Source organism: Melozone crissalis, unplaced genomic scaffold, assembly GCF_028551555.1.
Source record: "Melozone crissalis strain CALT ecotype California unplaced genomic scaffold, PUWL_Pcris_2 ptg000023l_1, whole genome shotgun sequence".
Classification (NCBI taxonomy): Eukaryota; Metazoa; Chordata; class Aves; order Passeriformes; family Passerellidae; genus Melozone; species Melozone crissalis.
This window is the reverse complement of record NW_026535801.1, coordinates 35,129,982-35,201,545: the sequence shown is the minus strand read 5'-3', so window position 1 is coordinate 35,201,545 and position 71,564 is coordinate 35,129,982. Positions and strand designations below refer to the sequence as shown.

The 71,564-nt window shown below is 40.2% G+C and overlaps 2 protein-coding genes across 2 annotated transcripts in view; both read left to right on the top strand.

The window, feature by feature from the left end:
* The first annotated feature begins 19,739 nt into the window (after positions 1-19,739).
* On the top strand, positions 19,740-55,857 carry DARS1 (aspartyl-tRNA synthetase 1). Its single transcript, XM_054278160.1, has 16 exons — positions 19,740-19,867; positions 20,864-20,921; positions 25,659-25,751; positions 30,432-30,534; positions 38,286-38,388; positions 39,658-39,738; positions 40,212-40,271; positions 48,017-48,128; positions 49,868-50,002; positions 50,832-50,979; positions 51,881-52,027; positions 53,031-53,073; positions 53,695-53,775; positions 54,269-54,380; positions 54,769-54,840; positions 55,629-55,857. The coding sequence occupies exons 1-16, from the start codon at positions 19,796-19,798 to the stop codon at positions 55,718-55,720; spliced, it is 1,512 nt and encodes a 503-aa protein (XP_054134135.1). The 5' UTR covers positions 19,740-19,795; the 3' UTR covers positions 55,721-55,857.
* A 4,480-nt stretch (positions 55,858-60,337) lies between these two features.
* Positions 60,338-71,564, top strand: part of MCM6 (minichromosome maintenance complex component 6) — a 12,131-nt gene continuing 904 nt past the window's right edge. Inside the window, exons 1-15 of the mRNA XM_054278120.1 lie at positions 60,338-60,450; positions 61,319-61,465; positions 62,031-62,141; positions 62,582-62,831; positions 63,485-63,650; positions 63,730-63,875; positions 64,795-64,945; positions 65,349-65,490; positions 65,763-65,904; positions 66,042-66,149; positions 66,703-66,858; positions 67,899-68,027; positions 68,879-69,040; positions 70,102-70,237; positions 70,498-70,665. Of these exons, the coding sequence (XP_054134095.1) occupies positions 60,338-60,450; positions 61,319-61,465; positions 62,031-62,141; positions 62,582-62,831; positions 63,485-63,650; positions 63,730-63,875; positions 64,795-64,945; positions 65,349-65,490; positions 65,763-65,904; positions 66,042-66,149; positions 66,703-66,858; positions 67,899-68,027; positions 68,879-69,040; positions 70,102-70,237; positions 70,498-70,665 (2,227 nt within the window). The remainder of the gene's footprint in view (positions 60,451-61,318; positions 61,466-62,030; positions 62,142-62,581; positions 62,832-63,484; positions 63,651-63,729; positions 63,876-64,794; positions 64,946-65,348; positions 65,491-65,762; positions 65,905-66,041; positions 66,150-66,702; positions 66,859-67,898; positions 68,028-68,878; positions 69,041-70,101; positions 70,238-70,497; positions 70,666-71,564) is intronic.

The following is a 71,564-nucleotide window of genomic DNA, read 5'->3' as shown; positions in this document are numbered from 1 at the left end:
AACCTGTATAAGCATTATGATTGTTCCCTAAAAAACTGCACAGCTGAGAAAAAGACAGAGGCAAACACAGGAGAGTAAAAACAAGGAAAATCTAAGGGGAAAAATGTAAAATGTAAAAAAAACACAACCACTGATCCATCAATATTCTTCATCAATATTACAGTTCACCAAGCCATCAGTTATGACAACTTAGACAACAAAGGATCTGTACCTATAGACAGAATAAATGAAATCAGATTTGTTGTCAACCTGACAGTCATCACATTTTGACAGTTATTTATGTTCATTTAAAGAAGCATATCCCTATTAATGATAAAGTGGCCCCTGTAACTGAAAATCTGTTTATTTCTTACATGTTTTTTCTGTTAATTCACTGATTTTATTTTCTAATACAAGCAGAAAAAAATACAAATAGAACAGACAAGAGACAGAAACAGAAAAACAAAACAAAACAAGATATAAAGTAAAATGAGAAAAAAATAGAGATCTCCTCATGGCAGAAGTATCTTGAATTGCAAACATACATACAAGTTCAGGCTTTTCTACAGAGTTGTTAAACTGAATATATTCTACTTCATCCCACAGCTTTCCATAGCATCTTGCAACAAAAACCTGCATATACTGGAACAGCATGCTGATAAAAGCTAAGGCCTTGCCTAAACTCTCTCATCCAAGTAAGATAAAGTCCACATTTAAAGTAGAACAATTACTTTAAAAAAATTCCAAAAATCTAAACTGTCTCCATATGGACATTTTTATTCCCAAATAAAAACATCCAAGAGTGACAGTAACAAGGAAAACCTCAGAATTGTTTTAACACAGTTCATAATTTGTCTCCTGTACACAATCTTGGAATCAGAGAATGGCTTGGTTTGGAAGGGACCTTAAAGCTTGTCTCATTTTAACCACCCTGCCATGGGCTGGAACACCTTCCACCAGACCAGATCACCCAGGGCCCATCCAGCCTGGCCTTGAACACTTCCAGGGATGGGATAGCCACAGCTTCTCTGGGCAGCCTGTGCCAGGGCCTCCCCATCACCACAGGGAAGAATTTCTTTAGAATATTTTATCTGAAATCGACCCTCTTCCAGTTTAAAGCCCTTCCTCTTGACCTGTCCCTCCATGCCCTTTTCCCTCTCCAGTTCACTTGTAGCCCCTTTAGGCAGTGGAAGGGGGTCTAAGGTCTTCCCAGAACTTTGTCTTCTCCATCCCTTCCCTCCACTGTGTTCACCTGTGTGGTGGGTCCACCAACCACACCACACAGGTTGGTGCCATCAGCAAAATTACTGTTCAACTATCCGTGTTGAACAGTACCAGTCCTGCTGCCAACCCCGAGGAACAGCAGTCCCTGGTCTCCAGTTGGACATTCAGCCACTGACTGCAACCCTTTGAGAGCAACCAGCCAGCCAATTCCTTATCCACCAAGTGCTCCAGCCATCAAATGCATCTCTCTCCAGTTTAGAGACAAGGATGCTGTGTGGGACAGTGTCCAACTGAGCTTTGCATAAGTTCAGCAGATGACACCAGTTGCTCTATCTTTATTCATCAAGGCTGGAACCCTGCTGTAGAAGGTGAGAAAATTTGACAGTCATAACTTGCCTTTAACAAAAGAAAGATCACAGCTCCTTCTACACTGTTCAGATAGCTCAATGAACATCACACATTTTTGTTCATTGCTCATTTGAGAGCACAAAACATTTGCAAAGGTGAGAGTTTTTGATGCTAGTACAGTCATTACAGTTTCCTCATGGTTCTTGCACACAATCTCATTATTAGCAAACTGCAGCTTTTGCTTGATGTATATTTATCATCAGGTAACTATTTTATCATCAAAACATACTTACTGGATGATTATATTAAATTAACTGCAAAATTCTGTTTCTTGATAGCAAATAAAGTAGGAAAAATATATTGAAGTTACTATTTATGCTTTTTATAGTAGTTTGCCACTGGCATATGATGTAGCAGTTCAAATATGCTGTGGCTTTCCAGCAAAGCAATCTCAAACAAAACAGCACAAAATTCCTCAAAATAATCTAGGCAAATGTTAAATGATATGTAGGAATAATATCATGCCAAAATGAAGACAAGCATAAGAGGAAGTCAATAAACAAAAAAATCTAGGGGTCAAATCATATTTGTGGAATCTATGGAAACCTCATCAAAGTGAACAAGATTTGTATCAAAGGCAGTTTTTGTGATGTCCAAGTGAAACTGAGTAAATGTGCTTGGAAATCTATGTCTCAACAAGACTAAATAGCTCCATGTGGGGCTGTAAAAGAACAACAATTGACAGTAATTGAGGCTTCAAATCAGGTACTGCAGCTGCCATTTCAGAGCTGCAGGTGCAGAATAGGATGACCAGAGGATGCTTCTGAAAGGCAGAGAAATTCAGAATGGAACACAGGCTCTCAGTTCTGAATGCTATCTCTGGATAGCAAAGAAAAAAACTACTGATGCATGAAAAATACACCAGTAAGTATTGCAACTAATCTAATGCAGTAACTTTTCATGCATTTTGATAGTGGATGGGAATATGAAGATGGTCAGATCACTGAAGAATTCCTTTCTACAATAACAATCATACCACAGTAGTAAAAAATGTAGGATACTTTCAGTCCTCAGACCCTTCATCTTTCGTAACATTCTGCTTGTTGAGTGAAGATTTTAATGAAAACAGTATTTCAGAACTTCCTTCCTTTGGGAGTATATGTCCTCACCTTAACCTTATTTTAACATTGTTTTTGTGTGGGCGTTTATTGTATTGCAGAGTATGGCAAATCTGATAAGAGAAAAGCAACGACTGAGCCCAGTCTTATTGTATCAGAATGGCTGAAATAATTACATATCCTGGAGAACCTGGGAATTTCTGATCCTACTTTCAGACACAGAATGGATACACAGTTTTTGATTACAGAAAATACTCTTGCAGTCCCACACAAAGCTAAACTTCAGTTGCATTCTCTGATGAACAATCAACATGGCTCATTTCCTGGGCTTTGGGAGAAAAACTGTTTCTTGCACAACCCAGTGAACTGAGAATAATAGGAATGATATGCTTGATGACAGCAGCAACATAGAATCTGAAACATATCTCAGAAGACTGCACTTTTGAATTAAAGTATGAATGTCATAGGGAGAGCACACAGGATGTTTGATCCCAAAAGGTTTCTTTCTTTCAGTACTCTATAAGCTACAGCTGTAGCTGTCAACCACCCATTGCTTGGATAGTTAATTCTCCCCATTCTAACTTGCTTCTCAAAAGATCCCAACATTTATTAAAAGACTACAAAATCCAGTAATTTATGTTCTAGTTTCCAAAGGAAACAAATTTTTTCATCTAAATTTTATTTTATTACAGCTTCTCATGCCTTGTGATGCAAAGAAAAAAAGTGTAACAGGTTTTGTTACTTCATAGAATATAATTTTTTAGATATAATGGAAATATTATTTCCATTTCTTGGTGTATCTTTTTTAAAAGAGAGTTTCTTCTGCTGTCACCATAAAATGAATTATTTAATTGAGAAATGATCCATGCTGATTCTACCTGTGTCTGTTAGTACCACACCTGAATTTCAAAAGTTGTTGGCTGTTGCAGAATGGTGGCCTTCACACAAAAGGACAGTATGACAACCAATCCATATTCTCAGAGAGTGTATTCAATCCCTAATACCTCACCAGCCTCAGATACAATAACTCCTGTCCAATTACTTTGAATTTACGAAGCAGATTCATATTGCTATCTGGATTCCCATGTAGAGGAAAATCAGAGAAGACTGGACAACTGAGTGTGACAAGTTCCTGGCAGCATGCACCATAGAAATGGTTCACTCTGAAAAAATAATACAAACTTCTTTGTAGAGAATTACAACCCTTCCGGAGTTCTTACTATGACCAACCATATTGACATATATTTTCTTTAACATTTACATTTTTAAAAGTAATCCTACCACAAAGAAATCACAGTTTAAGAGATACCCTTCCAGGCAACCCTCTTCAAAATTATTCCTAATATACTTTCCTGTGCTTCTGGTAACTGTCAAAAATTGGCTTCATATCAAATGGAATATTGGTCTGATTTAATACAGCATTTCCTGTTTGAATATTTAACTAATTCCATTTTTTTCTCCAGGGCTTGAGTTTTCACTGGGAAAGCATCTTGCAAGAGGCTCCAGTGAAGGCTGTTTTGGTGCTCATTTCCTGAGTCTGATCTTGACTTCTGAGAGAATTATCCATTTAGTTTAGAGAGCTGCTAACTCTTAAAGTGGTCAAGATGTCTGTCCCCACAACTATTTACTTCACAACCCTCACAGTAAAATTTAGTTGGAATCATCCTGAAAGCTTGTTCCATAAAAGCAAGGACTCCAAATTTCCCAGCTGTTACAAACGGAAATTTCTGAAGTTTCTGCATATAAAAATGAACACTCAGTATGTATACATGAAAGGAAAAAGAGACTTGGACAACAAACAATACATTTAGCTCTTTAGAAAACAGCAAGGCTCTTTAGGACTTAGCTCATTAATTTTCCCAGAGAGATATGCAATTGAAATTCAGTGAGAGCTAAACACTTGACTCCCTCAGGATCTTTAAAATCCCAGATGAAGTGATATTTAACTAATTCCCACACAAACAGAAATCAGTCATTTGGCAGAATGATGCAATGGGATTGCTGGTCACCAGAACAAATTTGTCCTCAGCACAGCATTAATGACGTCATTAGAAGCTCCCATGTCCCGTCCCTGGGCACAGAGGAGCCCAGAGCCATTATCTGGTGTGGGGTTCGAGGGAAGGGGTGCACTTGGAGAGCCTCTCACTACCTGCAGCAAGGTTGTGAATGTGCATTCAGCTTCCCATAGCACCTTTTGTTTCTCAGAAGCTTGGATATTCTACATATTAGATATATTATATTCTTTGGGTGTGCCCATCCTCACATATCATATACATATTAGATAGAATATATTCTTTGGGTGTGCCCATCCTCACATATCATATACATATTAGATAGAATATATTCTTTGGTGTGCCCATCCTCACATATCATATACATATTAGATATATTATATTCTTTGGGTGTGCCCATCCTCACATATCATATAAAATCAATGGAATTAGACACCCTCCCTCTGACTTATACTAAATCAAATTAGACTTGTATGGAAAGATTTACTCTTGAATAGCGAGAGTTTTTCTCCCCTTTCTCTGTCTCATTCTTGGTGTCCCGGCTTTGGTGCCAGCAGTTTCTAAAGTGGTGAGCTCACTCTCCCCCTCCTCCTTCCTCTCCTCCTTTCCCCCTCGCCCTGCCCGTGGCGGGGTTTCAATGGGCTCCTGCAGTCACTCGGGCGGACAGCATTCCGTTGCCAGGCAACTCCCTGAAAAGAAGCACATGCTGCTGCGGCGCAGACAGAGCGTGCCCGTCTGCTCCAGTGATGCTGTGGCCTAATTTCTACCTCTCTTGTGCTGGATACAAAAGGGAACATCTCCAGAGTTGAGGGTTAGGGAGTACTGAATTCTCTGCAGGTTTTTTTTTGTTGTTGTTTGCTTTTCCCCGCTCTCCTGATCGGGTGCATCCCCTTCCATCCGAGGGCCCCCAGAAGTCATGCATGTCTAATCTGCATGCATGTGTTTGGGACTGCTCCCTGGGCTCGCAGAATACTGACAACTTTCTGTTAGCTTTTGGCTGAGCTAATAGTACTTATGGAGATCTCTTAAGCTTCCCTGTAGCTCTCCCACAAGCACAGTTTTGCATTTAAATTCTCAAGGCCATTCATCTTTTCCTACCTGACTCTTTATTGCCTGGTTGTTTGGGTTTTTTTAAAGGCCTCCATAGGGAATGCAAGCATAGCCTTTCTTATTTCCCCTCCTTTCACTATGCTTTCCTGGGAACAAAGAACAGCAAACTAAGAAATTCCTTTGGTTTTTCCAAAGCCTGAAGAAAGATCACTGCTTTATCCATGGATTTAGTTTTGGAACTGCCTAATCTTCTCAAAAGGCAGACCCATACGTATTCAGATTTTGTGGTTTGAACTCAGCCCTTCAATCACAATCCTCCACTGTCTGTTACAGACAGTATTATTATTAGGTAAAAACCAGCAGTCAGATAAGAGGCAAGTTTCCTTACATCTACTGCTAGCTTCCTTAAATTTCCTGTTAGCACGTTTTCCATAGGAAGGTTCCCTATGCTAGTTGCCTGTTGTCAGCCGTGGTACCAACTCAGCAGCTCACTCAACCTGCAAGCAAAGCTGAACCTCAGAGAGGAGCTGCACTGTATTCAGCCTGACAGAGTCTAATATTGCTCTGGTGCTCTGGGTATTCCACCAATCCTCCTCTCACTTCTGGATCAAGGCTGAAGTCCCAGTCCTAATTTACAAATCCCTAATTTGGTTCGTGCACATCTACTTTAAGGGCAGCCAAGAATCCTCATCCACTGATCCCAGGAGTCAGCACTGTACTGCACATTTCTTCCAGCATAGCTACGTCAACACACCTGTGACAAAGCACAACCTCCAGCTGCCACTGCTGCACCAGTAAATGCCCAGTTCACCCTCCTTTCTGCCACCAGGGCAGCACATTTGTCAGCTTTGTTTGTGCCTCCAGAAGTGTCCTGGAATTAAACAGGCAGAATCCTGTGGCATGGGAAAACATGTAAATCGCAGATGCCCTATAATAGATAAAGGCAGGGTCACTGTCACTGAGCACATTATAAGAAAGGCCCTGTAGGACACAGGGATCCAATAGCTCTGCATAAGAAAGGTTCCAGGCCAAATGTTTCAATTTTTTCCAATGGCACAGTACTCAGGTGACAGCAGACACTTCTCATTCCAGTGTACTTAACATGTGTAGTGCTGTGGATAAGACTGCTTATCTTTTGCTTACATCCTACACAAAAAATCAGAACTGCTCAACGGTGTGGCAGCAACAGTAAACTCAAATGCACTGGCAAAGTCTCATCCTTTTGGAGTAGAAGAGTCCTTTCTTCAGTCCCTGAGAGTGCTACACACTACAAAACCACCACATTATTTACAAAATGTTTTGAGACCATCTGGAAAGAAAGGTGTTATATACAAGCACAACAAAGGTTAGGACTTGCATGAGTCACACATAGACAGCTTTCAGTATTACACAACTCCTCAAACATCCCTTTTCCCCAAACTCTCTCTATAAGATGAAACACGTGGGACTTTTCTCCCTCAAAAACACAACAGCAGTAAAGAAACAACAAAGTGTCTTAATATTACATTAGAAATTCACACTCCCATTTGAAGTTAGTCTGAAAGGGAAAATAAGGCCCCAGAACTGCTTCTGGCTATGGCAAAGCTAATAAAAAAATAATAATAAAAATAATTAGATGATCCTTTGCCAAACAGGTAATGAACTAAAGTTAAAACACAAGCCAATTTGCCATACAGACATTAACTTCTTACTTATTGTCCAGAGGCAGTCCATGTGTTTTTCTATGTATTTTTGGATCCTGCATCAATTCAAGATGATACTACAGTTTGGCCCATGGCCAGGAACTGGCAAGTGAAATAATGTTCCAGTATATGCACTGTGAACACACAGCTGGCTTCAAAGGGAAATGGACTAATCCTACTTCATTTCCCTTCTTCAGTATGTGTTTAAAGAGCTTTGGTGCACTGAAGGAAATCGACCAGAATTCATTAGTTCCCTTCTGATTCAGCTCATTGCTGCTGGAAAGGGAAACAAGTCGGAATTGCAGGATCCTACTCAATTTCCTTTTGGAGCAGACTTTAAGCCAATTCTGTTCTCAGTTGTACACACGCAGATCTTCACTAATGATGCATAAGTTCAAATGCAATACCTCTCCAAGCTGCCTAAACAGATGAAGACTATGAAGGGAAGAAGAAAAATTAAATAATCTATTGGACTTCATATAACGGGCAATTTTTGGCTGAGAATATTCCTGAGAAAGAAACTCAGAAAATTCAGAGAACTTCTACAAAGAGACACAGGAGTAAGGAGAGACAGAAAAACCCAGATGAGACTAGGAAAAGATTACAATGAAGGAAAAAAAGTTTTTTTAAAATATATCATATTCATGTTCTGCTATCCAATGAAAAATTACAGCAAACTAAACCACTGATTTTAATAGCTAAAGCAAATGCTAGGGATGATTTTGAACCTGTTTGGAGGTGGGTTTGGCAATGGAGACATGAAGATAAATCATTTGCTCTGGACAGAAAGTTTTTCTTCCCACTCATCATCAGATCTCTCAATTTGTCTCTTCAGAGTTCATGCTATATTTTATGAACCTTCTTAGGGTTCTACAAAGCAGTAGGATTTGAATTATTCCCAGTTCAGTTTAAGGCCCCTGCTTTTGAGACTATAAGGCAGAACCAACACTCTTCCAAAGCAAACTTACAATTAACCACCTGAGCAGAAAGTGGCTTGTGACAAGCAAAGCAGAATAGAAGAAAGCTTAGAAGAAAGCTACAGGGTTAGTGATGGGACCATGGCTTCACTTGAGTCAAATAAGCACAACATGGAAAAATCACTTTTTGTAACTGCAGTGAGGACAAAGAAGTATTATTGCTGTAATGAACTGTCTCCTAAGCTTGAACTGCAATACTTTAAATACTAAGCAGCCTTATGAATTTGGCTTCCCCACTAATTACAAATCCATTAGCTTGAAGCAGTATACTGCAAAGAAAATGGGCCCTGGATTTGAAATCAGCCAAAAAGCCTTTAAATTATCAACACTGTCTCTCAGATGGGTGATTCCAAACTCCTCAGGTTTTAGCAGCTTTTACTGTCTGAAATTCTAGGACTGTTTGGGGAGCTCTATGTGACAAATTAAAAATTTGATTCCTTACCAGTTAGCTGCAGAAATCCAACACAGACACAATTTATATCCTGCACTAATAGCTTCTCAGCACAGGAAAATGAAGGACAATTAGAGAGCAAGTAATGGCTCAGTGATTCTGTAGAACACTGTACCACCTACAGAGCCAGTTAAAATGAGATTATTTTCCTTTGTAATTCTATGTCAACCTCAGTTTACAGCTTTAACTTTTATCATTAGACCACAATTTAAGATGTTATTCAACCCACTCTAGAAAAAGCTATATGACATTTATAATTTACAAGGACTGACAGCTTCATATAGACCCAGTGGGATAGACACAGCAATAACAGACAATCCATTCTCTTTGCATGTACAATTTATTTTCTCACTCCAAAGACAAAGGTTGAATGTCTCATCCCTCTATATGAATAGATATTGTATAGGAAGAAACCTGTCACCACTTGTGGATATCATCACAAACAAAAAAATACTTGAAACAAAGACATTTTATAGCTCAAACACTCAAAGTCAAAACCAGTTTATTAGGCATTATCCTCATTTTTATTGGTTAGTGTGCTTTAAAGTACATGACAGTAGATTACACAAAGGCAATTCTAGCTCAATTAGGTCAGTCAATATATTTTTTAATTCTTTCTTCTTTGCCACATTTAGGTCTCTGTTATTATTAATCTTATTTGCTAAACTGATTGCACAAAATATTTCCTTTTGTATTGCCTTTGCAAAACCAGCATTCTCCTTCTTCCTACCTGCCCAGTTTTGCTGTTTCTCAGAAAGAACCATTTCCTTGTGTTCATGCAGTGCATACATATGACTTAAAGTTCATTTAGTATCACCTCAGAATTCAAATTTCCCTTCAAACTGAATAAGTTGTTCTGGAAAAAATTGTATTGTAAATGTAACTAAACCCTTAACAGAGATGAGACTTTTGTTTTCACCGTCAGAAATATTTCAGCTTTCAAAACAACAAAACCTTCCCTTGGTTCCTAATGTTAAGAGCCATGGGTTCCTTTTGTGAAAATAAAATTGCAGGGCAGAATGAGAAATGTGGTTCAATAACCTACCCAACCGCAGAGAAAGAGTTGCTATTTAAAAATTGGAGTTAGTGTATGGCAAGGAGAATTGGGCTCTTGGAGACATAACAGGAAAGAAAACTTCCTTTGATTTACATCAGAGATGCCTCTTAGACTTCATAGGGGAGGCAGTGGAATACTGAGGGAGAGAAACTAAATCCAGTGGCAAGAAGTAGAACACCTGCCCTACTGCCGTTCCCTGACAGGTGCCAAGGGAGCACATTTGTGTGCAAGCAGGAGTTAATACACTGAGACTGACATGGGCTGTCAGGGAAGGAAAGAAGGGAAAGGAAAGCAACCAGGGAGATATCAGCTCTTCCCCCTGTGCACTGCACACAGGGCAAATGCTTGTGCAGGCCACCCTGGCCATTGCATATTGCTTAAGCAACTCATCCTTCCATTTATCCACAATTAGGAAGGAAGGAGATTGTGGTTATCCAGAGATTGTGGATACCACATGGCCTTCCAGTGACCTTGGTAATAGGTTCCCTGGAAATACATGATGGTTACTTCAACTTATAGACATGCATATATCCCCTGCATTTATCAACCATACATCCTAGTGCCAATACCTTTTTTTAGACATCAAAAACAGAGAAGAGCTGGATGATTCCATGATAAGAGATTTGATATCTATCTACAAATTTATTCTCACTAATAAGCTTAGCCTATGACTTGCCAGTATTATCCCATCCTTTGATTCTTCAAATATAAAATATCATAAGCCACTAGCAACATTCCCTCTAAGCAATAGTCTCCTAAGCATGAGGTTCAGAATTTTGACATTTCTAAAAAACCTACATATTTCTCAATTAATTGCCAAATGTGTGCTTTAGTAATTGTGCCCAAACCAAGCAAAATGAATCTTTTAACAGAAAGTCTATTAACTAAACTCTAAGTGAAAAAAAGAATGTATTAAAATTTTCATCTTCTATTCAACCTTGGATTAAGCAGGTGTCTATTTACCAGGGATTTAGGAAGACTCCAAATAGAATGCAGCCTATTGTTATGCATTAAAAAAGTGAACCTTCTGTATGAGAATATCCTCACTTGCTTCACTGTACTGTTCAGAATATGTGATGTGCATCTACTGAGAAATGTGGAGAAATCAACCCACCACAGCTATTAGAAAATGTGTTTGACACTAACCTGTCCAGCTGGCTTCTCTGCTTTCTCAATAGCCTTTGTAGCTTCCTTGAGTTGTTTTCTGAGGTCTTCCTTTGGCTTATCATGTTTACAGCACTAGGAGAGGGAGAAACAAAGCAATTTTAAAGCTTGCTGAGAAGTACTTCATGTGCTATGAACAGTGACCTTCCCACTCCCAATTCTATTTGTTCTTCTTCCTCTACAAAGTGGGTTAAACCTTTCAATTTAAAATCTGAGCACTCTTCAACAGTCAGGTCTCTGAGAACAGCATTCAAAACTAAGTCCTGAGATGTCCTGACTTTCTGGAAAGCTTAGAGCCCCATTCTAAGAAAGCAACAAAGAGTCATTTCTTAGCAGGTTGAAATCTACTTATGAGTTAGAGTACACCCCAACTCTGAGCACCTTCACACTGGCTACAGGAAGTGTTAATTACAGCAGCACCAGTCTCCAATCTCAAAAAACCCAAGGGCACATCTCAGGATGATTCAAGCACGGACAAACATGCCTTTGCAAACTGGCTGTGCCCTAGGCTACTGCCCACGGGCTGTTCCTCAGCTCCTCATCAGGCTGACCACAGAGGAAGCAAACCCCTATCAGAGGAAATCCCTAACCCTTATCTCTGCTGTATGTTCACCTGAGCACTTCTCACTGTGTTTCAGTAAGGCCACCAGGTAGACAAACACCAGAGCTTGATGACCTGGATGATTTTGTCTGCAATGGACAGTGGTGCCTTACAGGGGTAGATCTGTCTGAGAGTGTGGCTTCACACTTAATTAGGTGTAAATTTAAGTGACCACAGAAGCCAACCTGTCAGACAGCTCTGGGAAGAGCCAGTCCCTCCCAGCTCAGTGGCAGAAAAGACTTGTCCCTGGCTCACTGTTAGGTATGCATAAGGGGGAATTTGTAGATCCTCAGATTCTTCGTCCACATGATCTCCTGGGCTTTTTTTGTATCTTGACCCTTCAAGCGATAAAAGCTTGTACCCAGTTCTTGAATCTAGTGTTCAATTTTGCCAACTCTTCCTCCTCAAGGAAGGCAGCTGAAGTTTTAGCTTTGTGCTAGTGACTGTGCTAGCAACAGCCCAAAAAAAAAAAAGCACACCAGTCTTTGTTAACTGAATCACTACAACAAAGGTAAAGCCACTGCAAACCTGGATAACTGACACATAAAATTGAAAGGTGGGCATTTGAAGTATATTTCACAAGGTGTAACTTAGTAACTTTCATATCTTATTTTCCAGTTAGATGGGTTCAAATTTACAGATCATGAAACCTGGAATGTAACTACAAAAATTTGAAAATCTAACAGGCAGACCTTGACAGTCATATAGCCAAATCACATACAGCAGTCAAGGAAAATGAACAAGAATACCCTCTACAATCCAGTAGAGTAATCTATGAAGACCTGAGAAACAGAATCTTCAGAATAAAACCACCACTGCTGTCAGGTAATGTATTTAGTCATTCTGAATAAAGGACAGTTAAAACTAAAACCTGTTATGTGGATTTGCATTTTCATTCGTTAAAAGGAGATGGGAGGTGCCAAGTTAATCACTATGTTTCTGTTTCTCTGATACCAGCTGTTAACCATATAATCATAATGTCAGGTCTTTAAAAACCAGCAAAATGGAGAGTGGAAAGGCCACAGTAGCACTACAGAGCTACACTAGCAGTTCTGTATGCCCTCTCCACAATCTGGAACACCATGAAGTTTGTAAATATCTGCAAGTTTTGCTCATCAGACAAGAGGAGAGAGGAGGCACAGCAGTGAAGGGTGGCTGCAGTCTGAGCAGAGTGCAGGTCACACTGCTGTCCCCAGCCTGGCACTAGGCTGCAAACCTGTATGTAGGCTCCATATCTTTTAATCACACTAGTTGTTGAGGGTTGAAAATTGGGATCATATACTTCTTACTGTCTCTAGAAGAAAATAAAACCACACACATTTCCAGAACTCAGGATTGCATTACATAAAACCCTGACATATCAGGTTTGCAAAGTGAGGTGAAAATGAAGGCCTTGATCTTATAGAGATGTGATGAACTTGGCACTCTGTGATCCCACTGGCTGAAAATTGGAGGAAATTGAATTTCTAGGTACTTAGACCATTGTGAAAACCTCATTTCAATTCTGTAGTAACTAATCAACTTCAATCCCAAAAGCTACATTTATCAATCTGTTCTGACCAAATTTAAGATTTATCCTATTTCTTACTAACGTGTGGGAGCCATCCATAAAGCATAAAGGACCACCAGTACAGACATCTGAATGATAAAACCTTGTTTTGATTTTTTCTTCAAAATGAAAATGACCATCCTTCCTTTGTCAAAAATTCATGAGAATTCTATAAGCTGAGAACAATATAAGAAAATTGAAAATCTCCCCAAATAAAATGTCTGCAATTAAAAGAAATGTGGAAGATTATGACCTTTATAATTATTCAGAATTATTCAGTGTATGAATTATATAATATATAATAGATAATCAAAATTTGCTGAAATTTTTGTCAAAATAAAACTTGATTTTTCTTATGATGGTGAGTGCAAAAGCTGAAGTCTTACCTAATTCAAATCACAGCACTCTAATCTATGAAATTATCTCAGTTTACAGAAGGAGAGGTCTGTCATGTTTGCCTGATAGGTCTGAGAGAGAAAACTCTCAGCTGAAAAAATTGAACTTTAATGACAGTGTGCAGAATGATCCACATTACCTTCTGGCTAAGTACAATTTTTAGAAAGCTTAGCAGTTTATCATCACTATATGGTAATGATGACTTTTCTCAGACGCAAAGAATTATGGTTTTTATCAATGGCTCGTGCCAAAACCAAGTCTTAAAAGAAATCAGCCCAAAGCAGGTGCAGTGAGCTGTCAGACCTTGAAATTTGTTTTGAAACCAACCACCTGTTAGTGTAATTGTGTAGCTGTTCTTCCTGGCTTATGGGATTTCAGTTCAGCTGTTGTTCTCATGCTAACGCTGATTTCCTCTAGGAATCAGCCTGTCCATTTCCACCAACCTACAAACTTCTGTGTCACTGCCATCACAGCCTGAGCCAATGGACAAATGCAGAACGTCTGATGGAGCACCCTTGACCAATAACACACTTTGTTTACAAAATACTTCACAATTGCTCTAAGAAAATGGCTCAAAAATAGCATTTAACATCATCTGTGACACATTTAATAATTTAGATGACTCGTCTCTGCTTCTTGTTTGTTTCAGACAGCAACAAAGAACACTTCTGATGGGCAATCTCAAAGATCAGACTTGGTGCTGGTGCCTGACTCACATCTACTGATAACAGAGCACTGTTCCTGCTGCTGAAACCGAGTCTGAGTCAGGATTCCCATCAAAACTTTCTGTTTCTAAGGGTTTATAACTTCACCAGAAGCTGACTCTGGGTTAGAGGTTAGCAAGGATATGGAACACTTAGCTGACAAAATCTAGAAGAAAAAAATCTGCCTGCATGTGAGATAAAAGTGTGAAAATTATCAGAAGGACAATGGCTTCAGATGGTTTCTGTAAATGAGATATGTCATGTAAGAAAGAACAATGTCCTTGCACTTAAGGGCCAAGCCAGAACTGCAGTCCCTTTATGCTCCACTTTGCTGTTTCCAGCACCCTTTGGACATCAGCCACCCCAGAAAAAGAACTGGACACTTGGGTGAGAACAATAGCTGAGCTGTTCATGAAAAATCTCCTGTGCCAGCCAGTCCCACTCATCTGGCAGCTCCACACTGCCCTCCAGGGAGGGCCATCACCAAACTTACCCTGCTTCCCTCAGTTTCCCCCTGGCAGGACAGAATTCCTTGGCAGCAAACACACAAAGCAAGCAAGAGAAACACAGCAGACATAAACATGAAAATGTGTGTATTTCATGACATAAAAAAGAGTAAAAAATAAGTTATAAAGATTAAATAATCCATAAATTATTCATGCAGGGATAACTGCTATCCAAATGCCTTCTTCAAGCGCCATGTTAAAGGAAATAATGAACAATTTATTGTTCATTAACAATCTTATTTAATGATAATAGCTCATCAATATATGCAGCACTCTATGTTCAATGCACACAGATATTTCAGCATGTAAGACATGACTATTGGGTTTATGCATGATATGAAATGTGAGCTTTTTGCAGCTATTTCAAATAATTTTGGGACACAAAAACTGTGGACAAGATATCTCCTGTTTAAATGTATGGCCCATCCCTGGCTGCAGAGCATGTTGTCTTGTGTTTATCAGAAGGAACACTTCCAAAATTCTTTGAGAAACTCAATTGTTATCATTGTCTGAACTTAAAAAGACTACACCTTTGTATAGAGTTCTGTCAAAAGAAATCCTGCTGCTTATCATAAGCACGTACTTCCCCAAAGTTCCTGTTTTTTTAGAAGTTTTATTAATTGCAAATGTTGTTTACTAGAGGAAAACCGTGACTGAAGCTCTAAAACAAAGAGAATAGTTGCAACTTTAATCCTTTCAATAAGCCTTTGTTTCCCATTGACTAAAAACTTCCTAAAGGAAGTAGAGCTGCGAAAATCCAGGAAGGAATTAGATTTGCCAAATTCTGTTCCTACTTGGATCTAGATGCAAAGGCTTTGTTATCCATTGTACAAATGTTTCAGCAAAAAAAGAATGATCAATTACAAAAATACACTTTTGCCAAGGTTGAAATTATTAATAGAAGAGCTTTCCCTATCACAGAAGGCACACTGTGAACTTATATAACCTACAAAATAAATAATATATTAATATTTTAGCTGCTCCTGCAGTTTTTTTTTTCTTCAGTGGCATATTTTTTTCTTTTTGTTATCTAAGGCAAATTTGGATACTGGCCTGACAATCATACAAGAACCTAGATAAATAAACAAATATGGAAAGGAAAAAAATCAAAGACAACCTCTTAATTAAATTAAGCATGCTTTGCAGCATCCAAAATAGGAGAAATCTTCAAAATCCATTTCCATGACAACAAGTAATTGCACACAAAAAAGTGTGCTATTGTGGCAATAAAGCTGAATTCCCTGAAGACCTTTCAGAGACACCACCAATTTGTTTTGTATTTTTTCCCAATATGATCTTTTTATCTCTGTACCACTTCATGCTCTCTAGGTTTTAACTTGCCAAACAAGTAGATATGGTAGGTAAATATGTTCTGATTTATTCCATAGGGCAGAGGTTGTTTTAATTTTATCTCCTAAAATAATTTAAAGGTGATTCTTATCTCCTCCCCAACAACATTGTGTACATTTGCAACTTCTGATTTCCTGGCCAATAGTATACTGGAAGATTAAAGAATATTTGAGCCACCATTTTTGTAAGATGCTGTGTGAGGACGGGTTATGGAAAGTGCTGACTACTTTTTAGCTTCTTGTGGTTTCAGTGGAAATGTTGTTTAGCATATTTAAGTAGAATCAGCTAAACATTTTAACAAATGTCAAAGGTTTGGCCAAGTTGGAAAGGCTTCAGTTTCAGCAGGCATCAGCTGTGGTTTAACATCACACCCACCTCTGTGTGCTCTGGCTCCAGCATCCTGACACAGGCTGGGCCTCAGCCTGAGCAGCAGCAACTGCCTCTGGATTCCTAACGAGACTAATTTATGGCTCTGCTGTGGAAACACCCACATACCATTTGTAACTTGAAACACACATAACTAAATCTTGGAATAGCTTTGGTTTATGATATTACAGGTGCTAATGCCTAAGTTTTGAGGATATATCAAAAATAATTATTCCCAACATCTTAAACCTTCCTCTATAATTTACTTCATATAATAGAGATATGTGGGATACACCTCCAAAATCACTGAAAAGTGTTTTTATAAGATCAAATTGTAACAGGCAAAAGAAGCGAAGCGAAGAGAAAAAAAAAGAGATTTTCTGCATTCCACTTTTCATCACAACAGTTGACAACCCCCTCCCTCCCTTGAAGACGGGAAAGCCAATTTTAATTTAAACTACAAACTGTTGACCAGGCCTCAGCTTGGCCGTGCAATTCACTATATGCCTGAGGGATAAATTATTTAGCATTAGCACATGGTATGTCATGTCTCGTTACTTAAGCGGAGGATGGCCTCCATCCAGCTGCACCCCCGGGGCCCCGCCATTGGCTGTGGGTGATGTCATTTCCATGTGCTAATCCCGGGCCGGGACCCTGGGGACAGCCCTGGCCGCTGCCCCGCAGCCGGGCCGGCTCCGGGGCTCCGCCTGTGCGGGCACGGATCGCGCCCCGGTTGGCTCGCCCCGGTGCTGCCCCAGCGCGGGCTGGCGGTGCCAGCGCCGCCCAACAGAGGGTGCGGCAGATGAGCGGCATCGCCTGCCCGGGATGGTGTGTGATCTTCCCAGAGCATTCCCGATCAATTCACTGAGATGGAAAACTAATTTTTGCTGCAGATCCAAGCTAAGTGGAGAATTTTGAGAATTTTATTTAACAGCATACCAAAATATTCTTAATTTCAATTTTCTGGTTTTCTATTTTCAGTGCATTACAGATTTTTGCTCAAAAAACCTATTTCCACGCTGCAAGACAAAGGGATCCTGGACAAACGACCTGAGAGCATGAACTCCGCAAAATGCTTTTTCTGCAAGTTTGGCAATGGAATAATTAGCCACAGTGCCCTTTAAAAGGCCACATTTTGTTTTCAGTTAACGCCCTCATTATATTGAAAGGCTTTTTCCTTCAGAACCACCTTCAGGTTATTTGCCCCAGAGGAAATACTCATGCTAGTTACCATTGGAAGGCTCCCAGCACAGAAATAAGGGTTACAGGGCTGGTTTCTTTTGATTGAATTTCACAGCAAAGTCGGTGAAATGCCGAGAATTACAGAGCACCGCGCTGTGCAGGTGGTACCGTCTGCTCCGTGGTGAGGCACAAGATTTGCATCTGTCTGTTAGCTCAGGTTCAGGTTGAGCAGTGGCTCTACGTGACAGGTAACAGGAGACACAACTGACACAGAGAAATCCACGTGCCTTGTTACTGTTACCCTAGCATTTAACACAATACACAGTACCACACCGTCGGAACTCCGCTTCTTGTGGTGAGGAATGAAAACTGACAGTGATTTGCCTTCTCTGTCATTGAATCTTAATTCTTTTCAACAGTGCATGAGAAGAAAGGGTTTTGTGAAAGCTATGTGGTCTCACGGTGAAGTGTTAATTCTCTGAGACAGGGGCAGAAGGGGAACTTTGCAAGGGGATTCCCACGAGAAGAGATGTTGAACCAGTACAGTACAAAATGCTGCAAAATAAACAAGTGTAGGACAGGAAATGAAGAACTCTAATCGATACCGCAAAAGGGATTAGTTAGTCAAATGTGAAAATTCAAAACTAGAATTTAAATCAGGACCGCTAACTCTTTCTCGCCCTGCACAAAATAAACAATCTGTAGATTCGCCAGCTGCATCCAGCTTTGATTTCTGTCATTTCAAAGCGGGCACCTGCAGCCAGCCCTGGCTCAGAACTGTAGCATTGCTTCAGGCAAGCACCCAGCTGGAGGGAAACACCTGCATTTGCGCTATTGCTCATCCTCTCAAAACTACCAGAACTACTTGTGGCTAACTAATAAATAGCTATTTATAAACAGGGTGATTGGGCAAGAGCTCAGAACTGGTACCAGGATAAGCACTGGGAAGCCACGTTTGCTGGCCTAATAGAACAAAAGTGCATTTTGATTTGGCTCCATGCTCATTAGCTGGCCACCTCACAGTTCAACACGTTTATTTATATGCAGATAAATATCTTCAAGGTGGGTGCCAAGAGAATGGTGCCAGACTCTTTTCGGTGGTGCCCAGCAGCAGGATAAGGAGAACTGGCCATGAACTAAAAAAAGAAAGTTTCATGTGCAGACAAGGAAGGACTTTACAATGAGGGTGGCAGAGCACTGGAACTGGAGCCCAGGGAGGTTGTGGGGTCTCCCTTTCCGGAGACATCCTAAACCCACCTGGACACATTCCAGGTAACCCTACATTGGCAGCGGGTTGGACTGAGTGATATCCAGAGATCCCTTTCAACCCTAACAATTCTGTGACTCTCTGATGTTACCTCTGGCCACAATGTGATGAACTGTGGAGCAGGGCGAGCGAGGACCAAACCTATCCTGCCTTAGCCCTGCCTAGCCCAGCAGCATTCGCCTCAGCATCATCAGCGCGGGGTTGGCAGCACCGAGACTCGCCGGGATGACGGCGACTCCGTGAAGGGAGGGATCTGAGGGGAACACAGCCCGGCTGGCAGGGCAGGGCCGGCTCTGAGGGGGACACAGCCCGGCTGGCAGGGCAGGGCCGGCTCTGAGGGGGACACAGTCCCGCTGGCAGGGCAGGGCCGGCTCTGAGAGGGACACAGCCCCGCGGGCAGGGCAGGGCCGGCTCTGAGGGGAACACAGCCCCGCGGGCAGGGCAGGGCAGGCTCTGAGGGGAACGCAGCCCGGCTGGCAGGGCAGGGACAGCTCTGAGGGGAACAGCCCCGCGGGCAGGGCAGGGCCGGCTCTGAGGGGAACACAGCCCGGCTGGCAGGGCAGGGCCGGCTCTGAGGGGAACGCAGCCCCGCCCTCAGCCCGCCCTGAGGGCACCGCGGGCAGTGCGCGCCGCGGGAGGCGGGCAGCGCGTGCTGGGGGCAGCTCTCGCGATACGCTCGGGCGGCGCCGGGCGGGGAAGGGGCAGGCGCGGCGCTCTCGCGAGAACCGGGCGCGCGGAAGCGGCGTGGCGTGTGCGCGGCTGAGCCGTGAGGGACCCTGAGGGGCCGTGAGGGCCGCACCGGCAGCCGCAGGATGCCGAGCGCCGCCGGCCGCGGGCAGGGCCAGGACCGCCGCCCGGAGAACGACGACTCCTCGGCGGCTGATGTGGGTCTCCGCAGGGAACGCGGCGGGCGCGCTGTTGAGGCTCCCCGGGGTGGGGGGGGCTGGGCCCAGGCCGGGTTTGGCCGAGCCCCGGTTTGGCCGAGCCCGGGGGCACAGCTGCCTTTGGCTTTACGCTGCCTGTCCCCCCACTACCTCCTCGCCGGGCCCAGCCTGTGATTCCCTGAAGAGCTCCGAAACCCCCAGAAACACCTGGGCTGCTCTTCCCCAGCCCGAGGTTTCTGCAGGGGCTCCTGCTGGCCTGGCAGGTGCTTCTGCCTTGTACGTGAAGATCACAGAGCAGTGCTGAAAAACTGTAGGCCCGTGCTTCTTCAAAGAACAAAGTACTAACAACGAGCGTCAGTTCATTTTGTTATAAAGTAATTTGTGCTTATTGTTGCATCAGCGATAAGGAATTCCAAGTATTGGTGGCTCCCCTAAAGTTACAAATAGGCCACAATTCATCAAAAGCAGACAAGCAAAGACCCTCCCCAAATAAAGTGTTTAGTAGGAACTTTGGTTCATGTATTGAATAGAATAAAATAAATAAACCAAGGGGGTTTGTTTGGAAATTAATGGGAAAACAGAACTGTGATGTTTTGATGAAAATCGTCTTCCTCTATGCCTTACCTGGCAGATTTTGTTAACAGTTCAGCTCCTCTGGCCTCTGACAATTCAGTGTGCCTGAATATGGGAAGGAAATATTTAATCTCTCTAACATAGGGCTCAGATATTTTTTGAGGAGTAGGCTCTTTGTAGAGATAATCACACTAACTCTCTGTGTAACAGGCAATGATTGGCATGCATGGTTGCTGTTGCTGGAATTATTTTTTTCCATCGAAAAATTGTCTTCTCTCCCTTGTGTATCTCTTATGAGTCCAAAATGCATTTTTTAAAATATTATTGCTAATTATTTTGTGTTCCTTCAGTTATTTCTGTGATAATGTTGTTCAGTTTTTTTGTGTGTGCTTCTTTGATATATGTTTCTCACCTCCATTCTAGGATTATGCTAAGGAAAGATATGGAGTGTCCTCAATGATACAATCCCAAGAGAAACCAGGTCAGTTGAAAAATTAAAAGAGTTTTTGCAAGAGAGAGGGTGGGGAAAAAGGAAAAAAGAAGTTACCTACCAAATATCTTCAGTACTTCTTTGAGAAATCATTTACTAAACTTTTCCATTCAAATCCCACTGGCAATTTACCCCTTTATTGGGATACATTTGGTGGCTCTTGTGAGAGACTTGCATTGGGAGTGCCATGTCCAGCTTTGGGCTCTCCAGTGCCAGGAAGGCATGGACATTTTGTAACAGCCCAGTGGAGAGCTACCAGGGGGCTGGAGCACAGCTTCTGAGGAGGGAGCTGGGCTTCTTCAGCCTGGAGAACAGGAAGCTGTGCAATCTCACAGCTTAAATCTGCTTCATGGGAGGGTGTAGGAAAGATAAGGCCAGGCTTTGAAGGTGTGTGGTAATTGGACTGGAGGTCATGGACACGAGTCAGAGCAGGAAATTGAGATTGGAGGGAAGAAAAAAAAATCATTAAATTTGGTTGAATATTGGAGCTCAATTGTGAATTAGGAGGAATCTCAGTGTTTGCCCTTGCCTGCACTGTGCCTTAAACAGTTTGTCAGTTTTGTGCCTGTCCATCACTGCAGACTATTTTTAAAATTATTTTTAATTATAATGTACTGAGTGCTGAGATGTCAGGTTTTTTCTGCATTTGGAGTAAGTTCTGCTGTGACTGATTACAGCAGTGCTCTCTGAGTATGATGTGTCTGCTTATGCAGCCTGCCATTTCTCCTGTCCATGGGCACCAAATCCATTCATATTGGATATTAATATTTATGGGTTTTATCAGCCATGCCACTCTGAATTCAGGAAATTCTGATTTTTTCCTGATGGGGAATTGGGATTCAGGAAAACTTAGTGACTAGAGAACAATCTCCCAGGCCAATATCCCATGGAATATTAATCTTTGGATTAAATTCAGTGCATGGAACAGTAATGAGGGAAAGTAACAGACTGGCTTCTTGTAACTTCCTCATAGTAAAATGTAGACCAGTAATATCATCTGTGATTAGGTGATTTTTCTTTCTCCTTTGAGTGATTGTTTTGGTTGATGCCCCTTTAGGAGGGGAAATGCAGAATGCAGGGAAGAGAAGCAGTCACAAGAGCACTCACAGGTTGAAAACAGCTGAAGGGGACTTTTATACCAGGAATGTAATGGGACAAGCAAATCAGCAGAGCCTGCATTAGCAGTGATTGTTGAATAAAATCCATTCTAGCTGCCAGAGAAAGGGAGCTGGAGCTGAAATCACATTGGAAGCAGCCCAGCTCTGTGTTTCCCCTCCTGGGTTTGCATCCCAGAGCAAACAACTGTGTGGGGGACCTGAGCTGGCAGATTGAGATGGCAGATCAAGTCCTGCTTTCATGGAGAAATGCCAACTGTCTCATATTCAAAAGAAACACTCAAAAGTACTGGAGAAAAAAGTATGTTGAGAAGGAAAATGGTGAAAGCTAAAGGAAGTCATATGAAAAAGGCTGAGTGTCATGTTCAGGTGTGTTGTCCCCTTGACCTCTCATTCTTGTTTAAAAAAACTTTTCAGTGTATGGGCAATGTTGAGTGAGTTTTCCATTTGGCTTAAAATGCAATCTGTGGCACTCTGCTGTTCTGTAATTTTAGAAAGTGGCTATCCAGAACACCAAAATTAGGTAATGATAAAGAACAAAATGTGTATGGCAAACAAGCTGAAGATCAGCCTAGTCTCTTCCTTGAGACTAATGCACTTTTATTTACAGGTTCAGTAGTTCCTGCCAGGGAGAGCTCTTGCCAAAGGGCTCACAGGAGGGTGAGATATTATTTGTCATCAGTAGTTCCCCAAAGTGTTCTGCTTGCCTTGGGTGTCTTGGAGGAGCTGCTGCTTGGGACAGGGAGTGGTGGAGAAGCACAGATAGGTGTGTTCCCATCTGTCTGCAGTGTGTTCATTTTGTTTCTGTGGTCTGTGTGAAGGCTCTGGGGTCTGCCTGCCATTCCTGAATCAGAGTAGCCCATGGTGGTACCGTGGTACAGTGTCTGTGAGCAGAGCCAGCACAGCACAGCCCTGGCTGGCAGCCCAGGGGGGGCTGCAGGAGTGGTGCTGCTCTGCTCACTGCACTTCCTGCACTGTCCTGGAACCACTGGCTGGACTGGGTACTCACCCAGCTTACAGTGATCAGAACAAGTTATTCTTCTTTCCAGGGTATAAGCTTATTGTCCTTTGCCATGCTGCTGGATTCTTGTTCCTCTGCAGGCAAAGTGAAACTTTGTCAGGTTCACAACTTTGTTTCTCCACCTGGCTCTGTTGAGCTCACACACACCTGTGCCTTCTTTCTTGGCCCACTTAAGTCTTTCTTCTACTTGTGTTGGCTGCCCTGGCTATCTGATGTTCTTGCCTCCTGTCATGTCAGGTCTTTAAGTCCTTCCTGCTAGCTTGAGGCTATGTTTGCTAGTAAAACTCCATTTTTGGCCATTCCTTTTTTCTCCCTTCAGACGTATTATCTCACATCCCCTCCCTGGAAGCTGCTTTCATCTAATACTGCTTTTGATTTTCAGGTTTTTATGTCAAACTTGCCTTCTCTTTTTCAAATTTTTCCAGTACTTTGAAGATGCTGGTACTACACAGAGACAGCACAAATATTGATCCTAGTGTTCTAAATTCCATGATGCAGGATAAATTATCTTAGTAAACAGGTTGATGTGACAGGCAGGGAATGGGGTCTGGAGGTGAAAAAGTGTTTGCTTTATGTATCCCACACAGTTTTTTTGGACTTTTATCCTCTCCTCCTATGTTTGGAAGAGGTTGGAGTTCTGAGAGAAAAAGAAGAGATTGGGCTGTACATTAAGGGAAAAAAGAACTGGATTTGGGAAGTGTCAGAGGGAGGAAGCAAAGTGGCATAGTTGCTACATCCAGCTCATTGCAGTGGGGCACAGTGACAGGAACAGAGGCAATGGGCACAATGAACATCAGGAGGTTTTTTTTCCTGTGAGGGTGACCAGGGTTTGGTACAGGTTGCTCAGGAAGAGTTTCCCTTCTTGAGAATACTAAAAAAACTTCAGAACATTATCTTGGACAGCTGGCTCTATGCCACCCTGGGTGGAAGGAGTTCCAGAGACTCCTCCCAGCTTCATCCATATAAAAATTCGAGTGTTTAATATGTCTTTAATGTTTAATATGTCTTTAATGTTTAATATGAGCTGTTAGGTGTCCAGAAGACTTTAAAAAATATTTATGTAATGCAGATGGTTCATGAAACACTGAGGATCCATGGAAGGTGTAACACCTCATTCTGTCTTTGTGCTTCTGCCTAGAAAATGTTTTAACTTTGTAACAATACAGTTTCAAGTTGACTGAGGTAATTTTAGCTGTCTGAATTAATCAAACCCTTAGAAATATGAAGGTTATGGATTGTGATGGTTGAATGTTTCCTATAGTTCTACACAAAGTTCGAATATCAGAAATTGCTGGCAAATGATAACATCTTTATTCCCATTTCTCCCTTCCCCAGCAGCCCCACACACACTCACCCATACACACTGTATGAATATATTTGAGTCAATTTCCTGTCACATTTCTCTGTGCACCTCCATTCTGTTCTGGATTTGGTATGTGTGTGTGAGGAAAGAACTGCATTGCCCTGACATAAGCTAATAAAAGTTTTCAATCCCCTGAAATCCCCAGTGCAGAATAATAGGCTTGCAGGGCAAGCTGTGACTGGTATTCAGAGACAGAAGGAAGGAGTCCAGAGCAGCAGATGGTAATCTGGAGTGGGCAGAAGTTGTTGGGTGTTTTTTCCAAAACTTCAGAAAAGTTCTGTCAGGAAAAGTCTACAGTGTGTCTTAGCAAATTTAATGGGAGAAGTTTGTGAGGAAGGAATCATGCCAGGAATACCAGCGTGCATCTAGCATGTTATTAGGATGTAATGGTTGTATAAAATTTTTAGTCCTGATTTATTTAGAGATATTTTCCTTGATAACTTTTTTTTCCCCTTTGCTATCCAAAATCTGTGCTTTCCAAGCCATGCAATTCCTGTTGTTATCTAGCTTTGCAGCTACACTGGATTTGAAGGGTTCTTCTGATCAAGTCTTGGCTCTGACAGTGATGGTAGTGCTTGATCAGGTTGTCAAAGAGATTTTCTTAAAATGGATGTTATCCATTTTATACAGTAACACTCTCGTTACTCCAAAATGCTGTTGTTTTAATCAAAGTAAGTATTTTTAAATTGATAGTGCACATTTATTTGTGGTTTCTTTCTGTTCTTTATTTTCCATAATAGTTACTTTACAGTTATATTAATCCTACTTATGTAAGATAGACACAGAGAGTAGTCCTGTCCCCTCTGAGCCTGTGTTTGGCTGGGTTCACTGTGCAGCTCTGACCCTGCCCAGTGCAGCAGGGCACACATCCCTTAGGCAGCAGAGGCTCACACCAATAAGTGCAGGTAGCACAGTGAAGTGCTATCAAAGCCAGTTTAGTCATGCTGGGTTCTGCCATCCGTGAGCTGCAGTGGGCCTTGCTGTTGGTGAAGTGCAGTTTGACCCTGCTGTGCAAGTCAAAAATGAACAATTTAAAGCTACTGCATCAAGAACAAGTCACTAAGAAGGGAAATGGGATTTTGTGTGTTTTCAGTAAGTCAGTTATGCTGTTGATACAAAACCCAGTGTTTTGGATTTATTATCAATTTTATCAATAGCAATGGTAGAAAGTGCATTTGGAGTTTGAAGTGAAAAACTGTTTTAAGGTGTGTGTTGTTTCTGTAATTCAGATCGAGTTCTGGTTCGCATCAAAGACTTGACAGTGGAGAAGGCTGATAAAGAGGTTTGGGTTCGTGGCAGAATTCACACCAGCAGAGCTAAAGGTGAGAGGCCTCCAGGGTTTCTGGTTTTATTTCCTCATTTCATTAGTACAACCTTAATGTTTATTTTGGTTTCATGACCTGTAGCTTATGTCTTACATTCAAGAAAACTTTGCCACCTGATTACTCAGGGTTGCTTCAATGTTACTTTGACTGATTCTTTTCTCTTTTTCCCAAGAGGGAAGAGAAGATTTTGGTGTTAGCTGTGTAGAAATCAATTATTGTAGTTAAAGTGATTTTTTTTTTACTGTATTGCTAAATGATCTATGGACAATTGTAAATAATAGTAATTTTAAAATGTCATCATTCTCCTTAAGGTGTTAATTATTGTGAGATAAAACACTTCTAAGCTTCTACAGTAAAGCATACTTGTATTGTAAATGTATCTGTTGTCAGATAGGTCATATTTCTTTTGCTGCACATGTATATTTTCACCACACCTTTTCTCTGCCAGGAAACAAAAATCTGTTAAAATTTCAGAGTTCTTACTTTTGATTACCTGTATCTAATTATATCAATTTGGACTTCAAATAAGAAGCATCATCTTTCTTTAGCAAGACAAAAGGAAAACCCTTTTGTGGATCCTCAGCAGTGTGGGCTGTCACCCTTGGCTGTCTGACAGCCATATTTCTTCTCTGGAATCACAAGTTCCCTCTGGAGACCAGGTTGCCATATGCAAACTTCAATAGGCTTTGGCCTTTGCAGTTGACATCAGATGCTGACAACTGTTGTGCTGGTTTCAGTTAGGTTTGGCAGCTCTGCAGATATAAATAACTTGTCTTTCCAAGAATTGAAAAAAAAAAGCATGAAGAAATGATCGTCACAAATGAAACTTAACAGTAGTCTTAAAATTGGGAATGATGCAAATTAGGGGCAAGAATCCAGTACAGAATATCATCAGAGATACCAGATTCATTTCTCTTTTTGAGAATTCATTTTTTTTAAACATACCCCTCTTAATGAGAGTCAGTTAAAATAAGGAACTGCATTACAATATATACACATGATGCACATTTTAATTTGTGTTAGAATCTTTAAACTTAAGCAGTCCTCTGTGATTTCCTCAGTAATTTTGTAATGGAAATCTCTCAGTTAATTAAAGAAATTGTCAGCTCCAAAAGCTGTGAAAGCCTTGGTCATTACATCATGAAGTTGTTCAGACAGAAGCCACTCTATCTGATTTAAATGTTACTGTTGTTACTATCAGTATATAAATTAGAGTATCCTTATGGCTTTTTTTTTCAGTTGTAGGAAGAGTTCAGGCTATTAACAGAATTCAGGATATTAGAAGCAGGTATCTGTGCAGACCTTGAAAGCAATGTAAAGTTCTGTGGTTGTTGATTGCTCTCTGTGATACATTGGTATGTTGGATCTTGTATGATGGATACATTTACATCAAACACAGTAATATCTCTGTAACAGGCCAATATGAACTGAAAAAAGCTGTTGTAATCCTTCACTTTTGTTTTTGATGAAACAAAAGTGCTTATTTTCAAAACTCCTTAACACAACCTGAAGAGTGAAAGCAAAAGGAATTGATCATGAGCATGAATGATCTGAATTTATTGATAGTGTCTCTCGTTTCCTCTTGGTCTGACAACACAGAACAATTCTGACATTCAGGGAGTGCTGCTAGGGAATGCCATGTGCTTGTTTACTTAAGCTTTGGGGAAAGAATCTTACAAGAAAAGCAAATGTTTAAGAGTAAAAAGTAATATTAGCCTTTCCCACACACAACATGGCACTAGTCCTACCACTGTGGAAAGGAAAGCCTTGCAGGAAACAGGAAAGTCTTTCACAAAAACAAGCTTTAGTTTTTCTCAGAAACTTGAATTTGACTCCTAAATAACCAGTGTAGCCTTTATTTAACCCTGTCTGGTCCTGACCAATAAACCAAAAAAAATTAATGGAAACAACTGCAGATTCCAGCTGTCTCCTATAGCAAGTCACTCATAGAGTCTGGTGGAAATGAACTGAAGGATGTGTAAAGAATGGGGTGCTGGGAATTTCTGTGGGTTGTACTAAAATTAAAGTGCACAGGACCCTGTGGTTTGTATCATAGGTTGTATAAATGTTATTTCTGGCCTTATTTTAAAGCCAGCCTAATCTACTGATCACATTTATCATTGAAAAGCCCTTGGGAATTTGGTCTGGGTTTTGCCAGGCAGCTGGGGCTTGTGCAGAATGTTAGACATGAAAATAGATTTTGGGTTATTAATCCAAAGGTCTATGAAACATCTGAAAATAAGAATTCCACCAAGAGCAATTTAAATATTGGGCCAGATTTTATAATAAACCATGTAAAGTCTTCTCTTTGCTGGCAAATGTATGTAACCATCATTTAATTTATATAACCAACATTTTTTTACTCTTTGTGCATGTTACTTCCTATATTCTTTTCTTTCATAAGGTCTTGTGTGATTTGGTACTTTCATCCAACACAGATGGTGGATTACTGCTTGCTTGATGTCCTTATTTTTGATGGAATTCTCTTATTTGTTCAGTGCCTGAACATTCTATTCATTTTACCATGTCAGATGCTTTTAACCAAATTTCTTTTAGAACTTTTTGTCTTTTAAGCATTCTTGTGAGACATGGTATTGTTTTTTAGTAGGAACTCAGGGTAGTTTACTGTTGAAAGTGAGTAAATTTGGTGCTATGCTTTTTACCTAAACACCACATAAGTATTTTGAAATGCATAGAGAAGATCCCATTGTCCAAATTCTTTCTTACTCAAATGTTTCCTTTTTTGCCTCTCTTGATCTGGAAAGGCTTCTAAGCATAAGCCAGATTTGATTATGGCTGGTCTTTTTGATATTGTATTTTGAATGCCTTCAGCTCTCCCAGGAAAAGTTCTCTTCCCTCTTTTAATCTTTGTGCCTGGGATATTTTAGCCAGCCCTGTGTGTGAGGTCCGTTTGATCACTTATCTTCTGTGTGATTAGAAGTTGGTTGCCTTCTGCAAAACATCCTCTTCCTTCATGGAAACAGCTCCTGTTACTCATGGCAAAGACATTTGAGTGCTTTTAGAATGCAGATATTCATCAGACTTGCAGTGTTGGGATTAAGTACAACCACCAGACTTTTGGATGAGGATCTGAGCAAGCTGGTCTTGGTGAGGATGTCCCTGTTTGTTGCAGGGGATTGGACTGGGTGGCCCTTAAAGGTCCCTTCCAGCCCCAGCTATTCTGTGGTAGCAGGTTGTTTCATAATTTCCCTCTCTTAGAGTTGAGTTACATCGTAGCTGCCTTCAGCTGTGCATCTTTTTCTTGAACAGTGCTGAAACTTTGATCGTATTTTGCTAAATTGTTTGTGACTAAAATCATGAGACAAATACTATCTGCTAGGAAATACTGTATCCAACCACACTGTAAGAAACACTGGGATGTCAAAGATGTGAGATATGACTCCCTTATCTAAAGAAACTGCATATCATGTTGTACTTTCATTGTTGACTTGCTGGATCTGAAACACAGCCTGTATTTTTCTAATTTAAATCTGTTATTTAATGTTTGCCTGCAAGAAATAAGTGCAGCTGTATCATATTGGATATTGCAGCCTCTGGAATACAGAAATAGTTGTACTCTGTTTTCTGAAAATATGTAATTAATCTTGTTGCATTTTTGTTGTAGGACAAGATTAGTTATTTCCAATAAATATAATTAATATTTAATAATATTTTGTACTAGTTTTGTATGTTTGCTTTTATTTCCATGAGATTATATTCAAGGGTTCTGCATTTATTTTCTGATACTCTTGAATTACTGATACTGATACCAGTGCCTTTACCAGATACTGGTACACCAGTGAAACATTTGTTGTTAATTTCTCTCTAGGAAGAAGCTTTTAAAATGACCATATTTCCTTAAAACTAAGTTAAGAAATAAATGACTATTAGAGATGTGAGAAGAAGTATGAAATGATCATAACTGTCAGCTAAACAGATTAGAAAGATCTTCGTTGACTTGGAAATACCCATTTTAAAAGTCAACAAAATGCACTATGTTCTTTGTATATTATTATTAATTCCTATTAACTTCTTTTTCCCTAAGCTGTTCATGAATAAATTGCTCTTACAGGAATTTTTAATTGGGTCTTTTAAGTTCTTGTCATTCACTAGAATCAATACTCCTTTTGTTCCCCTTCATTCTGAATGTGTGGTGTATTATAGAATGAACATTGTTAGTTTAGTCCTTGTGGTGCAAAATCAAGCCCATTTCTCTCAGAGCAGCTTTGCAAACTCTACAGCTTTGATTTGAGAAGATGAGAAAAAATCTCTTTAAAAATAGTTTAGACTTGAGGTAGTTGTGAGCAAAGAAACAAGGAAAAGTATGATTTATTTCTTGCAGTTGAAGGAAAAGTTACTTTAAAAGTTATGATTTGTTGCTTTTCTTTTGTTTAAATATTCTTTATCTTGGAAGGCTTACTGTTATTTTTAGAAAAGGACCTTTCAAATGTTTATAGATGTAAGGCACAATTATTTAATTTATCTCAATGTTTGTGTGTACATGCACAGCTGAGGAGTTTGAAGCAGCTTTTTGGAGGGGGGCAGTGATGAATGAGAGAGACACACACAGTCTTAAAAGCTCAGTTTATATTTAAGTAGTAAAGAGTTTTTTCTCATTGACAAAGCCCTGGAGTAACTTGTCCTTAATACACCTGTGTTGTTTCTCTTTGTATTCAGGGAAGCAGTGCTTCTTAGTCCTGCGTCAGCAGCAGTTTAATATCCAGGCTCTGGTGGCTGTGGGACAGCATGCAAGCAAGCAGATGGTAAAGTTTGCTGCCAAGTAAGTAAGCAATTATATCCTGTTGTCAGAGTAAACAATGGTGGGAACCAGGACTCCCAGGGGTTGGGACCATTTTCACACATTAACATCAATGCTTCGTTTGTTTTAAAATGTAGTTATTTAAATTGTCAGCTCTCTATTGCGTTGAATACATTATACTGACAAAAGATAAAATAGAGAACAGGCTTGAAATTCATCCTGAACTGCTGAAGCAGCATTCTCTCGCCATAGACAACCTACATTTTCTTCCAAGCTGGCTAACAAAAAGTCTGGCAAGCTGAGCTTAGTGGGACACTTCATTTGGTGTGTGGTGGTGCTCTGTGGCTGCTCATGTTCAGCGTTTTTCTTCTACCAGACGTGCAGTGTAGTAATACATTTTATACTTAGAACTGATCTGAAGAAGTCCCACATTGAGAGTGGCTTACTGAGTTGAAGAAGTTAAAAGTAGCTTCTGTGCACTGGGTTAGTCTTATCTACACCTTATTTTTGGCACTAAAATTTTAATTAAAAAAAAAAATTGGTGGGTTAATAGTTAGACTTGCCAATTGAAAAAAATCGTTGCAGCAGTTTGAATTCACATATTTGGTTTGTTTTCTTCCTAAAGATAAAAAATTACCTTTCCCTTCTGTTTGCCTCAAGACTGTGCTTTCAGATTGTCCTATAATAAATATGTTAGTGTGAGAAATGTGTTTTGTGTGAGAAATGTGTTTTATAGTAGAGCTTTAATCATGTCTATCTACTTGTTCACAAATAGAAATGTGGATCAATTCTGTGCAGTTTATTGCAGAATATGTTTAGCATGTGGCACTTGAGTTGTTTCTGTGCAGTTCTTGGCACTACTCTCATGCCTGGAAAGGGAGCCCCCACTAATTAGCTGCAAAAGTGCTACAGCCTTCAACCTTCAATATGTCAGGGAGGGGAAAGATTCATTATAGCAGAGACTTCCAGAAGCCAAGTTAAGAAGGTTGGGATAATGCTTGTGCTGATGGGGTTCAAGGCAACAGGAAAACAGAACCAGCAGTGTTTGTTGTTTGGTGTGCTCAGTGCTGGCAGTGCCAGTGTGAAACATGCTGTTCACAGGTGTTTAGGAGCCAAAGTGAAGTGTTCTGTTTCTTCATGAAATGATTTGTTCTCTCCAGCGCTTAGAATCTCTGAAAGGAATTAAGTGTATAATGTACTTGTTCCCTAATTCATCTCCCTCAGAACTCCCAGCAGTCTGCCTGTGCTCCCTCAAGAAACTTGTGCTACAGAACAGAGGAACAACTCTTAGAGTTGTGATGCACACTCTTCTGTTCTCCAGTTCTCTCCCAATATCTCTCCTTTTCAGTTTTCTTTGTGCTTCTTCCCTGCACAGCTGAATTTCTTACACTTCATGATTGGTAGATCTTTGTGGTTAGGAGCTCATGAGAGGGAAGCTGGTCTTTACTCTATTTTTCCATATGCTGACTGCCACTTATAAACCTTCTGTGGTGGATTTTTGTGATTCACTGATCTTTTTTTACTCAATTAGTTTTCTGCCAGTTAGTGATTTAAATTAGGTGATGGAGGTCAAGAGCTAACAAGGAATGGTGGTGGAAGAGGGTATCTGGAAACAGTGGAGGGTAAAGCTCCTTACTTTTCTGGCAGCAGTGAGCTGTTAAATCAGGCAGAACTTCATCCTTAGGTTCTTCCCAAGTCCTTGTCATCTTCCCTCTTGATGAGACAGACTTGAATTCCTCAGAGTAGCCAGAGTGATGATGTTTGTACTGTGTTTTGACTTTTCCTTCTACTCCTTTTTTGGGATAACATTTGCTAGCCAAATCCTGGTACTTCAGCCTCACTTTGTAGCATTCATGTTTCCCTTATTCTTTGTGCTTCTGAATGATTACATGTTCATCATCCTGTTCTCTGGGTGGTGTAACTCTGATACAGCCTTCTGGATTTTCTTTTGGGGGTTTGCTTTTGGTTTTTTTAACCCCATTAGTGCAGTCTGTTCTCAGGATTCCTACCCACCAACAAACTTATTTTATTAATATCCTGCCATGCTCTCACTTTTTCCAGTGTTTCATCTCCTCCAGTTCTGTGTGCTGCTGGCCCTGCAGCTGCCTCTTGTCCTTCAGAGGCTGCTGCTGTTCCCTGTGCTGGGTGCAGTGGGGTCCCTGTGTCAGCAGCACCTGAAGCACAGCCCAGGACGTGCCTGTGCTCAGCCACTTCCCTGCTGCCTTTCACCTGCTCTGGGCTGATCCCATTATTTCCAGCAGATGAGGCTGGCCTTAGATGTCTAAAAATAACTATCCTGTTTCCCTGCCTTTCTCAGTGTCTTTTTTTGTCATCTCATTTCCTACATGTTAGAGGAAATACACATTTTTTGGAGAAAACGTTTAACACAAATATCTTAAATTTCAATTAAATTTTTAAGTGTTTTCACTGTATATTTATAGTATATAAACTATGTTTCCCATGTGCTATTTTTGCATACTTTCATACTGTGTCCACAACTTTATTTAAAATAGTTAGTAAAATTTTTTAATTTTAGTTTTTTAAATAATGAGCATTTTTTGGTACAAATTTTCATAAATTATAAACAAACCAGTTCCTCTTTTAGATATTGGCACATGGAAACCAAGAACTTTCATAATGTTCTGTGGTCAGCAGCATTCATACAGTAATTACCACAATTATCATTACAATGTGAGTTTTTAGTGAAAGATACTTTATAGTGGTTCAACTCAGGTTTACAAAGAAATTTCTGTGAGTTTAACCATGGAAAGTTTCAAGCTGAACTTCCAAAACAAACATAGCACAGAGCCAGTCGAGATGCTGGAAATTGTTCTTCTGTCTTTTATCAGAAAAAGCAATTCAGCCCAGTCCTGCTAGGGGTGCTGCATAAGAGAAACAGTTAATTGTCTCTTTTAGCCAGCAGAGGTGCTAGTTAATAATTTATCTTAGTAATTCATCAACCTCCCTTTTTCTATCAAACATGGGGTGTGGCTGGTTTTGGTTTTCTTTCTCCTTTTCTGTCTCAGCTTTGAGCCTTTCCTGCCACCTCTCTGCCAGAGCCACGTGAGCTGACAGAGCAGTTGGGAGAGGTGGTTAACAAATTCTAATTTATCTGCTCAGAAAATTTGCCCTTGCACAGGAAGTAACTTGATGGCTCTGTGTAGTAGACTAGAGAGCAAAAAGGCAGGAAAGAGATTAAAATGAAGGGGGGGAAAATTATTAACTTGTATGAAAATAATTCACAGTTTAGAAAAAATGTATGTAGGTTCTTTCACTAGATAAATTGGTAATGCTAGGAAGACTGCTGGATAGTGCAGAATGTTTTCTTTATCCATTTCTGTTTAATTCTTATATCAGGAGTCTGGAAGAAAATGTCAAATTGCAGGTAAATTTGCTGGTGACACAAAAATTGGACTGGTAAATAGGCACTCAGGAGTATGTAGTAACCAGGGCTCATTTAGAATAATCACTTCAATGCTCTTCAGTGTGAATTTGTACCTCTGTGATTGTTTGGTCAGATTTTGTGGGTGTTTAGGATTAATAAATAGAAAAGTGCAGAGAGAAGTGTGAGGTTGTGATAGATAACTGACTTGACAGGAGCCCATTCAGTTCTCTGACTTCTAGAAAATAGCATTAATGTAATATGTGCCTAGTTTAGGCAATTCTGGAATATTCTGTCCACTTTTATTGTCTTTGTATCTGAATACATGTTAGATTGGAAAAGGTTGATGGTGAAGTTGCAGGAAGCAGTGATACATGGTCAGGCAGATCTGCCTCCTGTGAGTCTGAGGAAAGCTCTGTTCTGTCCTGGAGAAATCAGTGAGGTATTTAAATCCCAGTCTGCTGCTGCTCTCCAAGGTTTTCTGCCAGCTGGGGATTCTTTACACTGCAGATACAAAGGTGTGACAGGATGCAATGAACAGAGGATGAAATTAGGGGAATTTAGAAAGGAAATAAAGTGTAGGTTTTTAGTGAAAATTACTAAAAATTCGTTGTGGATTTTGTTACTTAAAACTTTTAAGAGCAGATTGGCTTCTTTTTTCCCCAAAAGATAGGCAGGTTCAACCAAGTGTTAGAATGTTGGTAGAGGAAAACAATCATTACAATTTTAGAATGAACAGAATAAGAACAGGTGTTTACCTGGCCTTTTTGTATACAAGTTCAGATAATTTCCTTTCAGGGAGCTTCATGCATACTTGCTGTATTTGTGCAGACAGGATTACAGTTGCTCATGTTGAATACAAAATGTTTATACTCTTAGCTACTTACAAAATTCACTCCTTTTTTGAAAGTAAAGCAGTGCCTTCACTTTCACTGGCATTCAGGTAAAGGATAATTGATTATTATGTATTAAGAGAATTATTTAATATTTTAAATTTAATAATGTATTAATATAATTTGTACAGTCTGCTTACAGAAAGGTGTTGAAGAAGAAACAACAAAATGCCAGAATAAGTATAGATGGTATAGAAGAAGTAAACATTTTCTATTTAAAATCTGTAAATAACCAAGTTTCTTCCTATTCTTTGGGCTTTTGACCAAGAAGATGTTGATTGTCATTCACTTTCTGGGGCCAGCATGGGGTTCAGCTTGCAACATGAAGCTGCTGATGAAAGATGTTGTTATAAAGACTGCAAGAATGCAATCCTGTGGTTAAAAGAGAAAGTCTTGGCTAATAGACATGCAACCAATTAAGAGGGACATAAGGCATCTAGTGGACACTTTTGAAATTATAATCTTGATTTTTTTTTTGAACATTACAAAATACTAAATAGTTTCCTGTACAGAGAAATTTTTTATTGTTGGACTTTTTGAGTCTATATACTTAAATAGCTTTTTATGGATTAAACAATGTAAAGATGCCATCTGTCTTTTCTTAATGCTTTAAGCATCCTACTTTAGTTTCTAGTCCCTGGTAACATTAATTACAGATATAGATGTTGTTGTCCTTAATGGAAATGGTGGTACTGTGGCATGTTTTTCTGCTACTTGTTCACTTTTGTTGGTGTTTGGGGGTTTTTTGTTACCCAGGGGAATTTTATCAGAAATCACCTAGATGACTTATTCCTGCTGCTGTGGAGAATGCTTTGTTGTGCTTACTGGCATTTTATTAAAACATCTAGTTCCTTGTTGGAACTTGAACCGAAAATGCCATTTCAGGAACATCTTGGAATGACCTGTTGGGATCAAAGCAGCTCCTTCCAGGTTTCTGTAGTTTGTTTGATGCAGTGTTATGGACCTCAGACACTTGCAGCTCTGGGTCTTGCTGAGCATGGTTCAAACAGAACTCAAACCACAAGCTTTTATTTTCATACTGGATTAAATGTGGAGTTCAAATGAGGAAAAGCACATTTTTAATTATCAAAGAAATTTTAGAGGAGATGATGGATGTTTATAAATACAAAGATGGTCACATGCAGTAGGACCCTTCCTAGTGCTTTTGTGTACCCAGACAATTACTTGAATATTTGCTTACAGGGACCTACACAGTTAGGAACTCAGTTGAAATACATCTTAAAATTGTGGCAAATGTAATGACTAAGGAATGCTACAGTTTTAAATATGTTCCAGATCAAGAAACATGTTTTAATTGCAACTCCAGTGTAGAGATGGAGAGAAAGCTCAATTTATCCTATGTGCAAAGTTTTAAAGTTATGCAAGTTTGCAAAGCCTCATTGCAGTTCCAGTGATGTGAAAGGCAGTTTCTTCCTGTATTTTTAACCTGATACCTTTTTGCATGTCTTGAATTCCTTGCATGTTCTGATCAGCTCTGTTACAGACTTCACTAACAGTTCTCATCCATGGGATCACCAATCTAATTATGAGTCCTTACAGCACATTTATATTTAACTTTTTTTTCACAGAATTTCCTTCAATAAGTTTAAAACATTATTTACTGTTATTACTGAGAAGGCTTTTATTCAGCAGATTAGAAACTGGTATTTTCAGTGAAGACAGTGCTATTCATGTCATTAGTAGAGTTTTCTGGACATTTGCCAAAATGTTGACATTGAAAAGGAAGCAGGAAAAATAGAAAACTTTTTAGGGAAAAAAAATCACATAAGAGTAAAACTTTAATTCTTTTAAACATTCACTCATTTGAAAAGCAAGGGGAATTCATAGTTACACTTAATACTGGTTTAGCATCATTCATTCTCATAGATGATGACACTGTCTTGCATCCAAAGCACTGTATTGGTTCCACAGTCTGTATGAGGAGTTTCAAACAGAATCATTTGTAATAGAAAGTACTTGGAAGCACTTGGTGTCATTTCAATTTTCCTTTCTCATATTTGTTGCCTCTGCTAAACTAATGGAAATGGAGGCTCACCTGTAACTAAATGGATTCTTATTTAAAGCCTGCTCTCAGCCTCTGCTTTGGACAAATTTAGTTGTGATTTGAGCAATTGCAGCTCTTCTAAAGTGTAAATGTACCAGAAGAGCATGGTGTTCATGAGTTTAATGCAGTACATGGAATTACCTAATGGTGAAGCAAGTCAAGCATATGAAGCACCCTTGTCTCTATTAACTGTAGAGCAGCTAATAAGTTCTATCACCTGAAAGTAATACCACTAAAAAAAAGTGTAATCAGCTAAAATACTCAAATATGGCATTTAATTTTTTAGTTAATTGGAATTTACTTACAGTGCCACTGTTAGGTTTTGAAAATTTGATGCTTGAATTTTCCACTGTTATTTCAATATCATCAGATTTTTCAAGGTTTTTATTCAAAGTAAAAAAAGTGCTGGCATTGCAAGGTTGAGGGTTGTTAATGGCTCTTTGGTTTGCTGCTTTTAGCAGTGGCCAGCTTGTCTGATGACATCCTCACTCACCTCTTTTTGTTTGCAGTTAAACTGTGGGTCTGATGCTTTCCTGCTGTCTAAGGGCTTAGGTGGTCAAGTGATGTATGTAAAGTGCTTTTCAGCTTTCTCAAGAAGGACTCACAAGTGAAAGATTAATTGTAGCATTAGTTTTCCTAAAAAGGAAGTAATATTTTTAGATATTTGCCTTCTTGTAAGCTAGCAGAGAGACAGAGTGAAAATATATTTCCAGTGAGGGTGAGATTATGTGTAGAAAAGTGCTGGTTTAAACTCCAGTACATTAAATGTGTAAATAAAAACTGCTCATACAAATTCTTTTCTCACCTCTGACTCTTGAGGCTTTTGTTATTGTTTGCTTGTAGCACACATACTTTATATGATATCTTTGGAAGACTTTCAGGATGGTGTGTGGTGTTCTAATGTACTATTAGTTACTGTTAGTGGGGAGCAGTTAGGATGTCCCCTGTCACAGAGAAATGACTTTGGAGCATCTTGCATCTTTCAGTAACAAGTCATGTAGTTTAAACAAGCTGAATTAGTTTTGATTTTCCCTTTCAGTCCTAGGACTTCCCTTCAGTTTGTTGTTCTGCTGGTGAAGACACATCTTGCAGATAATTGCATCAGCTGACACATGGAAGAGTGTCTGTGGCCTAGAAAAAGGGCTCTGCCACTTGTCAGTTTGTGTATAAACAACACACAGAGAATGGGCGAGCACTGAGCTCAATCACAATCTTTCCCTCTCAAGTCTTCCATCCCAGTTTGAATTGATTGTGGCTGGGGATATTTCAGCAAACTCCTTTATTAATCAGTTATTAGATATAAAAGTAATTCCAGACCCTTGACTGTTGTGTTGTTCAGCAGTCCATGCAGTGCATGAGGGGTGCTCAGTGCTGAGGCTGCTGCAGTGTGCAGTGGAACTGACCGAGCCTCCTGTCCTCTCTTCATTGCCAGCATCACCAAAGAGAGCATTGTGGACATCGAAGGCGTTGTGAGGAAAGCGTACCAGAAAGTTGGAGGTTGTACTCAGCAAGATGTTGAGCTTCACGTTCAGAGGGTAAATTTTTGAGCAAATGGAGCACTGGTTAATTGTTTGATAGATTATCTGTTGAGACTGTCTGTCTGCCTACATACATAAACTTTGTCAGTAAGGAATCTCATGTCAGAGAAATACACTGCTTTAAACTACAGATTTCAGTGTTTTATATGTAAAACTGAAACACTTCTGGTTTTAAGATACTTGGAGTTTATATTTCCCTGTTTTTATCTGCCATTTGCATTACAGTATTAAGTAAAAAAAAAGAATCTCTCTAGAACAATTTGGCTAGAAAAGTTTGTAATTTTAGTTTTTGATTCTTAACTGCAGTAGATTCTGGAATAAAAAGTCTGCTTCTTTTTAAGTGCAAGTCAGAAGTTTCTTCTTTATCAGAGTTACAATCTTCCCCTCAGTACAATGGACTGCAATACATAATTCTCACAGAAATAAACTCTTAGTGGCTTAACAGTATGGAAACTTTTGAAATCTGAAGTTCCTGGAGCTTGTGCTGTAGGGCTGGAGGAAGTGTAACTTTATAATTTGTTTAAATAGAAAGCATATTTAAACCTTTATGTAATATCCTTTTCTTCTGAAGGTTTTTAACCAAACTGTATGCCTACAATACAGCTGAAACCCAGTCACCCCAGGACTGGAGCACAATGGCTATTATAGCAGTGAGGTAAATCTTAGCTAACAGCACTGGGGAAAATCTACAGATTTTAAAGAAACATGTTTTAATATGTGTGCAGATTATTCCATCCTTGATTTTTCTGAAAGAACATCAAATTCACTGCTCCTCTAGGAGCAATACTAGACCATAAAGCACAGCAAGGTGGTTTTCATTCTCTGATTGTATTTTAGTTATCTCATAAATTTTTGAATCTGAAATAGCTCTTTCAGCCATATTCAGATGATAAGTAAATGATACATTAACAAGGAGAAGAACGGGATGATCTTGCTGGAATCAGAAACTAAAGCTCAGTGAAATCTGGCATATTCAGAGCTGGCATTCATGCCAAAAGGCTTGTCCCTCAAGCTGTATGAACTTGCTAAATTTGATGCTTCTCAGAAGAAAAAAAGATACTTCAAATCTAAGGGAAAGCAAGAACTAAGCACTTCAGTATTGTCATGAGAATGCACAGTGTATCTCAAGCAGTGGAATAAAATCACAGCCTTAGAGCCCGTGGCCTATGCAAACACTGTTTCAAGTGTCTGCTAGAAATATCCTTTTGTAAATGACACCTCCTTTTGAGCAGAGCCTCTGCTATTTCTGTTCTCTCTCAATTTCAGATCTATGTGATCAGCTCAGCTGAGCCCCGGCTGCCCTTACAGCTGGATGATGCTGTTCGACCAGAAGTGGAAGGAGAGGAGGTGAAAACTTTGCATCCTCAGATGCTTTTTATTGTCTTTGTAGCTGAACAAAAGCACGAAAGCCAAGCAACTTCCTTAATGCGGTGATTCTGGGGGTTTGATGGGTTTGCATTTTACTTCCTTTGTGCCATCCAGAACTGTGTTCAACATCTCTATGGCTTTGATGTCTGCTGAAGTGCAGAAGAAGGTCAAAACCAGAGGGTTCCCAATCGTGTGTGTGTGTCTGATGCATCCTCATAGTTGGGTTCTGTCTGTGACCTCTGGGAGAAGTTACACCTTGAACTTTTCTGTGCTGCCAGTTTGCTCTGTATTCTTTCTAGAATGATCTAGATGTTCAGCTGAACATAGAAATTACCCTTTGCTTTTAGCCAGAGGGTGTTTTTCTCCATTGATTTTGGTTTTTTGAAGTTTTGGTTTTGTTTTATTTTTTGGATGTGTGTGTATTCACTATGTGCTTTTGTGCAACTGCTTAGGATGGAAGAGCTACTGTAAACCAAGATACACGACTGGACAACAGAATCATTGATCTAAGGGTAAGGAACATGCAGTGCTGCAGGCTTGCCTGCAAGTGTTTATTCTTCATATTTCCAATCCACAAAGCAGTAAAAGTCATGGATTTGATGGAATTTTATTGTTGGCCAGAAGAAAAACAAATGATGTGGTTTTGTGTGATATTGTAAAAGCACAGGATTTTTGAATCCTAAATGTTTGCCTTTACTGACATTAATTAAAGAACATATATTGGTAGTTCAAAGGCAAACATTGATGATTTGATATGTGGCTGTGCACATCTGGGCTGTTTAGCTGCAAAAGTCAAAGGTGACTGAATAGGGACAATTTAGAGACAACATTTTTTCTCAGATGTAGTTTTTGTTATCCAAAACCTGTAAAGAGCTTGGTTTTGAAGTATAAGATGGAAGTTCTGAGTTTTAACAGACAGTTGAGGTGCTGTAATGCATGCCTTGCCAGAGAAATTGTACCAGGCCATGATACCAATCTCATTCTCTTCATTGTTTCCACAGCATTCATGTATTTTCCTTTTTTTTCCTGAAACACTTTCTTTATCCAGGTCATGGAGACCCAGCCTGTGAATTCATAAACCTCCCATATATTTACCATTTCTAATGAGCAGCAAAATACTCTCTACTAAATTACTTACAGAACTTAATTCTTTTTTAATTAAACAGCAGCTAACACTTAAGTGTGTAACTAATTTAAGCATTACTGACTTGAGGCATCTTGGCCTTTTCCTAGGCTTTTTAGCCATCTTAGGCTCTCCACAATAAAATTTTAATCAACATTGAATGAAGACTAAACTTAGATGATTTTTTTTGATACCTAGTACTGCCTTCAGAGTTCTTGATAATGGCAGTTTCTTAGTAAATCAATCTTTGCACCTGAGAAATGAAACAAAAACGTCATTTATTGGAAAATTTGGAAAAGTTCTGGCTCTGAGAGACTTACAGCTTTTCAACAGCTGATGTCCTTATTTCAGCAACTAAAACTACTTGTGTCAATTGTTTTACTTGTACCAAAGTTAATTGGCTTTCATTTGACTTTATGTACCACACTGAGTAACTTCAGTCTGTGGTTGCTTTTCAGGGTACTCAGTATCTCATCATATTGGTCTCTTAACCTGTCTTAAATTAAGCTTTAATGAAAAGACTTCTATATTAATGATTGAAAGTGAAAATCATTTGAAGGATCATCAGCTTATGGTGGTACTAAGTGTGCTGAATTGAAGGGGAGAAGTCTGGGATGCTTGAACTGCAGGCTTTACTTGAACATCTGGTGATGAATAAAAATAACCAACAGCACTCCAGAGAAACCTAAGAAAATCCATTATATTGAAGAAACACCTGTATAATAAACTGAAAGGAGCCACAAGGCCCAAAGAGAACAGAGAAATTATACAAAGGGAAATAGCTTTTAAAAATGCTGGGTGAAAATGGCTTGGAGGCATCCTTGGCTGTAATGCAGTTGAGGGCATCTGCAGAGCAAAGCCTAAGAAGGTAAACAGTAATGGAAAAAGAAGGAAGACTCAAGCCAGAATGAACACAAGAGATGGAATGGAAAGGGCTGGGCTAAAGTTCTAACCCTGTACACATCCAGTGGTTCAGCATGACCATCCCAATGCTTCTGAAATATCTTTGTCAGTACAGCAGAAGGGCATTAGTGGTCAGTATTCTGCCTGCAGGGTGCAACTGCTGACATAACTGGGTGTTGCTGTAACCTCCTCTGTGTCCCAACCGCTGTTGGGACACCTTTTCTTCAGCAATGTCTGGCACCTTGTTTTGAGCTCTGAACCTTAACTCTGTGTTAAGAAGCTGTTTTTCCCCTTAGCTCCAGCAGCTGCTGCAGTGTGGTGCTAAGCACCTGTTTGATGCTGAACAGCAATTCAGGTTAGCTTTTCACAGAATTGGTGGCAGGATGGAATGCCAGATCTCAGTACTGCAGTGTCTGTGTCTCATCCTCTGCATACACCTGTGGCTGGGTGTGATCTGGCCACAGCTTGCCCAGGATTAGGCTTGGTTATCTGTCTTGGCCTTCCTCCTGTGCACAGGAAAAGTTTCTGTCTCAGACTGTGTCACATACTGTGTCTTTTCTGTTGCACCTTTCATTATGTGTTTCAGAGCAAAAGCTGATTCTAAATATGATATTTTAATCTGTTTTTTTAAAGAGAGTACTGTATAAGCAGAAAAGATATTTAATGAATAAAGGGGGAATTTCAGTGAGAACACATGCACATATATATATATATATATATATGTGTGTGTGTATATATATGTGTATATATATGTGTGTGTGTGTGTGCATCCTAAGCACTGGATGTAGTGGAATCACAAGAGTAGGAATACAAAGAAACCCAGAAAGTAGTAATTGATTTTCAGTGATTTGGTTCCATAGATTGGAACTACTGGAGTACAAATGGGGCTTCAAAGAGCTTTTAGTGTTTCAAATGCACTGCATAAGTAGGCATGTTGTAAGGAGGATTGCATACATGATGTGTTATCTGAAACCATTGTTCCCCCAGCTGTTCCTTCTAGGAAAACCATATCATGGGCAACAGGGAAAAATTTTAACAGAATAGTTCTAATGGAGATGCTATGATGTCTGTTCCTACAAGTGTGGGAGGAAGTCCAGCCACAGCTAAATGTATCATCTAGTTCTGGTTTCCTCAGTGCCCCAGTTTTTTAAGGAAGGCAGAAGTCACTGAACATCAAAAATAGGGATGCTGTTATTTTGAGAAAGATTTACCAAACTAATTGCATAGATCTTGGTTAGGCTGAGACTAAAAAAAGTTGTTTGTATGCAACTAAAGTAATTTTTGTCCATTTAAACACAGTATTTAAGGCAGTTAAGTAATTAGCTAATTTTAAATAGTGATTAACAAAGGAGTTAACTGGATAGGGCCAAGTCACGATGAAGTGGAGCTGGGAAACTCAGTTATTACATGAATGAAAAAACCTGGATTTCTGAAAATAGCATCACTCCATCCAGCTATAATGTATACCAAAGAAAGTTTGATTATCATGCAATACAAGGAGTGTAATTAATAATAAGGAAATTACATGAATTGAGATGAAAGATGCAAAGTATGTTGCAAAGATTGCAAGACTTCCACTCTTGTGTACATGTGGAAACAGACTGAGTATTGCAGTGAATCATTACCAGTCTTGCATTTTGTTTGCTGACAAAGGTCTCTCAAAAGTGTCTCATAGTTCAGTTTTTTTAAGGTTGGAGGTGGGAAGTACTTAAATGCCAAGATGCCAAGCTACTGCTGTAGTTGTTACTGTGAGGTATGGAGAGAAAACTGGGATTATTTAGGAGTAAGGGGATTGGAAAATTATTTCCAAAGAATGATTACTGAAGAAGAATGAACCTGTTCCTGGTGGGTTAACTCATGAAATACAGATCACACCCTTGGAGTAGAAAAATTGGGGTTTTAGAGAGAAGAGAGCTGATAAGAAGAAAGAGAAGTCCTGTATGGACTAAATTTTCTTTCACATAACCATGGGTGACTGTGAGGAAACCCCTGCTGACCCAACTATTTATTTTTCACAATGGTTTAATGGAAGTCAAACCACTTGATCATAGGGATGTTTGATTTACCATTCACTTACCACAACAGTTAAAAAGGGTAGAGAGAGCACTGACTGTGTTTTTAAATCTGTACTTTTCTGCTATTCTTAAATTTCACTGAAGTATTCAGTACTGTGTAGGCTTCCTGTGTCTGTATAAAGACCTGCAGAAACTGTATTTCATGAAGTTCTGTGGTACATCAAAAGTAATGAAGAATAGACCAGTGAAACACTGGTTCTTGTACTTTGCTTCTTAAAAATACCAATTCAAGTTCCTCCAGTTTTACATTATTTAAAACAAATAATGAAGAAAAGACCAGTGGAAGAAACACTAATTCTTGGGTTTTACTTCTCAGTTTGTCTGTGAAAAAGTCTGAAGAAGGAAACAACCCAGATTCACCCATGTTTATGGTGGACCTGACTGATGTCCTTGCTCTGGTTTATTTTTTGTGCTCTTCAGGACTTTTATCTCAACAGGGTCTGTCCAAATGTGACTTGAATGTTATGCCTTTTTGCAGTCCTGTTGCTACAATTGTGTCTGCTATTGCCCAGCTCATTGAGACCAAAGCAAAGCCTTTTTAGGGTCAATATTACCCTGTTTTTGTTGCTCACGGTAGAGCATTAACATTAAACTGTGTCTTTAGTAGTTTATGGGTGTCAGACTGTGTTGTGTGATAATCCAGCTGTACACTGATCTTAATGCACTTTCTTTCCAAATGCTCAGTTACTTCAAGCTTGATTTGATTGTGTTAGATTCAATTTCCTCAATGCAAAAGGTGTGTTTTTCCTGACTGAATCCAAGCTGTAATGAAAAAGCAAATGTAGATTTTCTTGTGGGCAGTGATTTGGCAGAGTGTACATACACAGTCCCAGTCGTTTAGACTACAAACTTCATGTTTATATATTCTTGTACTATAAGTAATACTGAAATTTGAACAAAAATTGACTTTGGTCACCTTGGGGTTATAAAAAATGTTGTTTAAGATAAATTCTGTTTCCTAACAAAACCTTCATTTGTCCTAGATATAGGATAAGAGTATAGATTTCATTATTTTGCCAACTATGTATCTATGGTTGTTCTTGGTAGAAGATAGGTAGCTACAGCAGGCAAACAGAAAAGCAAAAATGAGGGGAGAGCAGAACAAATTCTGCTGATGTGAAAGTAAAAAGAAAGTTCACAACTTCTCATGTCTGTGTGTCGGTCTCACCTCTCTGAGATGATCATGGTGGTGTGAACTGCCCTCAGTTCCACTGAAAAACATTTGGCAGCACATGTGGCTGTTGTACTGACACTGCAAATTGTGCCAGATGAAAAGTGATTATTGTTTTTATAAGCTTACAGTGCTCAGTGTTATCATTAATGTCTTCTTTCATGGCATCTGAATAATAAACACACAGGTGAAATTAAAGTGAGGTTATAACTGAAACTCTTACTTCAGCATTGTTCCCTGAACTTTCTTCTGCTGTCTGTAACAAAGGTGATTATTGAAAATAATGAGTTTTTCTGTAAAATTAACTTTGCAGACCAAGTTAAAACATTAATACTGTTAACTGCAACAGCATATAATTATCATAAATTTGTTTCTGTTTCTGATTAATTCTTGAAGCAATATTGACTATCTTTGCCATAGTCTTAGATAAGATAGTTTGTCAATACGTATGTGGGGAGGTTCCTATTGGAGTAAACACTACCCAAGAAGAATGCCATGGCAAAATCTTATTTTAAGGCAAAGGTAGAAATCAATTAATTTTGACAGCTGTCTCTGTCTTTAGTTTGCTGTATTGTACCTAGGTGTGGAAGCTCAAATTGTGACTGTGTTACTTACCATTGTACAAACATGGCTATATATACCAGCATCTCAGTTACTGAATTATTTTCTTCAAATGAATTTGTTCTCTTTGTGTTCTGAACATCACACCAGTGCAAAGAATGTTATTAAATTGGAAAAGTTTTTTCTTCATAGTGGCACATAAAACTTCTGAGGTCATTGATTTGACTCCACTGCAAATTGTCAGATGCAGTTCTTCAGGAGTTATCTCAGATGTCTTGTGGGTCTGTTTAATTCTTACAAGGAGGCTGCAGTATCACAAATTCCCAACAGTTATCCATGTTGGCACTCTCTGAATGAATGGACACTGAAACTCAGCCACCTTTGGTGAAAGAAGAGTGGTCTTGTCAGATCTAATTTGAGGTATGGAGAATTGCTGCTTGTTCTTGGTCTGCAGTTAAATAAAAGCTTCAGTGTCCAGTTCTGTGAATTTGGCTGCTTTCATAAATGCTGTTTCTAAGCCTAACTTACCATTATAGATGGCTTAGGAAGACAGAATCCTTGTCCTGCATCCTCACAAAGGACAGGAGGAGTTACTGCCTGACCAACCTTTGTTACTGGAGAGCTGTGTTGGGTATTGGCTGGCTGTGTTCCTGTGCACAGTTTTAGGTCACACCATGTAATTGCTTTCAGACTGGATTTAGCAACCAGTTTCCTTTTTTTCCTGGGCCTATTTAACTTACTACTGCAGTCTCACCTGCTCTAGCATGAAAGTGCTGTTAGTTCACACCAAGGGTAGAAGAGGCATTGTTTCTATGCTGCTTTATGTTAATATTAATTAACATAATTATGTTAATATTAATCTTCTCTCTTAAATTTTAGATGTGTCTAGTTCATCAAAAACTTTATTGCAAAACCCAAATGTGACTTAAAGGTGTCAGCTCTTTCACCTTTCAAGTAGGAGATGGTTAAGAAGAAAAACTCCCTTTGAATCATCCTGGTACTTGGATGTAGCAATGCCAAATTATGCCCATAACTCAGGCAGAGTCTTACCATATGTCTTGTGCTGGGAGACCAATGTGAGAAAGGTGAAAAACTCTTAGGGTACTTTTGTAACTGCTGCTCAAAACCTCATTTCCTTCATTTGGAACATTTGAGTAGTGGCTGTGGTCTATCAGACATGTGGTTTATCAGACAGTGAGAACTGCTATTATTTACAAGTCTCAACCACTTACCCACATGAACTATTTCATTGGTCAGCTAAAACAGCAAGTAACTGCAAACAGCTCCAGATCTGCAGTGTTCCTGCAGCTTTCTCTTTGGGTCTCTTGGCAAAGGGATGTCTTTATCTTGCAGAGGTGATGTCTTTATCTTGTTTTGGTTGGGGGTTTTTTGTTTTGTGGTTTGCTAGAGGAGTCATGTGAAAAAGCCCACAAGGCCTTTCTTACCCTGACTGAGGAGCTGGGTGCTGTTCAGAAAGAGAAGTAAACAGTGTTGTGACGCAGGTTGTCGTAAAGAGTCGTTCTCTTGCTCGTTTGCAGGAACTTGTTGGTTTCTTTGTACCCTTTTAGGTTGCTCACTGTCACGTTTGAGATGCTGAAAGCACAAAATCAGATATGGCTTCAGTGCTGACACCTTGCAGTCTTTGCAACAGTCAGTCACTAAGGTGGTTGTTTTATTCTGTATGCCAAAAGTGTTCCAGGAATGTTTAGTGCAGATATTTGCTAACCCAGATGAGCAGCTCAATTGTGTGACGTGCATAAACAAAAAAAATTATCAATTCAGTTAAATCTACTTCTGTTTTCAGCTAAATTTACTTTTAAAGTAAGGTGAAAAAAAGACAGAAGAACTGCAGTTCATATCAACAGGTGTTATCTGGGCTGCTTAAATGTTGGAAATGTAGACCTTGGGGTTTGGATGGTTTTGTGTCAGTGCTGTACATGGCTAACATGTGGCTGTGTTTTTACATGAAAAACTTTGTATTTGGTAGCCTTTAACAGACAGACATTTCTACCTTATGTAAGTTATTGATGGCTTTTAGTCATGTACTGTGTTCTGCAGCTGTTCTAGTTCCATGTGCTGAAAGCTTTTTAATGAATTTAGTACTTTTATTCAATTTCTTACTGTAAAACCTTTATTTGCAGAAGCACATCTCATAAATCAGGGGTTTTTTTTAAATACAGAATTGACCATCGTGCCCCATTTATAACTGAATATGCTATAAATTGAAATTAATAATTTCTCTGGCTTTCTTTCCTGTTTCCTTCTGTGTAACAGACAATTATGGATTCACACTTCTCACTGTTTAGGCAGATACAATAATTAGGTATTCCTGAGGGAAGGAATTAATCCTTCCAGCTGTTCAGAAGAAGTAATAGAGTCAGGAAAAACTAACATAGGATTCATTATTTTATCTTCTTCTTGTAGACCTCCACTAGTCAGGCAATCTTCTGCCTTCAGTCTGGTATTTGTCAGCTTTTCCGAGAAACTCTTATTCGCAAGGGATTTGTGGAAATTCAGACTCCCAAAATCATTTCAGGTATTGTATTTGTGATCCAGCAGCTACAGGTGTGCTTCTTTTGTAGTTGCTCAATGTACCTATCTGACAAAAATTGAATAAGTTTTTACTTAAAAAACATAAATTTTCTTTCTAGCCTAGATGCAACATAGCAAACTTCTAGCAGGTGTCAGAGTTGGTCTTTTACTTTTTTCCTGACTTAGACTGTTAAAGGAATGACAAGAAAAATTATATATATACACCTGATTTATGTAGTTTGCAATGCATATGAATGTTTAGTTCTGATCATATGCATTATTCTTCAGATCAGTGTTCTCAGTGTTGAGCACTGCCCCTTCCATTCTCAGTATTAAAAAAACCCAGTCTAATTTAGATTAAAAGTATATTCCATCATAAAGATGTTGCAACAAACACGTGGTATAAAATATGATGCCATTATATGGCACAATTTGTCACTTCTTTAGCAATTAGAATGTGGTAGATCTTTTTCTTTTTGGAAATGTGGAATAACAGCTTCAGCCTTAAAGTCTGAAATGTAGATACTGTTTCTAGTTCTCTTGATTTGCTGTATTGTTTTCAGAAGTCCAATGGCTTGATTTACTGATGGAGGTTTTCCTTTCATCTTATTGGTGCTCTTTGAGGTTTTGTTGATGCCACTAAGATACATGGCATAGAAAATCAGAGCAGAACATTTGTGTTACTGTGTTATTATATGTACATTCATGAAGTGCATGTCTTGCTTACAGAATTTTATGTTTCTATATATTTTTGAAGACATCTCTTGATTGAGATAAAAAATGAGCCTTTTTAAAAAATGCATGTAAGCAGCTGTTCTTTCAACATGAAAAGTATCATTGAACTAGAAGATTGGATGACTTTTTCCCTATAGAGATAGTTATATAGCATGAAGTGCTAAAAGGCTTCCAGGTAGTTTATAGGACCTCTGAGGAAGTGTGCAGGGTCCCATTGGAAGCAAGCAAGCATCCCATTGTTTGGATGACACCGTGTTTTGTAAAATTAACTAAGTCAAGTCAGTGCAATCCTTACTAAACTTCCAGTTTAAACATCATAACTGTTTTAAGATTTGAAGTTTTTAAAAGTTACCTGTATTAGGCCACTGCACCTCTCATGTCACACACTGGGAATTGGCAAGGTGAAGTGATGCAGTTTTGGTAGATGCTTTGCAGTAAGGGAAATGCACGATCCTTGTTCCTGTAGCTGTCCATGAAAATTGCCTCAAACTGAGAAGAAGCTTTATAGCTTTGGCTCATGCCCTCTGGTAAAGCTGGGATTGTCTCTGAGAGAGATTTGTGCCTTCAGTTACAGAGGATGGTCCTGGCAAAACAGGATATGCCCTTGGTTCACTGCAGTGAACCCCTGGCAGCCTGAGCCACTGTCAGAGATTGGTTTCCACAGAAATGTGGGGGTGCAGGTGGATGTGTTAGTACAGATACGTGTTCTCTGCTGTTCTCACTCTAAGGTGAAGGTCAGCTGAAACAGGAACATTTTAAGCTACCCCAGATAAATTTGCAGAAATTCAAGGCAAGGTGTGACTCTCCTGAGCTGCAAAATTTACCTTGGCCTGAATGGATGGATGCAAATATATCTTATTCCTCTAGTATGTTTTGAAGAAAAATCTTTTTCGGATCTTTAAAGACCAATAATCTATCATTCTACCTCTAAGTGATTTTTTACATTTTTATTATAATAACTGCTTCATTTTATTTCAATAATTCCTTATAAAAGCACTTGCTTTCTAGCTGCCAGTGAAGGAGGAGCCAATGTGTTTACTGTATCCTACTTCAAAACCAGTGCCTACCTGGCTCAGTCCCCACAGCTGTACAAGCAGATGTGTATATGTGCTGACTTTGAAAAGGTTTTCTGCGTCGGGCCAGGTAAGAAAAGTTTGGTTTTATGCAATGTGTGAAGTGTGCCCTGGTTTTAGCAGCTGGTACAAGTAAGATAACACACACACACACACACACACACATATGCAAAAGCTTTGAATAGTTTCACTTGGTGTTGTTTCACTTGCCAAACCAAATTTCAGTTGAGGCAACTGATGACAGTGAAGTTGACATAGGAGTTGCTGTACATGTACTGAACAGCATTACTGAGAACAAGCTTACTTTTAATTGTCAGTAAATACTAAAAAAGGAATGATTTCCAGTCCCATGCTCTCTTTCTTAAATGCTGATAGGACATGGCCTCTTTAAGTGGTAATACAATAGTTTTCTTTGAAGACCTCAAGTGGTTTAAAGATAGCTAACCTCTAAATGCTGAAAACAAGTCAATAACAATGTATAAAACAAAACAAAACAAAAATTCCAGGTAATTCAGAAGGTCAAATTTCTTGTTAATTGCTGACAGATGAGTCATGGTTTGTGGGAAGATGTGTTTATATTAGACTCATGTACCTATCCTAGAACACATACACTGTACAAGGCCATTTCCTCTGAAAAAGGCAGTTTTCAAATCTGAAAGTTCTTGTGTGCTTGAAAGCTTCTCTGTTTTTTCCACTCAAGTTTGTCCATCTAAGCAGAGATCCTGCCTCTCAGTGGGTTGTGTCTGTACCACAGCTGCAGTAATGCTGTCACTGTTACAAAGGATGCTCTGAGGCTGCTAGTTATATTTGTGTCTTTCTAATCCAAATGATGATTTTTATTTTTCCAACTGAAATGATAATTTCAGGTCAGTTAGAATTTCTGTTGTTTAATTTTACAGTATTTAGAGCTGAGGACTCCAATACACACAGACACCTGACTGAGTTTGTTGGTCTGGATATTGAAATGGCTTTTAATTTTCACTATCATGAAGTGGTAGATGAGATTGCAGATACCATGGTGCAGATATTCAAAGGGCTTCAGGAAAGGTAATAAAAGCATTTCCTTCTTTTAATGAGCAACTTTCTTTGTTTGACATCTCTTGCATTGTGGAATGAAGTACACCACTCTTTTGTCCTCACTTTATCAGATAATCATTGGTAATCTGGTTTACAACACAACTTCAAAACATATTTTGGCTTTGCTCTTACTTCTTTGTGCCTGACTTCTGAGGTTCACTGAAGCCATAGGCCAGTAAACTACTTGTAGCATCTCCTGGAGCATGCTGGCTTGCACTACGAAACTTGCTGTCTGCTGTTGAAAGGACTTCCAAAGATAATTGATCCATCCTTAATTTAAAATGTCCTTCTTTTTTTTCCACTACTGGTAGATTGTTCTGTTTCAAAAATTATTTTAATATTTACTATATAAGAAATAATAAAAGTGATTAGACCAGCCTGCATTTGTTCCATGATAACAGCAAGGATTATTTTCCATTATTCACAGTCTAACTCATTAAAAAGTCAGGCTAGAAGTTTAGAAGTCCATTTGCTTACAAATTAGACTGTTTTGCCAGCAGATATGCAAATCTTTGTCTGTCCAGAAGGAAATTTCTTGTATATATTTGAATATTACTCAAATCAAAAAAGAACCCAGGTAAATACTACACATCTAAGGAGTGATTTCAGTGTCTTTACTGTGAAAATTTGACCGAGTCGATTATTTCTTACAGGAGGGATTAAACAGAAGTAGTAGTAAAGTATTAACATCAGTGAAGTAGATGCATTAACTTTGTTGAGACAATTCGTTACAGAATTTCTCCTGAAGTGGTTTTAATACAATTTCTACGTTGCAAGAGGGACCTCTAGTGGCAAAATCACAAAATCATTACTAGGTGCAAGTCCTTGACTGTTTTGTATTTGGCTTCTGTTCTTGTTTCTTTGTCTGTAGATTCCAGACTGAAATTCAGACAGTGAGCAAACAGTTCCCATGTGAGCCGTTTAAGTTTTTGGAGCCAACTCTGAGGCTGGAATACCGGGAAGGTGTGGCCATGCTCCGGGAGGCCGGTGTGGAGATGGGTGATGAGGAGGATCTCAGGTACTTGGCAGGATGTAACTGTGGCACTCTTGGCAAAGTGGCAGTGAAGTGTCAGTTTTGTACTGAGCACCTGACAGCCCTCAAGAAGGAGCCACAGCTTTTAGAGGAATAAACAGCACTTCTGTTCACTAATGTTCAGCAGACCTCTTGACAAGTAAATGAGTGGATGTGAAAATAATCCTTTCTTTTAACGCAGACTATAGGTACAAACTCTGAAATCTGACAGAAAATAACTGACAACATAAAGTGAGAACAACTTGAACCTTCTAAGGAAGAGAAGTGTTTGTTTGTCCAGCAATTGCAGTCCTTCACATGAATTGTCACATCTTTGAATAGGATTAAACAAAAAGATGCTGCTGCCTTAAGGTCTTTCTTTTTAGTAACACCTTTCCATTTATTTTTTCCATCTCTCAGGAAAATGATTAGACATGAATTCCCATTGAGTTACTGAGAGATGATTTAATTAGCAGTTTATATATAGACTTTACTAAAGACATTTAATGAATTAAAACATTTCTGTTCCTCTCCATAATATGCCCAGGACCATTAGGGCACTGTGTGATGTTAAATTAAATGATCTGTGCATCAAATAGAGTTTCCATCATAAGAGTTTGATGGAGGAAAATCATTTCCTCTACAATTGTTCATATGGTTTTCACTTACTGTGTCATATACAAGATGTATGGCAATAGGAAATAGAGTGCACAGTTCTTTACTAATCAGAATATGGTAACTAGGAAGAAGTTACATTGAGAGCAAGAATATTTTTAGGTGTCAGTTAATTTATGGGATTTCTAGGACCAATACGAAGTATTTAGAAACAAATAAATATACTTTATTTTGCAATTTCTGTGTGCACAACCCAAACCAGTCAGAAACAAGTACTAGATTTTCTAAGGGTCAGGTTGCAGCAGCTCTGTAGCTGTAATCTTTTGGGCTTTGTGAAGTATATCATGAGTACAAGTTCAAATGACTTCATTTTAATGATGATAATCTTTTTCAGCACTCCTAATGAAAAGCTTCTGGGACGCCTGGTAAAGGAAAAGGTAACAATTATTTTAGAATAAATAAATTTGTCACTGACTCTGAAACCTGATACTGTGCAGTCATAGGGTTGGTGAATACCTACATGCAAACAGTATCTCAGAACATGCAGAAGTTGTGAAAAGTTGGTGATCACCATTTTTTAATTGACTGCATTCCCATTTTGGTGCTGTGTATTTCATCTATCATCAGTTTTGTCTTTGTCATTAATAAGCTGTTTCAAACCATTTTCAATCTTTTATATTTATTTCTGTCATATGTTGTACTGAGGACACCAAACAGGCTAGTATGTTCCAAAACTACAAAAAAAAGCAAACCAGATTCTGACAAAATCTATAGGAGAAGATGAGACCTTTGGGGGGAAAATCCCCACATTGTGTTACAGCAAAATGTGTTACAGCAACACATTTTAATGTTCAGCATTTGTAAGTTTACACTAGAAATAGTATTGAAAAACTGAGAAAGAATGCATCACTTTTATTGATAACTTAGACAATATTGTGGGAAGCTATTGGGAAATTTGTTTTAATTTATTTCAAAGATGCATTGGTTCTGTCTTTCTCTTGTAATTTGTTTTTTATGTAGTTTTCTCTTGTACTAACTATTCTAAATTACTTATTCAGTACGACACAGACTTCTACATTCTTGACAAATATCCTCTTGCTGTGAGGCCTTTTTATACAATGCCAGACCCAGCCAACCCTGTAAGTAAAATTCCTTGCTGTTCTCAATGGGGTTTTTGCTGGTTTTTTTTTTTAGTTTAAATTATTCCATGTAGCAATAACTTGACATTACAGATAAAGTGTATTAATATGACCACAAAATCATTGAATGGTGTGGGTTGGAAGGGACCTTAAAGATCATTTAGTTCCAGCCTTGCTGTAGTTAAAATTATGATAATAAGGTCAGGTCAGGGTTACATGACTTGTCAAATGTTTTCAGTTACTCTTCACTGGTACAAAGATACTGCAGAGAAATGAGCAAAAATTGGGAGAGCTTTATGAAGAGATCTTCATGGTCAAATGCTGCTGCCATCACTGAAAAGTGACAAAAATATTCTTCCAGGACAGCAGACACTTTAGGCAAAAATTGGCTTTTTTAACAGCTTTGGATATCAGAAAATTAAGTTATTAAGAGGTAAATATTTGCAAACTATGGAACTGTAGGTAGGAAATAAACTCCTTTTTGTGTTTCCAGAAAACCTCTAACTCGTATGACATGTTCATGAGAGGGGAAGAGATCTTGTCTGGAGCTCAGAGAATTCATGACCCCCAGCTGCTGACAGAAAGAGCCAAGCATCATGGCATTGGTAACAAGCAATTTAAAAGAACATAGGTCCTGACTTGATTTGTGTCCTTTAGAGGAAGAATTAGGGACAGAATTTGTTACATGAGTGGTAAAATTTGAGTTCTGTTTCATTCTTACTGTTAGTCCATCTAATTCTGTTTAACTATCTGGAGTGAGGTATGAGGAAACTACTGGATCTTTCAGCAACACCTTGTTGATTAGTTATTGATAAAATTATATAATAAAACTGTTACAGTAATAAATTCTAGATAGCTCTGGACAATTTACATGTTCAATGAGTAAAATCCCACTGTTTGTAATTTTTTGTTGTTCTTTTAGTCCTGCAGTCACTTGTCTATTTGGCTTGGGGTTCATTAAGCAGGTGAGAAACCAATATTTTTCTTTTCTAGATTTGGAGAAAATCAAGGCTTACATTGACTCCTTTCGGTTTGGTGCACCTCCACACGCAGGTGGTGGAATAGGTGAGTATCTGGTTTTGTTTAGCCTGAGCTTTACTTAAACTGCTCAGTCCCAAGCAGAGCTCAGTATACAATTCTGAGTAGTGACCCTGTTAGGTCACTGTTTGTGGGGCTGTTTATCCTGGAGAATTTAAAGAGAGAAGTTCAAATTTAAAGATTGTCATAAAATAAGTAGGCAAAATACTGATGGCACAGTCTGGTGAGTTTAAAAAGAAGGTGATCACAAGAAAAAGTGATTACTAGCCAGGCACATCACTTTCAAATTTGACCTCTGAGGAAAATTTAAGGAAGCAAGAAAATAGTGTATTATGTATGGAATTATCAAAGTCACCATCATACCAGCAGCCACTGGTCTCTGTATTTGATGAAGGTGTTTTGCAGTGAGGAGAAATAAGTGATTGCTTCTTCATCTGTTTGGGATCATGCAACATGTGCAGGTAATGCAAAATAACTTAGGGCAGTCAGAATAACATCAAGGAAGCTGAAGCTGCATCTTTTCTTCAGAGTAGATGGTCTTCATGGCAAAGTACCTGCCAAACAGGAGATGCCATGAGAATTAGCACTGGGTTCAAGCTGTTCCAGGTGGAAACCTTAACACAGGATCTGTGTGGAAAAACAAGCGTGCATCTGGGTTCCACCCATCGTGGCTGGGGTGCTTATAGCCCTGAGGATGAGGAAGTGCCTGCCTGATGGGCTGTGTGGGGCTGGCTCCAGCTGGGAAGGACCTGCAGCTCCTTTGGGGTTTTGAACAAAGGCTGGTGGTGCTGATGGGCTGTTTTCATCCCCTGTAGGGCTGGAGAGGGTGACCATGCTGTACCTGGGGCTGCACAACGTCCGCCAGACCTCCATGTTCCCCAGGGACCCCAAACGCCTGACGCCCTGACGGGAGCTGCTCTGAGAGCTGGGAATGCTCTGCCCTGCAAACAGCATCTGACTGCAGGCATAGCCCCTGCTGCTGATCAACGTGTATTGATTGATTTGAGCATTATCATATGCAATTAAAAACAAAATTCTCCTTTATTAAGTGCCACAGTAATTTTTTTTTATCTTTAGTTGTTTATTTAAAGGGAAATATTTTAACAGATCAAGACTCTTTGTATTGCCAACTACACGTTTTTAATGAAAATGGGATACTTTGAATTAGTGTTTTAGTGCCACATTAAATTGTATAATTTTTCTAAACATTTTAATAAATTATGCAATAACCATTTTGCATTTTTCACTTATGTCAGCAAGATTGAATATTCTGAAGTACTGGCTCCAAGACAGAGTGACTGGATGCTTGCAATTAAAAAATCTGGAGAGATCAGCCAGTTGATAATTTACATGAGTGTCAGGTAGGGAAGCAGGTGAGAACGTTCTTAACAAGAAATCTTCATAAAAAGTTGTTAAAATAGGTTGAAATAAAGCTCTCAAAGTAAACTAGATACAAACCTGTCTGGGTTTTTGCTTTGTATCCTCACAAAATAATGAATCAATAAGGCTTTTTTGGTTGTTTTTTTTTAACTGATATAATAACTGTCTAAAGTTTAAATTTATTTTCTGTTTTCTTCCCATTTTTTTGAAAGTTGTATAAAAGCCATAAGCCTGGTCTTTATTTTATGTAACTATTTGAGAATAGTTGCACGTTTACACATTCTCATGGAATACAGAAAGGATGTATCATATTCTCAGAAAATAAATGGGTAGTCAGCTTGAGAGCAACTCATGTGTTTTCCTGGCTGACCCAGCTGCTGATATAACAAATAAAACAAGGATTTCATGCATCTTCTACCAAGGAAAAAACCCCTAAATTATGTAAGCCAATCTATTTCTGGGTGGTTTTTTGATTTATAAATGCTGTGAATGGCCCAACTTTGTACACTTAGAGAAATTGAGTGTTTCTGTTAAGTCAGAGTACTTCTGAAATTCTTTCTAGACATACTTTTTCTCAGATTATTCACTTACTTGAACTCCTCAATTTGCAGCAGTGTACAAAGCTACTTCTTGTCATCCTCCTCCCAAGCCAGAGAATGTTCCCTGCATTTGGAGAGGCACCAGTGAATGTGAAACTTCCTTTTGTAGACTGCATCTGAAAGTTGGTTTTCAAATTTAAAACATTTTGTAAGTGTTGCTGCCAGAGAGCAAAGGATTAAATTCCTGACTTGGGTACTGCAGTAGTTGTTCTAATATTCATACATATTTGAAATTCCTGATCTAATTTTTGTTTAACATTTTATATGATCGGGCTTTTAGTAGGAGCTGAGGTGTGGATGGTCTGTGTTATTGTTGCTACTTTGATTTTTAAATGTCAGAGAAGTCACATATTGGTTGTGCTACAGAAAGGTCAGTGAGGCTGTGTATAAATTGTGTAGAGTTTCACAAAAGGGCAAATCATCTTTGCAGCTGCCATTGAGCAAGACTTAATTTTAATGTCCTATGACAAGAGTTCTCCATTAGAAAACAATCATACTAAAGGTCAGTCAGGTAAAGTACTGGAATTGTAGAAGTTAAACTTTGTTTAGAAGTCACACAATTCAAGGAATAACACTTAGCAGCTTTGCTTATGAATTTGTTGTAATTAATTTACTGTGGAATTTTCCCCAAATTATTAACTTGAAAATCTTACACTGTAACCAGTTGTACACTTTGCAAAGCTAAGTGGATTATAAACACAGCTCATTGTCACAGACTTACTACTGATGAATCCAAGTTTCAAAACTGTTGTTTATATAGCTAAGCCAACTGGAATGAGTTTAATTTAATTACCTTTGTTCATACAGAACTGGTAATATATTCCACTTTGGATGTGCATTCTTCTAACCAGGAGCAAAATTACAGACTTAAATTTCCTGTCTACAAAAAAATATCTTGGGTGCTGTTTCTTATTCTAGATTTGGCAGCAAGTTTTGTGCATACATGCCTGTAACAACTGTGCTTATACCAATTCTTTTAGGAGTTATTCAAACTCATGCTGTACCTTCAATTATTCACAGTAACTGCATAAGAACAAGAATTGGGATGGAGGCCCTGATTCCTTTGTCTGCTCAATCCATTCATGCAGCCTTTCTTGGCTAACAGAAAATAATTATGATCATAAATCAAAATACAAAATGCATTTGTCCTGAATGTCATCTTAACAGGATACTTTAGTGGGAGCTGCACAGTGCTAGAACTTAGTTTGAAACCCTGCAAATAATAGAGGTCTATAAGACCTTTATGGTGTTTTGATAGGTTTCAAGTCTGCTGCAGTAGTTGGAAAAGTAAAACATGTACTGTCCTTTATTTTCAGTAACTTGCAGGAAGTTTACCAGTTTACAAGGAGTCCACATTGCTGCTGCCTCTTCACCAGGTAAAATGGTTTTGGTTTTGTTTTCTTTCATTATATATAGATGGTAATTAGAGTAATGCAGTTTTTTAAGGAACTATAAAGCATATTGTTTAGGGTAACCAGGGAGTCTGCTCAGAGCAACCATGAAGCTTCAGTTTGCTTCAGAAGTTTAACTGCCCCATTTCCCTCTGCAAACCCATCTGTGTTCACTGAGCTGTCTGGTTCTGCCCAGTGGGAAGAGGACTCAGGCTGTTCTTTTGGCAGCCAAATGCAGGCCTGGCTCCCCATGGCTGCCCACACCTGCTGGGATAACCCTGGTGGGCAGCACCTCACAGCTGCTTGCTCCCTGCCCACTGGGCCAGGGCAGGAGGAAGGGAAGAAAAAAAGCAGGAGAACTTGGTGCTTTCACCTGGTGCCTGTCAATTCCAGGCATATTGGACACCACTCAATATGAAAGTAAAGGATGGAGGAGAATGCCTTGACTAATATCCATTGTGGAACACCATATGGCTGCCCTGCACTCAGGTTCACACTGGGGTTCCAGAAACTTCCCCAAACATATTTTAATTGTTTATTGTTTCCTCCTTGGGTAATTGTAGATTCTTTTTTGAGAGAAGGATGGATTATTTCTTTTAAAACAAACCTCACAGCCAACTTGTGTGCATTTTTCCAAGTATTATCTTACAAAAATGGAATTTACTCACAAGTGTTGTGAAAATTACCACGTTAGTTCTACAATCTCTCACTTACTATTTTGCAGTTAAGTCTCTGTTTTTTATATGGCAAGTGCACTGTGACACGAACAAACACTGCGGTGGGAGGCTGCTGCTGGTGGCACTTCTGAAAGGGTTTCAAAACTGAGAAAGAGCCCTTAACTGCTATAATTACAGCAAAATTCCCAGTTTAGGCAGAGATTAATGACTTTGCAGGTGGCAGAGCAATTGTAAGCAATTTTTCATAGATGTTGAAGTGGTTCCTGCTGGCAGGCACCGTGTGCCAGCAGCTGCCGTTCGGGAATGGCTGTCAGCCATGGCACCGCTTGGCAAATGTTGCTGTCAACCATCCTGCAGTGGTGCCAATGAGGAGCCAAGTGTCCAGACTGTGTCCAGACTCACACCTGGTGTAGTTTACACCCCTTCCACTTGGGCCAGTTCTTCAGAAGCTGGAGATGCTCCATGGCGTGGATCTCCTCTGTGAGCAGCTGCCCAAGTGCCTCCTGCTCACATTGTGGGGATTCCCTGGCTTGGGCATTCTCAGCGGTGCCCTGGGCACACCACAGTAATTTCAACTCCAGCTATCACAGCTGATTTCTTTGTGGGGAAAGCAGTGTTGTGTGGAAGCTTCACTGCAGCTGCTGTGCTGAAGCTGCCCACAGCTGACACCTCCAGGCCTATGGTTCTGGCATCTCCAGCATAAGAAGGACATGAAACTGTTGGAGCAAGTCTGCAAGAGGGCCATAAAGTTGATAAGGAATGGAGCTCCTCACCTGCAAAGACAGGCTGAGAAAATTGGGGATGTTTAGCCTGGAGAAAAGGTTGTGTGGAGAACTCATAGCAACCTTCCAGTATTTTAAGAGGCTACAGGGAAGACTTTTTGTCAACTGTAGTGAGAGGACAAAGGGAATGGACACACATTGGGAAAGTGTGATACTAGAAAGAAATTCTTCACTGTGAGCATGATGAGACAGTGGGAGAGGTTGCTCAGGGGGGTTGTGGATTCCCCATCCCTGACAGGGTTCAAGACCAGGTTGGATATAAGGCCCTGAGCTCCGCGGTCGAGTGGGAGGTGGGTTGGGACTAGATGATCTTTAAGGTCCCTTACAACCTCTTAGCATTCTATGCTCTGTTTCTCAATGGGAAATTTTGTGCTCCTCTGGCACAGCTCGAGGCGGTCCGCAGCATTGAGCAGGTTGCTGACAAGCCCAGGACCGGCCCCGTTCTCTGTCCCTGACGGCGCAGCTCGGGGCGGGGCTGGGGCGGGACTGGTGCCCGGTGCTGCCCCGGCCGCCTCCTCAGAGCCCGCCCTCAGCCCTGCCCGCCCCTCGGCTTTGGCGCGAAAACGGCCGCGGCGGGCGGGGCTCTGCGGCGCAGCGGCCGCCGATTGGCCGGCGCGGCGGGCGCGCGGCCCACGTGGTACGCGGCGTGGCGCGAACTGCTGTGGGGCCGGGCCGGGGCAGCGGCAGCGATCGGGATGGATCTGGCAGTGGCGGCCGTGGGGGGCGCGGGCGCGGCGCCGCAGCACCAGCAGGTCCGCGATGAGGTGGCCGAGAAGTGCCAAAAGTTGTTCTTGGACTTCCTAGAGGAGTGAGTGCCGGGGGCCGGGCCTGGCGGCGGGCGGACGGGGTCGGCAGCGGGTGGCGGGCCGGCAGCGCCTCACGGAGGGGCCGCCATTTGGCGAGATCCTGTCAGGGCTTGGTGCCTCCTGCCCTTGGCGTTCCGCTGGAAAAGCTCGGCTGTGGTCTCAGGCCCTGCCGGGAGGAACCTGTAGGAAGGCAGCCTGGTTCTCTCTTGATAGGCAAAACCCTTCTCGGAGAGTTTCCGCCGAAACGCTGCCCAGAGAATCTGGGATGTCCTGGAAGTGTCTGAGGTTGGATGTGGCTTTGGGCAGCCTTGTCTAGTGGAAGGTGTCCCTGCCATGGCAGGGGATTGAAGCGAGATGATCTTAAAATCCCTTCTTAAAAACCAAACCGTTCTATAATTATATGATTTTTTTAAGGTGCATTTGGTCCATTTTAACAGAGTTTTGTCACAGCTGTGGTAAGAACACGTTCCACGGCCTGGGTGTTAGACATTTATACATCTGGCTCCCTGTGTTTTGCTTCCTGAGGGGCCCATCCGCATCAAATAAGGAAATCATTAACATCACCCGGATTTGAAAACAAAATCTTGTTTGCTGGTGCAGAGTCATTGTTAAACCTTAGATAAATTTTTTCTGATGCTGGGACAACTCTACTGCTGTATGAAAGTAAATCTGGTGTATCTGTGCTAGAGTGTAAATAGAGCAGATGTAGCAAGGGGGTGGAAAAAGAAATTCTGTTGGAAAAGGGCTTTGCAAGGGACTGTGGGATGCTGAATGTGAGTGATCCTTTCCTCTGTCTTTTCTCCTGAACTCAGAAGTATTCAGTTGCTGCCTGGTGTGTGATTGTGAAGCATTTTCCTGAATCACTTTCAGGTTCCAGAACAGCGATGGGGAGGTCAAGTACCTGCGAGATGCTGAGGAACTGATCCGGCCAGAGCGGAACACACTGATCGTCAGCTTTGCGGATTTGGAGCAGTTCAATCAGCAGCTGTCTACCACTATTCAGGAGGAATTTTACAGGTAAAATGTAAAGTGGGTTTTTTTTTCAGGTAAAGCTGAGCTCTGCTGGAGTCTCAGGCCCATAATGTCTTGCTTTTATGTAAAAAAATAAGAGGCTTATCTTCTTTCTGCATCCTGAAAACTCTAATAGTTAAGACTTTATTTTTTAACTGGCTAAAACATTTTTCAGTGGATTCCTCTCTGGAAACCATGAGTTAACCAGATAATTGCATTTATTGTGGTAAAGAAGTAGGTGGTCAGTATGAGAATACAGAAGAAACTCTAAAATTTCATGCTCTGATGATATTTTATTGAGTTGGTCACTGATTTTGAGGATACATTTCTTAACATAAGGATAAAAATGTCATAAAATGAGACTTTGAAAAGTATTTTCAAACAATAGCATAAATAACATTATTATGTAGTGATCTCACAGTTAGCATATTTAGAGTGGTTTTTTTGGGTTATACAACATAGGATTAAAAGTCAACCTGGAAATCTGTTACAAGCCTTTAATGTAATCTAAAGCAGAGAAGGCATTTTGATAGCTTCTCTTAACATTTGAACTTTTTTCCCCATATTTCAGGGTTTATCCTTACCTGTGTCGAGCAACAAAGGCTTTTGCCAGAGACCACGGAAATGTTCCTGCAAACAAGGATTTTTATGTTGCATTCCAGGAGCTGCCTACCAGACACAAGTAAGATGATTCTTAATTCCAGAAACTTGTGCTGTTTCACTACCAGGGCAAAATGTGTCAAAGCATGCTGAAAATGTTTTGGTTATGTAGTGTGAAATGTGCATTTGGCCCGTACAGTTGTAACAAAGTTTCCTGATCTTGTGCAGGACATTTTTTGACACAGTTTTTCATTTGTAAATCACACTGAGATACTTAAATTCATCATGTTTCGCAAACAAGTTTAACTTCTCTAGTTAAAAGAAAATTTAATGTGTGTTGCTTTTGAAGTACCAGTGATTTAACTTTTGCATTCGTTTGACCTTTAGTATTAATCTAAAAGTTTTCGTAAAATCATAAAATGAAAATATATTGTAGTAAGTTTGTTTCTTTTGTTTGTTACAGCAGTTGTTTAGTCAGAGTGACACTGTAATTTAATCCTTGTGAATTTCTGCTTTAAACAGAATTCGAGAACTGACTTCAGCAAAGATTGGCTCCCTGCTGCGCATCAGTGGGCAGGTGGTTCGTACCCACCCCGTCCATCCCGAGCTGGTCAGTGGAACCTTCCTGTGCCTCGACTGCCAGACAGTGATCAAAGATGTGGAGCAGCAGTTCAAATACACCCAGCCAAACATCTGCAGAAACCCAGTCTGTGCCAACAGAAGGAGATTCCTGCTGGACACAAACAAATCAAGATTTGTTGATTTCCAAAAGGTACAGGGGTGATGCTGGGGGGTGATGACATCCAGTAATGTTCCTGTGGTAATTGGAAGGTGTTATTTGTACTTCTATGCATTGAAGATGGGTAATTGTTCTGTCAATGTCAAGAAAAAACCTAAGGAAAAGGCAGTGCAATTTATGCAAAAGGTTTCTTCCTATCTCTGGAAGACTTAGGTTTAAGAACAAAAAATTATTAGTTTTTTGTGTGTCATTTATTGTCTAAGTAAGCCACTGAAACCCCACATATTCAAGCCAGAGTTAGTCTCATGTTGCCAGCACACCAGGTGTAGGTGCTTTATACAAGTATGAAAAGAGGTGCTTATGGGTATGTGCAGTGTCTTGCTCTTACAGGTTGTTTTACTCTCACAAATTCTCAGCACTTCACATCCCACAACTGTATTTGATGTCAGCCACATTAACTGAAATTTTCAGGTTACCTTTCAGAATTGTCACTGTGGCCCTTGTGCATCCTCTAAGCTGCTCCGAGGCTCCTTAGATGCTGATTAGCGAGAGGATTTTTGATTGTGTGTTGTAGTGTGAGAGGGATTGACATGGATAGCAGCAGTCAGATGCTGTTTAGCAGTGTAGCTTTGGGAGCAGTTTCAGCCCTGGTGAGGTGCTCAGTGTTGAAGTTTCTCTCGTGCCAGGTGCGCATCCAGGAGACGCAGGGGGAGCTGCCGCGCGGCAGCATCCCGCGCAGCCTGGAGGTGATCCTGCGCGCAGAGGCCGTGGAGTCCGCCCAGGCGGGTGACAAATGTGACTTCACCGGCTCCCTGATCGTCGTGCCTGACGTGTCCCAGCTCGCCACACCAGGTTTGCTGCTACTCACAACCTCTGTGATGTGTCCTTCCCGTGCCTGGAGCTGCTGTCCTGACTCCCGTTTCCCTGGCAGGGTTGCGTGCAGAAACCGGCTCGCGGGTGACGGGGACAGAGGGATACGAAACCGAAGGCATCCGGGGGCTGCGCGCCCTCGGCGTCCGGGAGCTCTCCTACAAACTCGTCTTTCTGGCTTGTTATGTGGCACCCACAAACCCACGGGTGAGTCTGCACAGGCAGGAGATTGAATGGTGTTGGTGATTTCTGTTCTGTATGGTTTTCCCTCAAATTCGGGAGCAGGAATGGGTAAAGCTTTAAGTGTGTGTGTGTGCCACCTTTCTGTGTTGGCTTGACTGTCTTTATATTCTCATTGAATCTACATAGCAAAGTTATTTTCATGTCTTTGTTGCTCGTAGCATTTTTCACAGAAATGATTATTTGCCTGTGTTACAGTTTGTTCTAAACAGCTAACTGGCACATGTATTTCCATTCAGCTTTCATCCATTTCTGCAGCATTTCCTTTTCTTCCAGGAAATCCTATTGCTGCATTTTGTCACAGGAAAGACAGGGATCCTTTTTGTTCCCTCTGGTTTATCAAGTGACATCTTGGGATGTTACTGCAATGTGACTAATACTAACTGCATCTGGGTTTTGGCATGGTGTGGTACTGTAATCTGTCATTCTTCTAACTGCATCACCATCACATAGGATAAAAAGAGCATCTAGTATGTTCTGGGACTGGAAGTTTCTGGCCCCCATTTCAGAGCATCAAGTTTCATTTAATGTAAGAATGTTTATTTACAAAGACAATTGAAAGTTCCAGTTAATGTAAGAATGCTTACAAAGACAGTTTTAGTCAAAGGAAGTCATACTGGTTTTACTCTTTTTTTAATCTCTGTGCAAGCAACTGAGTTGGGATCTTCTCACTAACTTAAGTTACACCATTGATTTTGCCTGCTAGGAAATTGGATATTGGTTTTTAAAGGTATAAGGTAATGAGGTTACTCAGCCTAAGGGCAGCTTTTCAGAATGTATTCCTCCCATCTAGATTTTAGAGCAAGTTTTTTGACCTGTCTGCACTGCTCACATTCATTAGTGACTCTGTTACTACTTTTAATGCTGTTTTATTTCCTTCTTTTAGTTTGGTGGAAAAGAGCTCCGAGATGAAGAACAGACTGCAGAAAGCATTAAAAACCAAATGTCTGTGAAAGAGTGGGAAAAGGTTTTTGAAATGAGCCAAGATAAGAACCTTTACCATAATCTGTGCACCAGCCTCTTCCCCACTATCCATGGTAAGAATCCATTTGTGGCCTTGGAGAGGGAAGATTTCACTTATGTAAATATTAATTAATTCCTTTTGCTGTCTCTATATTTGGGAAAGGTTGAAAGCCCTGTGCCAGCTACCACAGACTTTCCCCCTCAGCACTGGTTGTGCTAGAAGAGGAAAATCTATTTTTTGAGTATTTGTGGTGTTTAATCATTAAGACCTGCAAGCCCAATCTAAAAGGTTGGGTTTGATGTCAGGTGTTTTGCTACTGAACCCTACAGGTTTTAGTGGATGCTTAGCAAATAGGTGAATTCTGAGCAGAAGTGTCCAAATACTGTAAAATGCTAGTGGTATGAAGCTTTTTTTAAAATAGGAAAAATGTGGTGGTTTTTATTTGGATGTTTAGTTTAATGTCTTTTCTGGGGCAGGTAATGATGAAGTAAAACGTGGGGTCCTGCTGATGCTCTTTGGAGGAGTTCCCAAGACCACTTCAGAAGGCACTTCACTGCGTGGGGACATCAATGTCTGTGTTGTTGGTGATCCAAGTACAGCCAAGAGTCAGTTCCTAAAGTAAGATTAAAACCCAGCCTTTAACTATTGTCCAATGTGCACTGTGCCTTTTTCTGTGTTAATTGTAGGAAAGGGAAGTAAAATATTTGAAAATATTTCTCAGAGATTGTGTGGATGTGAGTGAAGTATTTAACCAGGGCTAAAACAAACTCAACGTAGACATTGCCAAATATTTTCAAAGGATGTCGACTATTAAAAATACAGATTAATTACACATTTAAAAATATCAGAGATAGATGAAATAGTGGAAATTTTATTCCTCTTTTCCACAGGCACGTGGATGAGTTCAGTCCCCGTGCTGTGTACACCAGTGGCAAAGCCTCCAGCGCTGCGGGTCTGACGGCAGCCGTGGTGAAGGATGAGGAATCCCACGAATTTGTCATTGAGGCTGGAGCACTGATGCTGGCAGATAACGTGAGTCTTGGAAGGGGAGAGGTTCCTGCATCCCTAAAATGAGTTTGATTGATGACAGAGAGCCCTGAATTGTTTCAGTGATGCTTTTTTCATAAGTGACTGATTCTGGGTCGCTTATTTTCATTTTTCTGCTGCAGGGTGTTTGTTGCATTGATGAATTTGACAAGATGGAGGTGCGGGATCAAGTAGCCATTCATGAGGCCATGGAACAGCAGACAATATCCATTACTAAAGCTGGAGTGAAGGTAGCTTGCACTACTCCTCTGTGTAGTCTGTAGCATCACCTGTCTGTTTGTTATGTGTACTGATGTTGCTTCACCTGCCAGATCTTCATGTCACCTCTGCAGCTGCCTCATTGTGGCAGGACAGAGATCACTTGTTGCAAAGTTTTTGTGGCACATACCCAAAGAAGGTCAGAAATGTTATTGAGAGTTAAATAGTAATGAACAAGAAATGGGAAATGGGAAAAGCCTAGTAACCCCAAAAAAGGTTACAGCATAATGTGTGTTTGTAGAAAAACAGGATTTTGTGGAAAGCAATTTCAAGAGCTTGTTTCAGTATTATTGGCAGGATTCTGGCAATGTTTCAATATTGATTATCAGGCTGTGTCTTGGGGCAGAGACCTGGTTAGAAAAGGCTTGTTGGTGGAGTTTGGGTGCTTTTGAGGGGTGATTGCTGTAATACCTGCATTGGACTCCACCTAAAAGGTGTTATATTAACCCATTTGGGTTGCCATGAGTTGTTTTAGGAAGCGGTCACAGGTACAGATTTTTTAAATTTATTTTTTCCCATTGTCAGGCTACTCTGAATGCCAGGACCTCCATTTTGGCTGCAGCAAACCCAGTTGGTGGCCGCTATGACAGATCCAAGTCACTGAAACAAAATATCAACCTGTCAGCTCCCATCATGTCCCGCTTTGATCTCTTCTTCATCCTCGTGGATGAGTGTAATGAGGTAATTTTAAGGAATTATAGAATAGTTTGTGTCTGAAAAGATCCCTGGAGGTCTCTAATCTAACCTTGCACTCAGATCATTGAGAGCAGTTTGCCAAGACTTGACCTGGTGAGTTTTGTGTATCTCCAAGGATGGGGATTCTGCAGTCTCTGCAGGCCCCTGCAATGTGTGACAACTCTCATGTGTTAAAAAAAGAATAACTTCTATATCTAATCAGAATTTCTCATGGTTCAGTTCATATGGGTTGCCTCTTATCCAAGGACTATTTGGCTTCATCACATCTATGCTGACTGGTAAAGCAGTTGCTTTCCTTTCAAGCTGAACAGACCTTGCTCTTCTAGCCTTTCATACCTCATGTTCTCCTGCCCTCTGACCATCTTGGTGGCCCTCTGCAATTTTGACTGAAGCAAATCTCATGAGAGTGTCTTGCTCCTGCTTTTCTGCTCTCTCTGTGCAGCTAAAAGCCGGCAGTACAAATTTGAACATACACTGCTGAATACAAGGATACTGCCTTTTCATCCTGTAATGGTTTGACCTGCAAACTTAACACCATTAGTCATTTTTACAAATGGCTGGTCACGAAGGCTGAGACTGCTGCCACCTGTCTATGTGGTATTTGCCTTGGGAATGCATGAGATCCAGAGATTAATGTTGGTTCAGCCACTGTTCTGCTCAGAGTGATTATCTAATTGAGAAGGGACTGGTGAGAGAGACCGAGCAGGCTGAAAAGGAAGGAAGTTCCCACGCTGCAAAGTGCTGCTTTCTGCCTGTTCTCTGGCTAACTTGTAACCCAGGAGAGTTCCCAGAAGAGGTTATAAGTCCTAAAACTGCCTTTTATCCCTCCTCTGCTGTGTTTCCTTGTATTAAAACCCCCAGGGCATTCTCCTGGACCTCCTGGCAGAGAGTTTGGCTACTGGAAAGGGTAGCTGTGCCACGAGGATCACTAGGGAACAGGGGGAATGGGAAGGAAGAATAGCAGTGTTGTTTCACTCTTTGGCTGGTGCTGTGCACACGATGCTGACGCAGCCCCCGTGTCCCAGGTGATCGATTACGCCATTGCCCGGCGCATCGTGGATCTGCACTCCAGAGTGGAGGAGTCTGTTGACCGTGTCTATTCCTTGGATGATATCAGAAGATATCTACTGTTTGCAAGGCAGTTTAAACCAAAGGTAATTTTAATTTTTAAGTGAACTGTGGAACAGTTGTTTTGTCTGAGGAGGTCCAAAGGAACAGTCACTCTGCAGTAGGCTTTTATCCAGCAAGCACCAAGACACTTGGGGTAGTGTTTTCTCAAGGAAGGAGCCATAAACTCAGGTTATTACCTAGAAACAGAGTGTATTTTGGAACCCGGTGCTCCTAAACTCCAGAAACCCAGTCAGCCCACCTGAGGCTGTTATAGTCCATGGCAGTCCTTAACCTTTGTCTAGAACAATTGAGGGATGACTTCATGGCCTTCTCATACTTCACAGGTATGGGTTATTCAGCATGGCTGCTGCAGAGTTTTTTGTAGTTTATTGACTTAGTACATAATCAGTTTGTGTCTTTATTTTAAAAGGGTATTGTGCCTCTATTTCTTTGCTTTTTGTAAAATACAGAACATGGGAAACTGGTCTAACTACAGGTTTTTTTTGGGTCTATCCAAGTAGCAGTTTGGAAGCTGTGTGTTAGATTTTTCATAGGTCTATAAACAACAATCTAGTGGGGACAGACATGAATTATGTCTGGAAACAAGTCAGTAGAAGAGAGAAATTATTAAAAAATCTGCTGTAAAATAATTAATGCAGCTATGTACTTACTGTAATGTCATTGTCATTGATAGGTTTAATCATTATTACAACATAATTTCAGCATAATGTGATTGCCATTATACTTCCATAGAGTATGTGTATAGCATGGAATATTTCAGATAAAAGCAGCAGCCAGTACAGCGAGGGCTGTACACTGCCAATCTAATGCAAGAAGAAAAAGCTTTAACACTCTGAGCACTGGAACTCCTGGCACTCTGTTTGATGGCCCACAGATATCCAAGGAGTCTGAGGACTTCATAGTGGAGCAGTACAAGCGGCTGCGGCAGCGCGACGGCTCCGGAGTGGCCAAGTCGTCCTGGAGGATCACAGTGAGGCAGCTGGAGAGCATGATCCGCCTCTCTGAGGCCATGGCCCGCATGCACTGCTGTGATGAGGTACCAGGGAGTGATGGATGTCTGGGGAAATGGTCCTGGAATTGGCTGGGAGTTGTGCATTTGCTGTTTGTGACATTGCATGTAGTCCTGTGGGTGAGGAGAAGAGCTCGAGTCATGGTCATGCTCAGAGTCTGTATACCAGAAACACTGTTTTTAAGGATGACTTGTAAAACTTACGTCAGCTGGTCCAAACTGAGAGCTTGCATGATTTTGTATCACAGCTGTGTCAGCACTCAGCCTCTTACCCATCAAATCATGACAGTCACCACCTACTGTCACCAGGACTGTTGGAAGTTTCTTTCCTGATCTTTCAGTTTGTAATCTCTTGTCTCTCTTCCATTTGCAATCTGAAAAGCCAAAGTTCACCGAAGTATCTGACCTCCCCAAGAGTAGCTGCAGTGTTATCTGAGCTCCTGCTCACATCAGCCACTCCTGAAAAGCACTTTGCTCTGGCTGTTAACTGTAGTGTGATTACTGCCCCTCTAGTCCTTGCTTTCAAACCCAGCAGGCTTTTTGAAATGTTGATTAAAGGCTATGTGACACATGCAGGGATGGAACCCTGCTCACTGGTTATGTAAGGGCACTCTTTGGATTCTTTTAAATTAAATTCAGCTTATAAAGAAACAGATAGCTTTTAGGTTATGGCTCGGCTACAGATGATTTTTCCAGTTTTTGCTTTTCAGTTCTGGAGGAGAGTATCATTAATTACATCTCTCTTTCTTTCATATTGTCTCTGTTCAGACCCATTTCTTTCATGTTTCTTGCTCCACTGATCTTTCTCCCAAATGTTTTTGGCTTAGCAAAAATTTTACCAACTCCACATGATTGCTAAATCCTGAAAGATTAATCAGGCTGCTTTTCCCTCCATAACCCTGCATGACCTTGGAGTACTTGTAGTGGGATATAATTTAACTTGCAGAGTATTTACTGCTTAGGATTAATCAACTGAGATGTGTAGAAAATCCCTTTGTCAGAGTCAGAGATGAGTCTCTGGAGCTGTTTGAAAACTAGAAGCACCCCTGTGCCTATTTAATATATGTTTTTTTTCAAATCTTCCTCAGGTTCACCCAAAACATGTGAAGGAAGCTTTCAGGCTTTTAAATAAGTCCATCATTAGAGTTGAGACTCCTGATGTCAATTTAGACCAAGATGATGACCAGCAAATGGAGGATCAAGAGGACCAAGATGGAGTCAATGGTAAATTACTTAGAGAAATTTTTCAAAGAGGAAAGTCCTTCCAGTCTTTACAGCTTACCTTGACTGAGCATGTGCTTCTCTTCAGTTTCCCATCTAATGAGCTCTAGAAATCTGGGCTCCTGTTCTTAACTCTCTTGCTTCTTCAGCCTCTTTCAGCAACTCACGTGGTTGGTCAGTAAAGGCTTTTCAGTGGCTCAGAGTATTAAATAGCAAAAAGATGTTTTAGATACAGCTTTAAACACAGGCATGTGTCCAAACAGGTGAGGCAGAAGCTCCAGCTGGGGTCAATGGCCTTGTGAATGGGATCAATGGCCATTCTGAGGATGTGAGCAAGGATGCTGCACCCAAAGCTTCTCTCAGGCTGGGCTTCTCTGAGTACCGACGCATTTCGAATCTCCTGGTGCTGCACCTCAGGAAAGCAGAGGAAGGTAAGAATTTCTTTATTGCAAAGAGGGCAGACCCTGACTTCAGGGAGCAATTGTTACTGCATCTCTTGCTGTTGTACATGGGATTTTCACTCCTGTTGAGACAACAAACTTGTCAGGTCAGGTGTAGACCTATGCTCATATGACAGTACTACATCTGGTGATGGAAATAGGACTTCCTGGAGTTTCTAGCTCTGTTACTGTAGTCATTTATCAAAATATATGGAGCTGAGCAGCATGTCAGCAGAGGAGAGCCAGAAGAGGCTCATGGTAGCAATGAGCCAGAAGAGGATTTGCAGTGCACAATGGTGTAACCAAGCTAGAAGAGTCTGTAGCAGTGAAAACTGGAGCAAAAGCTTTAATGCATGCCAACAACCACAGCCTGTCTTACGTAGCTGGATTAGTTCTTCAGAAGCTAAGATATTTCAGTTGCCATGAGGCTACTCCTGCAGTGAAATGCAGTGGTTGTCTCATGGCAGATACTAAAGCTACAAAGCTTTTGGAAGGGTGTGGAGATTAAAGTGTCTGTTCAAATGCTGAGTGCATGTAAGAAGGATGACTCCTGGCTTTGTGTGACAGTGCTTTTTCTTTAGCCCTTACTTAGATGAAAGGTGTGTTAGTCCTTGTGACTAGTTTTTTCTTGAAGCTGAAGGCTGATGGGATTTGGAAGCCGCTTGAAAGCATAGAACTGAAAGCTTCCATTCTCAATTATCTCCACTTAAACCATGACACAGCACCCTCCTGTGCAAAATATGGTGCTTTAAGAAAAAAATCCCTTAAGTCTGACCTTTCCTAAACATTGTTAAAAGTATGTTTCTCTCTTCAGCATTGTGAATGTTAATGTGTAAATCCTTTTCTCCTATGGTTTGAGTGGTAGTTTACTGCTGCTGTGTTCATGCAAA

Excerpts from the sequence above, each read along its gene's own strand:
- DARS1 (XM_054278160.1), top strand. The coding sequence starts at position 19,796 with ATGCCGAGCGCCGCCGGCCGCGGGCAGGGCCAGGACCGCCGCCCGGAG. Across the intron at positions 30,535-38,285 it reads ATGGTAAAGTTTGCTGCCAA|CATCACCAAAGAGAGCATTG; the intron begins GTAAGTAAGCAA and ends CTTCATTGCCAG. Across the intron at positions 39,739-40,211 it reads CAGAAGTGGAAGGAGAGGAG|GATGGAAGAGCTACTGTAAA; the intron begins GTGAAAACTTTG and ends GCAACTGCTTAG.